The sequence below is a fragment of the Bombus terrestris genome, unplaced genomic scaffold (assembly GCF_910591885.1).
Source record: "Bombus terrestris unplaced genomic scaffold, iyBomTerr1.2, whole genome shotgun sequence".
Lineage (NCBI taxonomy): Eukaryota > Metazoa > Arthropoda > Insecta > Hymenoptera > Apidae > Bombus > Bombus terrestris.
Window position 1 is genome coordinate 4,464,006 of NW_025963552.1, and position 72,089 is coordinate 4,536,094.

The following is a 72,089-nucleotide window of genomic DNA, read 5'->3' on the forward strand; positions in this document are numbered from 1 at the left end:
GCGCTCGCTCGAAAAACTATAGCCTAACCTAAAACCAATCCCTTGTCACGTAAAATAAAAAAAGAGGTAGCTCAAACGAAAGGAGAAATAAAATGTAACAAAAGAAGCAAGAGAATTTATTTCTTGTACTCTGAGTTTGCGCTGACTGCGATTTGCTTCTGAACTCCAGCCATGACTTTCTAAGACTGAAGAGCTCTTACAATTTGACTTTCGGTGGGATCTGTTCCTTCTTTGTTTGTCATCCCTCAATATCCCGCCTACCCTGTAGGCGTACGTGACCGTTGCCACGCTTCAAGATCATGCGATGGAAGGACCGTTGGGATATCGATGATTCATTAGGCACTTTGGCGATATACTTATATGAATGTAGACCAGATGTATTTGGACAAGCAATGTGGAGTCAAATACGAATTATACATTTGCAAACAAACTCAACCCATACATGATAGACTTTCAAAACACGATTGCGCATTCGAAATAATTAGTGTAGACAATACCATGAGATTTTGTAAATTCATAGTCTATAAGATCGTATAAATAACTTTCATACCACTCAAAAACGAAAATCACTAAATATACCTATAAGCTAGCTATACCGGAGCCGTAAGCTAGTTGTAGCTATACCAGAAAAACCAATAGAACTCAATATATTCTCTGAAGAGGAACATCAAATTGTCAAAGTGAAGCACCCCTCTCTGTTGAAAACTAAAATAACTGTAGCTATATTTTATGGAGGCAATCATATGAGAGTCGGAGTCAATCCCAAGAGTATTTCTTACGATATTAAGTTCAAAACCATAAATGTTATAATGACGTGAATTTATCAACGATACTTGACACCTTAGAAAAGACTCCTAATGTAATGAGCAACCTAAACGGTTATTTCAAGTAGAAGATAGAGCCAATCAATTAATTTTTTCGCACAGAATGACACAAATTAAAACTTGTGGTCTCACTACGTTGCAAATAATAGCATATATATCTGTAGCGGCACTCGACAAAAATACCGCTGCTGGACACTAACTAAGCAACGGACACGGTAGCGAAGTGGTTAGCGCTCTTGGTTTCGAAAGTTCGGAACCCGGATTCGATTCCCGGCGCCCGTCATCCTATTTTTCTTCCACGCATCAAGATAGAGCAATCATTAGCAGTACCCCAGCAGCGACATCCGCAGCCGGAAACCACGACTATCACGGACAACATATACCACCTTTACATATCCATTGGACTCATATGCTTGTATCTGCTTAATAAGATAGGATTGTCAAAACTATGTATTCACATATTTTGCTGCAAAATTGAGAAAAACAACGTTAACGTTAGTACTGCAACACCTTCCGTCCCTATAATCATTTACAGATAAATGTTACCTGTATAATCTGGAAGAGAAAGAGAATCAAAAGTAAGATTTGAATTATCAACACCGCCCACGGCCAAATTTCATCCATCGATTCCGAAAATACACCAAGATTATGACTAAGGTTAAGACCACTTTTGGGTATGAAGATGGGAGGAAGAACCCTCTTGCCAACGTAACTCATGGGCGACATTGTTTATGGAAAAAACCAGCTTTTTCGTTAGGCAACTATTTCGTTTTTCCCATTAGGTAACTGCTTCCTTTCTCCGCTACTTGGAAAAATGTACAATAGACCTAAGGACTTTTTAAGTACCAGTAATAAACCGCAAATAGTTGTAGGATTAAAGCATCCTGCCAACTAATAAGACTCGGTTTATGGTGGGGCCTTAGGTTTATTGAGGGTTCTCTAACAATGCTTGGGCCTTGACGGTCAGACACTAAAGGAGGTCGCGCGGACCTGTTCAGGCGACGTAACACATATGTTTCCTTTATTTCCACATTTTTCCAGCTACTTTGGTCGTTTCGCTGCACTGCTTTAAGTAGAACTACTACTGCGTGTGTAAAAATATTGATAATCTGTGATCTCATTTAAGTAAAAATTTGATAAAAGCTTTCGGCTCCTCGAGCTGTTACGAACATTTCAATGTCCCTATATGCCAAACTATTTGTTTGTGATACACGTGTACGCGTTGCTCGCTCGCTGCGCTCGCTCGAAAAACTATAGCCTAACCTAAAACCAATCCCTTGTCACGTAAAATAAAAAAAGAGGTAGCTCAAACGAAAGGAAAAATAAAATGTAACAAAAGAAGCAAGAGAATTTATTTCTTGTACTCTGAGTTTGCGCTGACTGCGATTTGCTTCTGAACTCCAGCCATGACTTTCTAAGACTGAAGAGCTCTTACAATTTGACTTTCGGTGGGATCTGTTCCTTCTTTGTTTGTCATCCCTCAATATCCCGCCTACCCTGTAGGCGTACGTGACCGTTGCCACGCTTCAAGATCATGCGATGGAAGGACCGTTGGGATATCGATGATTCATTAGGCACTTTGGCGATATACTTATATGAATGTAGACCAGATGTATTTGGACAAGCAATGTGGAGTCAAATACGAATTATACATTTGCAAACAAACTCAACCCATACATGATAGACTTTCAAAACACGATTGCGCATTCGAAATAATTAGTGTAGACAATACCATGAGATTTTGTAAATTCATAGTCTATAAGATCGTATAAATAACTTTCATACCACTCAAAAACGAAAATCACTAAATATACCTATAAGCTAGCTATACCGGAGCCGTAAGCTAGTTGTAGCTATACCAGAAAAACCAATAGAACTCAATATATTCTCTGAAGAGGAACATCAAATTGTCAAAGTGAAGCACCCCTCTCTGTTGAAAACTAAAATAACTGTAGCTATATTTTATGGAGGCAATCATATGAGAGTCGGAGTCAATCCCAAGAGTATTTCTTACGATATTAAGTTCAAAACCATAAATGTTATAATGACGTGAATTTATCAACGATACTTGACACCTTAGAAAAGACTCCTAATGTAATGAGCAACCTAAACGGTTATTTCAAGTAGAAGATAGAGCCAATCAATTAATTTTTTCGCACAGAATGACACAAATTAAAACTTGTGGTCTCACTACGTTGCAAATAATAGCATATATATCTGTAGCGGCACTCGACAAAAATACCGCTGCTGGACACTAACTAAGCAACGGACACGGTAGCGAAGTGGTTAGCGCTCTTGGTTTCGAAAGTTCGGAACCCGGATTCGATTCCCGGCGCCCGTCATCCTATTTTTCTTCCACGCATCAAGATAGAGCAATCATTAGCAGTACCCCAGCAGCGACATCCGCAGCCGGAAACCACGACTATCACGGACAACATATACCACCTTTACATATCCATTGGACTCATATGCTTGTATCTGCTTAATAAGATAGGATTGTCAAAACTATGTATTCACATATTTTGCTGCAAAATTGAGAAAAACAACGTTAACGTTAGTACTGCAACACCTCCCGTCCCTATAATCATTTACAGATAAATGTTACCTGTATAATCTGGAAGAGAAAGAGAATCAAAAGTAAGATTTGAATTATCAACACCGCCCACGGCCAAATTTCATCCATCGATTCCGAAAATACACCAAGATTATGACTAAGGTTAAGACCACTTTTGGGTATGAAGATGGGAGGAAGAACCCTCTTGCCAACGTAACTCATGGGCGACATTGTTTATGGAAAAAACCAGCTTTTTCGTTAGGCAACTATTTCGTTTTTCCCATTAGGTAACTGCTTCCTTTCTCCGCTACTTGGAAAAATGTACAATAGACCTAAGGACTTTTTAAGTACCAGTAATAAACCGCAAATAGTTGTAGGATTAAAGCATCCTGCCAACTAATAAGACTCGGTTTATGGTGGGGCCTTAGGTTTATTGAGGGTTCTCTAACAATGCTTGGGCCTTGACGGTCAGACACTAAAGGAGGTCGCGCGGACCTGTTCAGGCGACGTAACACATATGTTTCCTTTATTTCCACATTTTTCCAGCTACTTTGGTCGTTTCGCTGCACTGCTTCAAGTAGAACTACTACTGCGTGTGTAAAAATATTGATAACCTGTGATCTCATTTAAGTAAAAATTTGATAAAAGCTTTCGGGTCCCCGAGTTGGTGCGAACATTTCAATGTCCCTATATGCCAAACTATTTGTTTGAGATACACGTGTACGCGTTGCTCGCTCGCTGCGCTCGCTCGAAAATCTATAGCCTAACCTAAAACAAATCCCTTGTCACGTAATATAAAAAACGAGGTGGCTCAAACGAAAGGAAAAATAAAATGTAACAAAAGAAACAAGAGAATATATTTCTTGTAATCTGAGTTTACACTGACTGCGATTTGATTCTGAACTCCAGCCATGACTATCTAAGACTGAAGAGCTCTTACAATTTGACTTTCGGTGGGATCTGTTCCTTCTTTGTTTGTCATCCCTCAATATCCCGCCTACCCTGTAGGCGTACGTGACCGTTGCCACGCTTCTAGATCATGCGATGGAAGGACCGTTGGGATATCGATGATTCATTAGGCACTTTGGCGATAAACTTAATGAATGTAGACCAGATGTATTTGGACAAGTAATGTGGAGTCAATTACGAATTATACATTTGCAAACAAACTCAACCCATACACGATAGACTTTCAAAACACGATTGCGCATCCGAAGTAATTAGTGTAGACCATCAGATTTTGTAAATTCACAGTCAATAAGATCGTAGAAATGACATTCACACCACTCAAAAACGACAATCACTAAATATACCTATAAGCTAGCTATACCGGAGCCATAAGCTAGTTGTAGCTATACCTGAAAAATCAATAGAACTCAATATATTCTCTGAAGAGGAACATCAAATTGTCAAACTGAAGCAACCCTCTCTGTGGAAAACTAAAATAACTGTTGATATATTGTATGGGGGCAATCATATGAGAGTCGGTGTCAAACCCAAGAGCATTTCTTACGATATTAAGATCAAAACCGTAAATACAAATAATAACGTGGATTTATCCTCGATACTTGACACCTTAGAAAAGACTCCAAAAGTAATGAGCAACCTAAACGGTTATTTCAAGTAGAAGATAGAGCCAGTCAATTAATCTTTTCGCACAGAATGACACAAATTAAAACTTGGGGTCTCACTACGTTGCAAATAATAGCATATATATCTGTAGCGGCACTCGACAACAAATACTGCTACTCGACACTACCTAAGCAACGGACACGGTAGCGAAGTGGTTAGCGCTCTATCTTTCGAAAGTTCGGAACCCGAATTCGATTCCCGGCGCCCGTCATCCTATTTTTCTTCCACGCATCAAGATAGAGGAATAATTAGCAGTACCCCAGCAGCGACATCTGCAGCCGGCAACCACGACTATCACGGACAACATATACCACCTTTACATATCCATTGGACTCACATGCTTGTATCTGCTTAATAAGATAGGATTGTCAAAACTATGTATTCACATATTTTGCTGCAAAATTAAGAAAAACAACGTTAACGTTAGTACTGCAACACCTTCCGTCCCTATAATCATTTACAGACAAATGTTACCTGTATTATCTGGAAGAGAAAGAGAATCAAGAGTAAGTTTTGAATTATCAACACCGCCCAAGGCCAAATTTCATCCATCAATTCCGAAGTAGCACCAAGATTATGACTAAGGTTATGACCACTTTTGGGAATGAAGATGGGAGGAAGGACCCTCTTACCAACGTAACTCATGGGCGACATTATTTATGGAAAATACCAGGTTTTTCGTTAAGCAACTATTTCGTTTTTCCCATTAGGTAACTGCTTCCTTTCTCCGCTACTTGGAAAAATGTAGAATAGACCTAAGGACTTTTTAAGTACAGTAATAAACCGCAAATACTTGTAGGATTAAAGCATCCTGCCAACTAATAAGACTCGGTTTATGGTGGGGCCTTAGGTTTAATGAGGGTTCTCTAACAATGCTTGGGCCTTGACGGTCAGACACTAAAGGAGGTCGCGCGGACCTGTTCAGGCGACGTAACACATATGTTTCCTTTATTTCCACATTTTTCCAGCTACTTTGGTCGTTTCGCTGCACTGCTTTAAGTAGAACTACTACTGCGTGTGTAAAAATATTGATAATCTGTGATCTCATTTAAGTAAAAATTTGATAAAAGCTTTCGGCTCCTCGAGCTGTTACGAACATTTCAATGTCCCTATATGCCAAACTATTTGTTTGTGATACACGTGTACGCGTTGCTCGCTCGCTGCGCTCGCTCGAAAAACTATAGCCTAACCTAAAACCAATCCCTTGTCACGTAAAATAAAAAAAGAGGTAGCTCAAACGAAAGGAGAAATAAAATGTAACAAAAGAAGCAAGAGAATTTATTTCTTGTACTCTGAGTTTGCGCTGACTGCGATTTGCTTCTGAACTCCAGCCATGACTTTCTAAGACTGAAGAGCTCTTACAATTTGACTTTCGGTGGGATCTGTTCCTTCTTTGTTTGTCATCCCTCAATATCCCGCCTACCCTGTAGGCGTACGTGACCGTTGCCACGCTTCAAGATCATGCGATGGAAGGACCGTTGGGATATCGATGATTCATTAGGCACTTTGGCGATATACTTATATGAATGTAGACCAGATGTATTTGGACAAGCAATGTGGAGTCAAATACGAATTATACATTTGCAAACAAACTCAACCCATACATGATAGACTTTCAAAACACGATTGCGCATACGAAATAATTAGTGTAGACAATACCATGAGATTTTGTAAATTCATAGTCTATAAGATCGTATAAATAACTTTCATACCACTCAAAAACGAAAATCACTAAATATACCTATAAGCTAGCTATACCGGAGCCGTAAGCTAGTTGTAGCTATACCAGAAAAACCAATAGAACTCAATATATTCTCTGAAGAGGAACATCAAATTGTCAAAGTGAAGCACCCCTCTCTGTTGAAAACTAAAATAACTGTAGCTATATTTTATGGAGGCAATCATATGAGAGTCGGAGTCAATCCCAAGAGTATTTCTTACGATATTAAGTTCAAAACCATAAATGTTATAATGACGTGAATTTATCAACGATACTTGACACCTTAGAAAAGACTCCTAATGTAATGAGCAACCTAAACGGTTATTTCAAGTAGAAGATAGAGCCAATCAATTAATTTTTTCGCACAGAATGACACAAATTAAAACTTGTGGTCTCACTACGTTGCAAATAATAGCATATATATCTGTAGCGGCACTCGACAAAAATACCGCTGCTGGACACTAACTAAGCAACGGACACGGTAGCGAAGTGGTTAGCGCTCTTGGTTTCGAAAGTTCGGAACCCGGATTCGATTCCCGGCGCCCGTCATCCTATTTTTCTTCCACGCATCAAGATAGAGCAATCATTAGCAGTACCCCAGCAGCGACATCCGCAGCCGGAAACCACGACTATCACGGACAACATATACCACCTTTACATATCCATTGGACTCATATGCTTGTATCTGCTTAATAAGATAGGATTGTCAAAACTATGTATTCACATATTTTGCTGCAAAATTGAGAAAAACAACGTTAACGTTAGTACTGCAACACCTCCCGTCCCTATAATCATTTACAGATAAATGTTACCTGTATAATCTGGAAGAGAAAGAGAATCAAAAGTAAGATTTGAATTATCAACACCGCCCACGGCCAAATTTCATCCATCGATTCCGAAAATACACCAAGATTATGACTAAGGTTAAGACCACTTTTGGGTATGAAGATGGGAGGAAGAACCCTCTTGCCAACGTAACTCATGGGCGACATTGTTTATGGAAAAAACCAGCTTTTTCGTTAGGCAACTATTTCGTTTTTCCCATTAGGTAACTGCTTCCTTTCTCCGCTACTTGGAAAAATGTACAATAGACCTAAGGACTTTTTAAGTACCAGTAATAAACCGCAAATAGTTGTAGGATTAAAGCATCCTGCCAACTAATAAGACTCGGTTTATGGTGGGGCCTTAGGTTTATTGAGGGTTCTCTAACAATGCTTGGGCCTTGACGGTCAGACACTAAAGGAGGTCGCGCGGACCTGTTCAGGCGACGTAACACATATGTTTCCTTTATTTCCACATTTTTCCAGCTACTTTGGTCGTTTCGCTGCACTGCTTTAAGTAGAACTACTACTGCGTGTGTAAAAATATTGATAATCTGTGATCTCATTTAAGTAAAAATTTGATAAAAGCTTTCGGCTCCTCGAGCTGTTACGAACATTTCAATGTCCCTATATGCCAAACTATTTGTTTGTGATACACGTGTACGCGTTGCTCGCTCGCTGCGCTCGCTCGAAAAACTATAGCCTAACCTAAAACCAATCCCTTGTCACGTAAAATAAAAAAAGAGGTAGCTCAAACGAAAGGAAAAATAAAATGTAACAAAAGAAGCAAGAGAATTTATTTCTTGTACTCTGAGTTTGCGCTGACTGCGATTTGCTTCTGAACTCCAGCCATGACTTTCTAAGACTGAAGAGCTCTTACAATTTGACTTTCGGTGGGATCTGTTCCTTCTTTGTTTGTCATCCCTCAATATCCCGCCTACCCTGTAGGCGTACGTGACCGTTGCCACGCTTCAAGATCATGCGATGGAAGGACCGTTGGGATATCGATGATTCATTAGGCACTTTGGCGATATACTTATATGAATGTAGACCAGATGTATTTGGACAAGCAATGTGGAGTCAAATACGAATTATACATTTGCAAACAAACTCAACCCATACATGATAGACTTTCAAAACACGATTGCGCATTCGAAATAATTAGTGTAGACAATACCATGAGATTTTGTAAATTCATAGTCTATAAGATCGTATAAATAACTTTCATACCACTCAAAAACGAAAATCACTAAATATACCTATAAGCTAGCTATACCGGAGCCGTAAGCTAGTTGTAGCTATACCAGAAAAACCAATAGAACTCAATATATTCTCTGAAGAGGAACATCAAATTGTCAAAGTGAAGCACCCCTCTCTGTTGAAAACTAAAATAACTGTAGCTATATTTTATGGAGGCAATCATATGAGAGTCGGAGTCAATCCCAAGAGTATTTCTTACGATATTAAGTTCAAAACCATAAATGTTATAATGACGTGAATTTATCAACGATACTTGACACCTTAGAAAAGACTCCTAATGTAATGAGCAACCTAAACGGTTATTTCAAGTAGAAGATAGAGCCAATCAATTAATTTTTTCGCACAGAATGACACAAATTAAAACTTGTGGTCTCACTACGTTGCAAATAATAGCATATATATCTGTAGCGGCACTCGACAAAAATACCGCTGCTGGACACTAACTAAGCAACGGACACGGTAGCGAAGTGGTTAGCGCTCTTGGTTTCGAAAGTTCGGAACCCGGATTCGATTCCCGGCGCCCGTCATCCTATTTTTCTTCCACGCATCAAGATAGAGCAATCATTAGCAGTACCCCAGCAGCGACATCCGCAGCCGGAAACCACGACTATCACGGACAACATATACCACCTTTACATATCCATTGGACTCATATGCTTGTATCTGCTTAATAAGATAGGATTGTCAAAACTATGTATTCACATATTTTGCTGCAAAATTGAGAAAAACAACGTTAACGTTAGTACTGCAACACCTCCCGTCCCTATAATCATTTACAGATAAATGTTACCTGTATAATCTGGAAGAGAAAGAGAATCAAAAGTAAGATTTGAATTATCAACACCGCCCACGGCCAAATTTCATCCATCGATTCCGAAAATACACCAAGATTATGACTAAGGTTAAGACCACTTTTGGGTATGAAGATGGGAGGAAGAACCCTCTTGCCAACGTAACTCATGGGCGACATTGTTTATGGAAAAAACCAGCTTTTTCGTTAGGCAACTATTTCGTTTTTCCCATTAGGTAACTGCTTCCTTTCTCCGCTACTTGGAAAAATGTACAATAGACCTAAGGACTTTTTAAGTACCAGTAATAAACCGCAAATAGTTGTAGGATTAAAGCATCCTGCCAACTAATAAGACTCGGTTTATGGTGGGGCCTTAGGTTTATTGAGGGTTCTCTAACAATGCTTGGGCCTTGACGGTCAGACACTAAAGGAGGTCGCGCGGACCTGTTCAGGCGACGTAACACATATGTTTCCTTTATTTCCACATTTTTCCAGCTACTTTGGTCGTTTCGCTGCACTGCTTTAAGTAGAACTACTACTGCGTGTGTAAAAATATTGATAACCTGTGATCTCATTTAAGTAAAAATTTGATAAAAGCTTTCGGCTCCTCGAGCTGTTACGAACATTTCAATGTCCCTATATGCCAAACTATTTGTTTGTGATACACGTGTACGCGTTGCTCGCTCGCTGCGCTCGCTCGAAAAACTATAGCCTAACCTAAAACCAATCCCTTGTCACGTAAAATAAAAAAAGAGGTAGCTCAAACGAAAGGAAAAATAAAATGTAACAAAAGAAGCAAGAGAATTTATTTCTTGTACTCTGAGTTTGCGCTGACTGCGATTTGCTTCTGAACTCCAGCCATGACTTTCTAAGACTGAAGAGCTCTTACAATTTGACTTTCGGTGGGATCTGTTCCTTCTTTGTTTGTCATCCCTCAATATCCCGCCTACCCTGTAGGCGTACGTGACCGTTGCCACGTTTCAAGATCATGCGATGGAAGGACCGTTGGGATATCGATGATTCATTAGGCACTTTGGCGATATACTTATATGAATGTAGACCAGATGTATTTGGACAAGCAATGTGGAGTCAAATACGAATTATACATTTGCAAACAAACTCAACCCATACATGATAGACTTTCAAAACACGATTGCGCATTCGAAATAATTAGTGTAAACAATACCATGAGATTTTGTAAATTCATAGTCTATAAGATCGTATAAATAACTTTCATACCACTCAAAAACGAAAATCACTAAATATACCTATAAGCTAGCTATACCGGAGCCGTAAGCTAGTTGTAGCTATACCAGAAAAACCAATAGAACTCAATATATTCTCTGAAGAGGAACATCAAATTGTCAAAGTGAAGCACCCCTCTCTGTTGAAAACTAAAATAACTGTAGCTATATTTTATGGAGGCAATCATATGAGAGTCGGAGTCAATCCCAAGAGTATTTCTTACGATATTAAGTTCAAAACCATAAATGTTATAATGACGTGAATTTATCAACGATACTTGACACCTTAGAAAAGACTCCTAATGTAATGAGCAACCTAAACGGTTATTTCAAGTAGAAGATAGAGCCAATCAATTAATTTTTTCGCACAGAATGACACAAATTAAAACTTGTGGTCTCACTACGTTGCAAATAATAGCATATATATCTGTAGCGGCACTCGACAAAAATACCGCTACTGGACACTAACTAAGCAACGGACACGGTAGCGAAGTGGTTAGCGCTCTTGGTTTCGAAAGTTCGGAACCCGGATTCGATTCCCGGCGCCCGTCATCCTATTTTTCTTCCACGCATCAAGATAGAGGAATCATTAGCAGTACCCCAGCAGCGACATCCGCAGCCGGAAACCACGACTATCACGGACAACATATACCACCTTTACATATCCATTGGACTCATATGCTTGTATCTGCTTAATAAGATAGGATTGTCAAAACTATGTATTCACATATTTTGCTGCAAAATTGAGAAAAACAACGTTAACGTTAGTACTGCAACACCTTCCGTCCCTATAATCATTTACAGATAAATGTTACCTGTATAATCTGGAAGAGAAAGAGAATCAAAAGTGAGATTTGAATTATCAACACCGCCCACGGCCAAATTTCATCCATCGATTCCGAAAATACACCAAGATTATGACTAAGGTTATGACCACTTTTGGGTATGAAGATGGGAGGGAGAACCCTCTTGCCAACGCAACTCATGGGCGACATTGTTTATGGAAAAAACCAGCTTTTTCGTTAGGCAACTATTTCGTTTTTCCCATTAGGTAACTACTTCCTTTCTCCGTTACTTGGAAAAATGTACAATAGACCTAAGGACTTTTTAAGTACCAGTAATAAACCGCAAATATTTGTAGGATTAAAGCATCCTGCCAACTAATAAGACTCGGTTTATGGTAGGGCCTTAGGTTTATTGAGGGTTTCTCTATCGGTGCTTGGGCCTTGACGGTCAGACAATGAAAGACGTCCCGCGGACCTTTTCGCGCATCGTAACAATAGTCGCGTGCGCTATGTGTATCAACACAAGCGTCGGACGCGTATATCAGCTGGTGTTGCTATGAGAGTGGCGCAGACAGGCGATCGAATTTAAGACACAGTCTGCGAATTTCAGAAGCATTTCTTTATTCGATTTAATTTAGTCTGCTCTTCGTAACAGCCTATACCTACAATTATAACTAAGCCTATAGATAGATAATACATAGATAATAGCAATATATAGTGAAAAAAGATAATAAATATATAGATAAAAATCTATTAATTCATTAAATGTTTCAGATAGTACATTTTAATTTTATAAAAGGAGCGAAATAAGACATTTCTATCTAGAAATGACTTGAAATCATATTATTGAGATATGTATAATTTTATGTGCTAGACTAGGTTGTACTTGTATGTGAATATCAGTGTGTGGAAGCATGTGTGCGCGCGGCGTCTCGAAAGCAAAGGAATGAAAACTGTTCAGTTAACAATCTGTTAGGGAAGAAAGTGCTGAGCACGTGCAAGTGTGTATCGATGAATATCTTTGGAATCGTTTATCGAATAAATATATAACTATTCTAATATAAATTCAATGTGTTCCTATACTATTATTTCGGCTATTAAGATCCAAAATTCTCAACACAGATTTAATTAATATTTTTAAATATACGTACAATTTATACACAAAAATTGTTAATAAATTAGTGGTTTCAACATATGTACGTGGTATTACAATAAAATGTCCTATCGATATTTAAAGGTACTTACTAGTAATAGAACATTATAAATTGGCATCTAAAAACAATTAGAGTAAATAAAGTTTAAAAGGTAAAAAATGTGGAGAACTTCGAATATTTCAACCAGTGGTCAAAAATAACAAATATTCCCAAAACTCGAACGAGAGAAGTTATTAAAAAAAAAGTTACCTCTCCTTGGCAATAAAAAAACCTACTAAATTGTAACAGATGTTTTGAAAAAATTAAGTGATTCAAAAATATTAAATTTCGAGTGTTCTGATTACAAATAATCATTATCAATAGGCATTTCTACGGTTATCGATAACTATTATCAACGATAAATATTGTTTTTGGATATCCATAACCATAACTGTAATGAACTATTTTTAGTTATCGGTAATCATTATCGGTGACGGAATTTTTAACCAAAGAAGTTTGTGTAATTATGATGATTATTTCTGATCAAAACAATTTAAAATAATTGTAAGATGCCAACGTTTATACTATAAATTTGCAAATTTGGATAACAAATGTCACAGTCCCTGATTTCAACATATTTTAAAAAAATGAAAACATGCTATACAGAACAATTTAATTAATTGCAAGAAGGACACTAAAAGAAATTTTGTCTTAAAACTCGTTTTTCTTTCTTTTTTAGAGAGAATTCAAGACTGGGCTGTGTGGAAATACTTGGATCCCTCTCCAATGCACCCCGAATCGCGTTAGTCACGGCTAATGTAAGGAAGCAACAGGGTGGCTGTAGGGCAGCAGAAAAATCGGAAACCATCGAGATTACTACAGAAATGGATGAAGTTAAAAAGATAAGAAAGTCGGAAATTATCCCAAGGATACGTCTGTTAGTTTCCAATTAAGGATACTTTCCCAACTGTTTCGCAAAAGGCAATTTTGATACTAACTGCTAATAAGAAATGGATGTTCGTGAGATTACAGAAATTAGGTAATAATGGTTGTAAGTTGAGTTTATAATATTTACTGATCTTTTCGAAGCGTTTACGGAACATTTTAGAGCACTGGATAATAAAATTTAATCATAATACAGATCCGAAGAAAATCATGTTGAGTTTCTGAAAAATGGTATCTAAATATGGAGATCTGATGAAAATTGTGATGAATTTCTGAAGGATACCTAGTATAAATTTATTGCACAGAATATCGTGTAATTAATAATGCAATTGGTAAACGGATGTAATTAGATGATGTTGATTGTAAAGATTTTGTAAGTTTCACTGAATATTTTGCAGGAGAGAGAATGATGATAAGAATCGAGATCTATGTGTAGGTAATGCCATTTGTACTTGCAGTGACATGGAAAAAAGAATAGATAATGCAGGATAATATTTTTTCGTTTGAGGTTTCATTTTCCAAGATAATTGGGTTTGAACTTCATATTTTATGTAAAGTACAACAATTTTGCCTGACTAATTAATTTTTTTTTTATTTACATAATATTAAAAATGATTATCTCTTTTTCCAGTGGGTTAAGTTTAAATCGGACTGTATAAAAATGAGGCTGTCTGCTGCAAAATGAAATGTAATCGTAACATTAATTATATTAAAGCTTTCTGCGAATATCTCGGAAACTAAAGCCAAGTAGCGATAATATGTATAAAAAAATTGTCCAGAATGAAGACCTCGACACATCTCAAAATCATGAAAATCGGTGAACTGTGTCCTTTTATATGTAATTTCCTAAATAAGTTTTATATTTACATAATGAAAAATAATACGATATGTATCTCCTTCTTTATTATTTACTTATTAATAGTATTAACAAGAACACTGTTATTGTTGACAAAACAACAACGTATGATTCGTATTATTCATTTCCATAATGTATTATTCAAGGCTCGTACAATTTCTCTAAATAGTGTAACATGAATATATATTAGCAGATGATATAATGTAGCTTTGTAAATTTGGACAGTAATACGACTGAAAATTGAGCTGATGAAGCTAAAACTTATGGTTGTTTGAAACTAGCAACGTATCTAGATATGCATGCGTTCAATTTCATGCACTCGACAAATTTCATCGATTAATTCCGAAACTAAACGTAATATTGGAACTAAAACTTGGAGCAATGTTTACAAGAATTAAAACAATCTAAAACAACCTTCAAGTGCTCGATTTTCAAAAAAATGGGCCTAGTAACAAATCACTTTTTTTCCTCATAAATCATTATTTGTTTGGAACAATCTTGGACTAATGTAGAACAACTTGGAACAACAACAAAAAATTTGCCTCCTCAAAATATCTGATATGTAAAGTAATGCATATAAGTTTTTGTTACTATAATTATAGAATTATATTCTTGATAGCATCGAAATAGATTTAGTTTAATGATAGTAATAGTGATCGTTGGATAATTCGTAGGTATAGATAAATATTAGAATTTTATTTAGAAATATAAAATCTTTATATCTACCGTTGTTTGTGAAAACATTCGTTAATGATACGTTCGTTCGCCGATTAACACTAGAACTACCGATAGTTAACACGATGCTATTTCTGCCAAAACCAGGAAAAATGACTGGTCTTTAAAAGATACGCAATAATAGAATATTTTCATATTTCTAGATTTATTACTTTCTTACAGAAGCAATTACATGTTATGTAATACATTTTTGGTATAGTCATCCATCTGGAACCATAATCCCTAAACGGGGGTTGACACATTTATAAAATTTTAGAACCAATCATTCTCACTGGTATTTATATATGTCGGAGATGAAAGAATACTGGAACCTTCCCTTCGGAACTTTGGGAAGACCCCTAGTATTGTAATTTAGATTTCACCATAGCCGAATTAAGAAACTGTTGTCATTCGATTCGACTGTATTTATTTGAGATTTATGATAGTGAGCCCGGGCTCGAGGCGACAACCAGTCGCCGAACGTAGTCGCGGTCAAGAGATGAACGTTTTGTCTAACAAAGGCATGAAGTAACTCTATAGCTCTCCTTAAAAGAAATACTTAGGACGGGGCACGACGGTAAGCATTTCAACGATTTCTGTCCCGTGGCTCGCCACACGCAGACTCTATTCTTTGAGTAAGATGATTACCAGATGTCGACGCGTCTCCACAGTACATGTTCAGCTAGCCCGAGGACCTGCTATAAATCTTAAGATCTGTTTAACTAAAGTCCTTCAAACCGACAAACGGTCCTCGTCCCAACTAGGAGGAAATAGGAGAAATCTATTTTCTCACGAACGACGCTTCCTCTTCTCGAACTTTCTCTTAAGAGCGGCTAGCACCCTTCCCTAACCACCAACATGGAAATTGACCAATTAACAGTAACGCCAATTTCCCTCACTTTCCGAATGAAGGCTTTTCTCCACGAATCCGATGATTTCGTGCCCTTAGGCACACCCGTCATAGTTTTCCTCGACAGCGTTACCGTGATGGAGAACCACTCTCCGGTACGATCTCAAAGACGATTCAAGTAACTCTCAGATACGTAGTGATTGCCTCGTGCATTAACATTGAGTACAACTTGGATGCTGAAGAAAAGTATAGTTCGTCATCCCCTTGACCGCGGATTCGTTAGTGAGCCTGGAATCATTGTCATTAGCTTCTCGAGTATCTAATTATCGCGATTACTTGTCCAATTCCATCATAGTCATATTTGCACTAGTAAATATCTCCTCTATTGCATAATGATCACGTCTAGCGCCAATAGGGATTCGTTTCGCGCCCACAACCCTAACTCAAATCTTAACGCCAACCCGACATATATATAGCCTTCATACAAAGTTATTTTCAGTTTGCATACATAGAAAACGAAATAAAATTAATTATATTATCCTTTTAGTTATCGTTGCGAAAGTCATTACATCATTGCAGAAAAAAGATATAACATGAATAGGGAATTTTAAAATAAAATTGCAAAACCAGTCAATTTCACTGGTGTGGTAGTTCTAGTGTTAAATATAATCATTCATTGTCCGATAATTAAAAGTATACAACAAAAATCCTTTTAGTTAACTTATTTAATTAGATTACAAATTCCTTAAATTAAGGACATTTCTCTTCATTTTGGCAATGATACCGTATAATAAAAGAATCGTCTTTTCTTACTACTTCTTTACTTACAACACTAGAACAACCCAGAGCAAAAATATGATAACTGGACACATATGTAAAGCTGCTTTTGCTCTTGCATCGATGTCGTTTGTCGGGCCGTGTTCCAGTCTTCAAATTTTTGTTCTGGGTTGTTCTAATGATGTAAGTATGTGTTGCAAAGAAGAACTTTTTACTGTAATACTATTCCATATAAAATCAAAATATTCACTATGAAGACATTCGCTTTTTGGGATTATTTCTGAAACCTTCTCAGATAAATCATTATTTGTTTGGAACAATGTAAAATAAACGTAGAACTATTTGAAACAACTTTGAAAAATACGACATTTAAAAAACTAGATGCTAACTTCATACAGGCGGAAAACTTGCAGCTTATATTTACGATCATTTTTACGTAAACGTAAAAGTTCAAGACATTGTATATTATATCACGTGTTTATTCTTCGCGCCGTTAGATCTTTAGGAAGCTGAATGAATAGTTTTCATGAAACGGTCTCATATCAACGAGATAGTTACGAATAAAGACTGCAAACAAATACGTTTCATAGACAGATTAAACATTTAAACAAATTTCCTGTTGTTTCAAATGATCTACTTTTATAAGTAAATTTAATTAATTTAATAAATATAAGTAAACTTTTCATTTCCTATCTTGATTGAAAATTTAATTAAAGATCACATTCATTAAGAATGTTTTCTAGAAGCAAAAGATTTAGCTATAAATAATATCTTTTTTGTTTCAATGTAGACAAATTTATTATAAAAAGAAGAAAGTGGAGGAAAATGTATAAGTCCCCTTATTACTGTGATTGAAAGAATGCTCACAAGAAACCAAGAAATGATTTGAAAAGAAAAGATATTGCAAATTTTGTAAAGACTATATCTAATCTTTTTTCCAAGCATAAGGGAAAAATCAATGAAGATAAACATATTAATTCATGCTATAAAGACAGTGCACACATACACATAGTAAATAGAATACAATAAAACTTCAAATAAATAGAATTAACTATTTTGTTTATCGCATTTTGTATATTAGCGATTAATAATATATAGTTAATTATAATTATAATATATAATGTATAATAATGTATAATATATCAAGAAGCTAATTAGAATACTTCCTATGATAGACATTGCCACACTAAGTATCAAATACTTTCCAATCTAGCTAGAACCTCGGTGGTGTAGCCAGCTACGCGCGTTAAAGCCAGTTGACCGTGATCCTGCGAGCAGGTTGGTCCTCTCGGCCCAAACAGACGAATGTAAACAGTTCAGTCGGTTAACAGTCGATAAAAGGTCGAGTATGGAAGAAAGTGCTGCGACGCGTGCAAGTGTGTATCGATGAATATTCTAGAAATCGTTTATAAAATAAATATGTGTCGACGTTAATATTAATGCTAAATGTAAATTTAATGTTTCCATAACAATATTTCGGCCATCAAGATCTACAATTCTCAACATGGTAGCACAAATCGTGGTTGACGAGATTTAAATTTATGATTTAAATTTATGGGACCACGTGTAACCGGGAGTGGATATATAAAAAAGGTTGATTTTGAAAAAATTGGAAATAAGTTCTGAAGAGATAAAAAAGCTGTTGGCGGAGCAGATAAAAGGAATCTGTATAGTGAGGAGAACTGTTTTTGAAAAAAGGGTAAAGATAAAAAGACGAATCAAAATGCCATTGGACGATGAAATTAAAATTCATGTATTCGATGGACGTGATTACAAAGCGTGGAAGAAAAGAATATTAATGTATTTAAAGTGTAAAAAATTTTACGAACCGGCTACACGAAAGAAAATGGACACGGATGCGAAAGATAACTGGAATGAAAAAAATCAATGGGCGATGAACTACATCTATTGTAGTATAACAAATGAGCAATTAGAATTTGTTGGTGATCAAGACACAGCTTACATAATAATGAAAAAATTTGATGAGATGTATATGAAGGAATCAACAGCATTGCAACCTTGTATAAGACGTAGACTCGGCATGATGAGGTTGAAAGACTTTGAGGAATCAAGTACATTTTTCACGGAATTTGAGAAAACGATAAATGAATTAAAGGTTGCTGGTGCAAACGTAAGTGAACGTGAAAAAGTCGATTACATGCTGAAAACACTACCAGAATCATTGATCTATGTTGGTGACTTAATCGACTCATTGAAAAAAGGTGATCGAACTTGTGAGTTTTTAAAAAATAAAATTACAATGTGGGAAACGCGTTGCGAGACGAAAAGGTCAAATGCTTTCAAAGTTGAGAAAAGAGACATAAAGTGCCATGACTGTGGAAAGTACGGCCACGTGGTAAGAAATTGCACAAACACGTGCAGAGGCAGAAACAATGACGGAAACAATGGAGGAGCGCAATGGCAAGGAAGTGCGTATCAGCCGCAGCAGAATAGGGGTTGTGGCGGACGAGCTTCTGGCCAAAGAGGACGAGGATATGGTCAGCGTGGATTTGGTCAACAAGGTCGAAGCAGAGGTTGACAACAACGCTACAACGGGGCAAGTCAACACGACGCAAATTATTCAAACAACGAGGACTACAACGACCAAGGAATTGCCTCCTTCCTAACGCGAGTAGAGCGCGATAATAGTAAGGATACTATCACATTATATACCAGCGATACGCGAAAAATAGATTAGATATTAGATAGTGGATGTTCAGATCACATTATAAATGATGACTCTTATATTTTTTTTATTTATTTATTGAAATTCACAATTTGTCCAATTTGGACATTTGGTGGAATTTTTTAACAATTAAATTAACATGTTGGTGGCTACCCCCAGCGGGGTACCATCCTCGTGTTTGCTAGGTTATGTCCTTTATAAGGTCTGCTGACTGCTTCCTTTTTAGTCTTCTGTCCATGTCCATGTTGTACGTTTCCGCAGCTAGCCGGTTTGGGTGTATTGCTATTCTTGATTTGTATTTTTCTGAATATCTGTTAATTTCTTCCTTGACCGTTGGGATTCCCAGGTCCCTCCGCATGTCTTCGTTTCTGACGTACCAAGGTCCGTTTACTATTGTTCTAAGGATTTTAGCCTGTATTACCCCTATTTTGTTTATATGGCTCATTGCTGCCGTCCCCCATAATGGTATTCCGTACGTTCAGATTGGTTTTATAATCGTTTTATATATTTTTAATTTATTTTCTATGCTTAATTTGGATTTTCGGCTTGTTAGCCAATGCATTTGTCTCCTTGTTTTCTGTATTTTTCCTACAATTGATTTGATATGTAGTTTCCATGTGAGTTGTGTATCTAAGTGGAGTCCTAGGTATTTGACATGCTTTGTTTGTGTTATACGCGTGCCGTTCAATAGGATGTTTGGTGGTATCCTTTTTCGTAGCGTGAATGTAATATGGTTGCATTTATTGGGGTTTGCTTTTATTTGTTTTTCTTGTAGCCAATTTTCTATTTTTATGATATGTTCTTGTAGTATTTTGACTGCCGTTTCTGGGTTAGTATGCCTGACTAGTATAGCTGTGTCGTCCGCGAATGCCAATACTGTGCTGTTGGTAGTTGTTGGTATGTTCGCCGTGTATAATGTGTATAGTATTGGGCCTAGGACGCTTCCTTGTGGTACACCGGCCTTGATGTCTTTAACTTGAGAATGTGTGTCCTTGATTTTTATTACGAAGGTTCTGCTGCTTAGGTAGGATTTTATTAATTTGTGTATTTGTTCCGGGAATTGTTTCCTAATTGTTTGTAGTAGACTTTCATGGTTAATTTTATCGAATGCTTTCTCTATGTCCATAAAGAGGGCTGTGCAGTGTTGATAATGTGTGGTGTGAATGTGTTGCAGAGGTGGTTGGAGAATTCTTCAGCTTGTTCTTCGTTGCTTCTTGCCCATGTGTTATCTGCTTTTCTGATTGCTGGGACGGGTATTATTGGCTTCCTTATTTTTTTCGTGGCTTTCCATAGTGAGTAGTTGGTGTTCTCGTGTGTGGAGAGTGTCCCTATGAACTTTGCGAATTCGTTATTGTTGTGCTCCTTTATTTTGTTTTTTATCTCCTTTGCAAGTTTGTTTAGGTGTTTTTTGTTTTCTCGAGTTCTGTCTTTTTGCCATTTTGCTTTTGCTTTTCTTTTTTCTCTAATTTTGTCGAGTATTTCTTGCGGGATTGTTAATGTTTGTCTGCTGGTTGATTTGAGCTGTAGTGGTTGTCTTTGCTGCTTCTTGAATAGTTGCTGTCAATGTTGCTACTGCCTGTTCTATGTGTTCAGGAGTTTTCAACGGGATGTTGCAGTTTATTTTGCTTTCTATTATTTCTTTGAAAGTTTGCCATTTGGTGGTTTTATTGCATTGTGTTTCTGGTTTGCTATAGTGTATTGGTTTGTTTCTGTATTCAATTAATATGGGTGTATGATCGGAGCTGAGCTCGAGGTTGGGTGTTATTTTTAGCTTATTTGTGTTTAGTCCCCTTGTAACTGCAAAGTCCAGAAGATCTGATTTTTTGTTCAGGTCAGTCGGCCAATGTGTCGGTGTTCCTGTGGATAATATATTGAGGTAATTATTTCTAATGTATTTTTCCAGTGTTCTTCCTCGAGGTGTAGTGTTTCTTGACCCCCATAGCGTGTGCTTTGAGTTGTATTCTCCCGCTGTGATGTACTTGTCCTCTAGGTCCTGGAAGTATTCTTCCCACATTTGTGATGTTATTTTGTGTCGCGGGGGCACATATACTGCTGACAACTGGAAGTAGTTGCTGCTAGTTTGAACTGTAACGGTGGTTGCTTGTAAATATTCTTTGTTAACTTGTCTGTGTAGATAATGTTTGATATCGTTCCTGACTATCACTGCTGTCCCTCTGTGAGATTTTCCTGAGGGGTGTTTGGTATCATATATGGTGTAGTATGGTATTTTTTAGTTTAGCTTTTTGTAGTGAAGTGTGTTTCTGAGACAAGTAGTATGTCTATATTGTTATTGTATATGAATGTTTTAATTTCGAGGGCCCGTTGTTGTAGGTAGTTGAGTTCCAGACTGCTATTTTTAGAGTGTCCGTTTTTATTTTTGCTTAGCACGTTTGTAATTAGTTGTAGCATGACTGTGATTTGTTGGGTTTGCTGTCTGAGTATTGCGTTTTATTCGCTTATCATTCTGGTTAGCATTTCGGTGTTCTTTATGGATTGTTTGAGTAGTTCTTTGATTTCTGCAGTGTCATTGTTACTATTGCTGTGGTATTGGTTGTCTGTGTGCGTCGATTGGCTGGTTACTTGAGCGTAGCTTAGACTACCAATGGTGTTGGTGCTGATGGATTTGGTCTTTATTGCTTGCTCTGTATTTGGTATTATTTCGGGTTTTGTGCTGTCCTGTTGGGCTTGTGTGTTAGTGATTGTCCTGCTTCGTAGGGGCGGGAAGCGTTTACGTTGTAATTGTTTTCTGACTTCACATCCTTTATAGCTGGCTGGGTGGTTTCCGTTACAGTTATAGCATTTAACTTCTTCTATTTTTCCAGAATATGGGCAGTGTATAGTTAAGTGGTTTTTTGCGCACTTGACACAAGCTGGGCTTCTGTTGCAATAATTTTTAGTGTGTCCGTATTGTTGACACCGCATGCATTGAGGTATATCTTTTTTTGTGACGTGGAGGTTCCACTGTTACTATTGTGCTTAGTATTTGTTTGATATCATATATTTCTTTGTTGTTGTTTCTGGTTTCCAGTTCTATTAAGAATAGTGGTAATGGTTGCTTCGTGTCGAATCTTGTTATATTGTTTATTGTTCTTGTTTGATGACCAATTTTTGCTAACTCATCGCTTAGTTTATGTATGTTCGTTTTAGGATGCAATCCTCTTATGACGATTTTATAGCTCCTTTCAGTTTTTAGCTGATACGTGTGGTAAATAGCATTTTTTTCTTTTAATGCTTTTATAACTTTCCTATATGTTTCTGGGGTGTTTGTTTGAATTTTTACTTGTTCCAGTTTTGTTTGCTTTATTGTGTAGTTGTTTTTCTCGTCTAAATTATTTAGTAGATCGATGAGCGGGTCTATTATTTGGGTCTCAACAAAAATTGGTGGTGGTTTTGTAATATGATTTGTTTGAATTGTGGTTTTATTTGTGGGCTCAGCGTCTGTTTCTTCTTTTAGTGAGCTGAAGGAGTTGCTTAATGGTAATTCTTGCAGCCATCGTTGCTTTTCTGTAACTGGGTTTCCTACGGCACTTATGTCTAGAGTTGTTTTGCGTTTTTTGCCAGCCTTCGCTAGTTTCCAGCTTTCGTCCTGATAGTATCTTTCATAACCTGGATTGCTCTCTTCCTGTCCCCGCTGCTCTTTTGTTTCTTCTGTAACCATGTTAATTTGTTTGTTTTTTATATGTTTCTCCCTTTGTTGCTATGTTTATTGTTGGTATCTGCATTGCTCTTTTATTTCCTTCTCATTATCACTTTGCAGCACTATTACTTTGAAGCACTTTTTCCCTATTCACTTATACTTGGAGAGCACGACCGTCTAAACACGTCCGTCCTCCTTTGCTGCCCGAGCAGGAGTCGGCTTATTTTATTGAATACGAAAACTTAAAAAATCCGATAAATGTAAGAGTAGGAGACGGTAGAACTTTAAAAGGAACAAAAGTTGGAAAAATTTTAACTTACTTTGAAGTAAACAAAAGAAGGGTTAAAATTATAATGTCCGATGTATTTTACGTGAAAGAAATGGATAATAACTTGGTTAGCTATGCGAGAGTAACGAATAAAAATAAGATAGTCTCAGCAGGAAATACTTCAAAGATCTATAATAAATACAGAAAGTTGATAGCGATCGCATTTAAAGATCATGGTTTATATAAAATAAGTAGTTACATTGAAAGGCAAGAATCTCACGCTAAAAATGTAGAAAAAATGACGAATAAGGAAAAATTTCACAGGATCCTAGGACATGTAAACTTTAATTATTTAAATACGATGTGTAAGAAAAAATTAGTTGAGGGAATACCAGAAAAATTTTAGCAAGTACAATTAAAATGTGGTACATGTATCCAAAATAAAATGCACAGTGTACCCTTCCAGAATAATCGTAGTAGAGCACGCGAAATTTTAGAATCAGTGCATACTGATTTAAATGGACCTCATAAAAATACCGGGTTTGATGGATCTATTAGGTCATCCCATAAGTTCGTGCCGACTTTTGTGTATACATTTCATGTGTCGATTTATAAACATACGGCGATAGGGGACCAATGCACTTGAAAAATGGGAAGAAGTTGTACAACGAGAGGGGGATTACATTTTTTCATGAAACTGAAAGGTATATAAACAATCTTAACATATATAACCGCTCGAAAAACGGAACGAACTTATGGGATGACCTAATAAATATTTCTTAACATTTATAGACGATTACAGTAAGTGTGCATTGATTTATACTTTGAAATCGAAAGAGGTTTACTATTGTTTCCTTGATTATATAAACAAAGTTGAAAATCTTACTGGTAAGAAGATAAAGAGACTAAGATGCGATAATGAAAAGAATATATGAACAAAAACATGTACAATCTAATTAGGGAAAAGAGAATTCTCCTAGAACCATGCCCACCTTATGTTCATGAGTTAAATGGAACAGCTGGGCCCTACAATAGAACAATCATGAATTCCGCTAGATGCTTATTACATGATTCAAAACTAAATATCAAATATTGGCCGGAAATAGCTAGAACCGCGACGTACTTAAAAAATAAAACCATTATGAAAACATATGAAAATAAAACACCAATCGAAATATTGTTAAGAAGGAAACCGAATATAAATAATTTAAGATTGTACTGAAGTAGAGTTTTCGTAAGAATACCTGAAATTAAAAGAAATTCGAAATGGGACAATACTATGGAATACTTTTAGGTTATGAAATCGTTGGATATAGGATCTTGTGAAACAAGTGAAACAAGTGACGAAAAGGTCGAGCAGGTTGTAATAAAAAAGGAGAGAAATTTAAGTTTAAGAAATTTAAGAATCAGAAGAAAAACTTGAGGACATAGAAAATAATTTGAGAAGGTCAGGACGGGAAACAAAGAAATCTCAAAGATATGACTAAACGAGCTCATATTTCATTTATGTGAATGTAGTTAACGGAGATAGTCCTCAAACCTATGAAGAAGCTTTAAGTGGAGATGACAGCAGATCATGCGAAGAAGCAATGGATCAAGAAATGAATAGTTTAGTCAAAAATAAAACCTGGCAATTAGTAGAGAAACCAAAAGATAAAAAGGTATTAGATTTGAAATGGGTATATTCGAATAAATCTGATAATCGTAAGAAAGCGCGACTAGTTCGAGGCTTCCAACAAAAGAAAGTACTGGAAGATTTATACTCTCCAGTGGCAAAAATGCAAACGCTGAAGTTATTACTGAAGTTATTACTATCTTATTGTTGTCAATATGGTTTGATGATTATGCAAATGGATGTAGAAACAGCATTCCTAAACGGAACTATAAAATCGGAAGTATTTGTAAAACAACCTGTGGGTTACGACGATAAAAGCGGGAAAGTATGTAAACTATCAAAGGCGTTATATGGATTGCGTGAAATTCAAGAGTTTGGTATGAATGTTTCGACGAGTATATAAAAAATTTAGGTTTTCAAAGAAGTGAGAGTGATTATTGTCTGTATATGAAGTATGAGATGATGTTGTATACTTAATTCTATTAATAGATGACTTATTAATATGTGGAAAAAACAAAAGAAAAATCGATGAAATTAAAAATAAATTGTCAAACAAATTTGCGATGAAGGATTTAGGTGAAGGAAAGACTTACTTAGGAATAAACATTGAATACGATCATAAGAAATGTGAGATAAAATTAGATCAAAATAGTTATATAGAGTCATTAGCGAAACGATATAATATAGAAAATAGTAAACTATATTTTACACCAATGGAATAAAACTTAAATTTAGAATTCGCACAATCAGCTTCAGACGATATAAGATATAGAAACCTCATAAGAGCTTTATGATATATTAATACTGGAACAAGATTAGACGTTAGCTATAGTGTAAACTATTTAAGTCGATTTCAAAACAGTTACGACGGGACCCATTATAAATATGCATTGTGAATTTTGAAACACTTATATTTAACCAGAAAATTAAGATTGACTTATAAAAGAAATTTGAACGCTGAAGTCATTGATTGTTTTGTTGACGCTGATTGGGCTGGAGATAAAATAGATAGAAAATCCACTACGGGGTTTATCATAAGATTTTTCGGAAACGCAATTTACTGGAAATCGAGAAAGCAAAACAGCGTGACAAAATCATCAACAGCCGCCGAGTATGTAGCTTTGTCAGAAGCAGTGAGTGGAATATAATTTGTACAGAAATTATTGAAAAATTTCAAAATAATGATCGAGGGACCAATAAAAAATTACGAAGATAATTCTGGAGCGATAGCGATATCAAAATTTGAAAACTTGACAAAAGATTCTAAGTACATTGAAGTTCATTTCCATTTTGTAAATGAAAGTTACGAAAATAAAGAGATTGACATTATAAAAGTAGATTCAGAAAACAATGTAGCTGATATTTTAACGAAGGCTCTAGGGAGAAAGAAATTTGAAAATTTTAGATTACTTTTAAAAATGGTTTAATTTTCATAAAAGGAAATGAATATGCAGCACAAAATTTAAGAGGTGTATTGAGATATGCATAATTTTTGTGCTGGACTATGTTAAATGCGTAGTAGAGATATTTGTATGTAGATATCAGAGTGTGGAGATATGTGTGTGCGCGACGACTGAAAAACAGACGAATGTAAACAGTTCAGCCGGTTAACAGTCGATAAAAGGTCGGGTATGGAAGAAAGTGCTGAGACGCGTGCAAGTGTGTATCGATGAATATTCTAGAAATCGTTTATAAAATAAATATGTGTCTACGTTAATATTAATGCCAAGTGTAAATTTAATGTTTCCATAACAATATTTCGGCCATCAAGACCCACAATTCTCAACAGACTGTTATCGTGCATCTTTTAGTTTAATTGTAATATTGTTGTAAATTTTTAATAATATTATTTTCTCTCATATATGTCAAGGCAATTGAGGTTAGTTTTTCCATTCATTTCAGCTCACAATCATATACTATGTTCTACGGAGGGATCCATAATTTGTCTCTGCGGAATTCCTGCATGTACACTTCCTTCTACGATGATTAATCGCGCACTAGGTACGCTTCAATTTCACTGCCTTTAATTATTTTATTGAATTAACACGTTTTACATTTAAATTGTGGTTAGAACACAAATAGTAATCTTCCTTTTGTTTTTTAGGTTTCCACTATCTGCACTATTCGACAAGCAGTGTCACACTCCCTTTGGTTTAACCACAATATTGTTACTAGTAGTGTTAGTAGTATTATATATTGTATCATAGTAGTATTATATTTTGTATCAAGACAATTGAGGTTAATTTATACATTTGTTTCAGCCGGTTGTCGTATGTTATGTTCTACGAATGTGGACTTATGACCTGTCTTTGCATATACACTTCCTTTTACAATGATTAATTGTTCACAAGGTACCGTTCACTTTTACTGTTTTTAATCATTTTATTGAATTAACACGTTTTATATTTGAATAATGATTAAAACACACATAGTAATTTTCCCTTTTTCTTTTAGGTTTCCACTATCCGCATTATTCGACAAGCAGCACTACACTATACCTTACTGCACTGCGTTGCCTTTTTAAATCGTTTGGTTTATTGTTTATTCCGGTTATACGCTAGTTTTAACTTGTTTAAGTGCACTGTTCGCGGAATCCCTTTCACTTCAATCATGACGTTTTGATTTTCTAAAATTTCTAACACTTTATGCGGTCCTGAATATTGATCGGAATATTTTCCTCCTCTAGGTTCCTTTAATATATATACTAGGTCTTCTATTTTGAAATTTTGCGGGTTGATTCGTCTATCGTAGTATTCTTTTGATTTTAACTTGAATTTCACCAAATTTTCTCTTGCCATTTGCTGCACAGTGTTGATTTTATCGAACAGATCTCTGAGGTATTCTGAGTATGTTTGTTCCATGTCTTCTTTGATTATTATTTCACTAGTGGGTTCTCTGGCCAAGTGCCCAAAGACTAATTCTGTGCATGTTCCTTCGTGTACAGAGGTATTATAAGAAAACATTGCTAATTCCACCCATTCGTCTGGAATTTTCGATATATAACTTGAGATATTCCGTTAACACATGGTGCGGGCTTTCGATAGAACCGTTGCTTCATGGATGATATGCTATCATGGTGTATCTTTTTATCCGAAATCTTTTTGCTACCTTCGTTATTAAGGAAGATGTAAAGTTCGTTCCCTGATCGGTCAAGATCGCTCTTGGTGAACCGAATCGACAAATGAATTGTTTAATAAAAACGTCTGCTATTTCGACCGAAGTGATTCCATTGATCGGAATCCCGAGCGAGTACTTCGTTAATAAATCTTGAATCGTTAATATATATTTGTTTTCCCTTTGTGTCTTTGGTAATGGACCGATGATATGCATACTGATTTTGTCGATAGCTTTGCCCGTTGTATCAGTGAGTACCATTGATTGCTTCGTTTTTTTCTAATTAACTTCTTCACTTGGCATTCTTTACATTGGCATTCTTACGTACTCCTGGATTTCTTTTTTCATGTTTTCCCAATAATAATGTCGTATTCTTTGGTAGGTTTTCGTTACACCTTAGTTCGCGCTTCCACTAGTGGGGTGGTTACTTCCCCGGTGCAAATGGTAATGTGTATTGTTTTTGCTAGGAATACTTCCTTCAATTTCTTGATTATGTGTCGTCGTGGTAGCTCATCTAAATTTCCTTTATTGATGCTGAAGGATGTAAATAGCTTTTCGTTTACCACGTCCAGCAAGTACTTTAACGAGTTCAACAAATTTTCCGTTGTTATTGGAACGTTTCTGTTTTCTTTCACGGGTAAAGATATTATTTGTTTTCCCGAGTCTTGATATAATCTTGCTCTTTCAAACTTTATAATGCGGTAGTATAATAAACTCATAATGCGGTAGTTTCCTTGCTTCCTTTATTTCTGAGGCTCCTCTGTCCACCGGATTTCCTTTTGTATCGATAAAAATCATTTTATGGTCGTTTACATTCACTATCGAATCTCTTGTTTCTGAGATCTTCAATTCTGTACGTACTGTGGGCTTGGTCCTTTCTTCCCGTTGTCCTGGCAACTCTTGTGTAGGAAGGTATTCTCGAATGACTGCTCTTCTCTGATTTCCTGGATCATGGGATTAAGGGAGGCGAGGCTTAGCTTCAAATATGGGAGAATCCTCGGTTGACGTGTTTAATTTAAATCTTTTTAGGAGTGGACAACGAACCGGTGAATTTTCTTCTCGTTTCCTGATTGGTAAACATACCTCCAGGGGATTTCTAGATAATGCGTCCGCATTAGCGTTTGCTCTGGCTTCTTTATATCGAATGTCAAATTCAAAATCCGACAACTTTAATTTTCACTTCTAGCTACTTGAGGTAGAATCTTTTACAGAATACATCCACACCAAAGGTTTATAATCGGTTATGTTGAGGTTATTCAGTATATAAAGAGAGAAAAACGCGTGGATAAAGTGTAAGATACAAAATATACATATTTGATTTAATAGTGAAATACAGGAATACAATTTGAGCTGGTCCAGATCCGCACGCTAGCAGCGTTACCTTATAACTGAAAACCCCGAAGCCAACGTCGCCGCCTGTTTACTGTTTATGGTCTGCCTCCCTGCTATTCTTTTGTCGATGGCTTCAGCGCTTGAGAAAGCTAAAAAGACCAAATGTGGAGATTTCCTAGAAGTGGTGACCACTTCAACAGGTTATAATAGTAAATCTTTTTCCATATAAATACGGTCGGAAGTGCATTGCGCTGTAAACTATTGCTAGACATTCTTTTTCTATCGTGAAGTAGCTTTGTTCTGCGGGGTTTAGCAATCTCGAGGCGTATGCAGTCCTTTCTGATTGGTCCTTGACTTAGTACGCCGCCCATGGCGTATCCGGATGCGTCTGTCGTGAGATTGAACGGTTGAGAAAAGTCTGGATATTGCAGGATGGGTTCTGTTGTAAGTGCCGTTTTCAAGGCGTTGAATGCGTCTTCTTGACTTTCCGTCCACTTGAATGCAACGTCCTTTTTTAGTAATTGTGTCAATGGTTTCGTAACTTAGGAGAAATTAGGTATGAATCTTTGGTAATATCCAGCTAGTCCCGGAAATTGTTTAACATTCTTCGGTTTCTTTGGCCATTGAAAATTTAAAACTCACTCGAGTTTCTTCGGGTCTGGTTTAACTCCATTTTCACTGATCATATGTCCCAAATATTTCACTTCATATCATAGGAATTCACACTTGTCTGGTTGCAATTGCAATTTAGCTTTCCGTAGTCTGTCTATAAGTTGGTTGAATTTAATTTCATGTTCACGAAGGGATATGAAATAAATCACTGTATCGTCTTAGTAAACAAACAATTCTATTCCTTGCAATTCTGATAATATGGAATTCATCGACCGTTGGAACGTTGCTGGTACGTTTTTCAGTCCAAAAGGCATTCGTTTGGCCGTACGGCGTTAAGAATGCTGTTTTGTGGACACGGATCTGACGGATCTGATGGAATCCAGATGCTAAGTCGAACGTGGAGAAATACTTTGCACTTCCCAACTGGTCCAATATTTCGGTAATGTTAGACAGCGGATAAGCATCGCCTATCGTTTTGTCGTTTAACTTCCTATAATCGATAATCAATCTCCATCGTTTATTACCTTGGGAATCCGGCTTCTTCAGTACGATCCATAACGGAGAGTTGTACGGAGACGTCGATGGTTCCACAACGTCCGTTTCTAGTAATTCTTGATTTTGACGATTTATTTCTTCTCGATGTACGGGCGGGTACCGGTACTGTTTAACATTAATCAATATCTCGTCTGTAGTAATAATTTCATGCTGTAAGATATCTGTTCCTGTCAGCGTCTCGCCTGGAAGATGAAATCTGTCTTGATTTTTCTGTATCAGTGCTTCAACGTTCCTCCTTTCTTCTTCGTATCAATGTTCCAGTCGCAACAATTCCACTATTTTGTCGCACCTAGTTTCTTTAGATACTGAAATAACGTTGCACGTAGTATGAGAGAGCGAAGTGGGGATTGTAATTTTTTTAATTACCATTGTATGTACGGTAAATTCGTAATCCCTTGATGTGGCATTAATTACTTTTAGATAACCCCGTCCCTTATCGTAGGTTCCACAACCGCGTTTCCGAAATAGACGCCCTTAATCGGTTTGATTTCGGGGATGAATCTCTCATTTGCCTCCGGATTTGCAATATTTATAGTACAGGGTACCGAACTTCGTTTCGGCACAATTATCTTTTCTCTTGTATCGAATGGAATATAAATATTTCTCCACTTAATATGTTTTTGCCATAATTCGAACGAGCTCTGCATCCTGCAAAAAATTCAGATCCTAAGATTCCGTCTTGATCGATCAGTAAGGAATCATCAACTACATGAAAAGTAACTGGATGGCCCGCAACCTGTATTATTGTCTGCCCTAGAGTGACCAGGCTCGTTACCGTAATTCCTCGAACTTCAATTTTTTCTTGCTCGTTCATGATCGCTGAATCGGGTAAGGCAAGTTTCTTGATGATATTGATTTCTGATCCAGAGTCTAATAGCAAATTTGTCTTAGTTTTTAAATCTGGGGAGACTATTCTCGCGGTAAGAGTACGTGGAGTTTCGTTTATTTTTATTGAAATAATCTGGAGAGATCGTCGTCCGAATCTGAGTCCGACACTTGGTGATTCTTGTTTGCTTCCTCGTGGTTTTCTTTCTTCGTCGGTTCTTGATTCTCCAGATTTCTTGATTGTCCTTGAACGCGATTGGACGATGGCTTTACCGGAGTGTTTGTCGGTTTTGGCGTCGGTTTTGCGGGAGTCGTTTGTTGCGTTCGGTTGCCTGCCGTCGGTGCCGGTCTTCACGTTGTAGTTTATACCCTTGAGCGATTTATAGCGTTGCTCCTTCGAGGTTCGCCCTCTCCCCTCGAAGGATTCGTCTGGTTTCCCGACTTCCCCAACGCGTAAGACACAGTTATCCCAGCATCTACTCTTGCTTTAAATTTATAACAGTGTCTTACTAAATATCCTGGCTTCTTGCAATAGTTACATATTATAAGGTTTTGTCTTTGTTGAGGTTATTCGGTATATAAAGAGAGAAAAACGCGTGGATAAAGTGTAAGATACAAAATATATATTTGATTTAATAGTGAAATACAGGAATACAATTTGAGCTGGTCCAGATCCGCACGCTAGCAGTGTTACCTTATAACTGAAAACCCCGAAGCCAACGTCGCCTGTCTACTGTTTATGGTCTGCCTCCCTGCTATTCTTTTGTCAATATGCTGTCGATGGCTTCAGCGCTTGAGAAAGCTAAAAAGACAAGATGTGGAGTTTTCCTAGAAGTGGTGACCACTTCAACAGTCTTGGAACGCTCGGACGATTCTGCGTCGGCGGTGCGAATCTTCTAAAGATTGATACCCGGCTAATTTTACTCGCACAAATACTTCGTTCGGGAGTCCCCTAACGAAGGCTTCTCTCGTATCCCAATCTATAGTATCTTGAACATCTGCTGGTACGGTACCGAATTCACATCTTTCCCCGTCCATTATTGCTAGCCTGAGATTTCTAACGCGGTCTACGCAGTCTAATATATCTTCTCCCGGTCTTTGACACACCGCTGCTAATTCTCCTTTATATTCGATAACTGTTTTTCCCGGACCGAACATATTTTTTAACCTATTTCCGAAGTCACTCAAGGTCAACACTACACTGTCTTCTACGGCAAGAATCGCATGTCCGAGAAGTTTATTCATGAATAAGTTCACTAAGTGAGGTTCTTGATCTCTTGGCACCATCTTTCGGGTTCGTTCGCACGCCCTTAAAAATTGAAATACCGACGGTCGATGGCCATCGAACACTGGCACTGACTGGATCGTATCTTTTAATTTAATTGGTTGGGAAATACTATCAATCAACTTTATTTCTCGCGGAATTATTGGCGTTGATGTTGGAATTGCGGTTTCTCTCGATTTCCTACTTATACGCAGATCTTCTTCCACTCTCTTTAGTACGCGAAAATTCTCACCCCACGCTCAGAATTTTTCTGACAACGCCGCGATCGCGTCCTCATTCAGTGGGTCTCGTGCAACAGCCATGTTTTCTTATATATATACATATATATATATTTTCTGTCAATAATTGTAAAAACTTTAATCCTATGTGGAGCGTATCTCACTGCTTGTACCAATTTTAATCCTCCGTGGAACGAATCCCACCGCTGCCATCGAAAATTTTATTCTTCTATATTCTGTTACGTTTTCGTCAATTAAATCGAAAATTTAAAAAAATATTAGAAATATAATCTCGACGAATTTAGCGCTTTTTTAAATTTATTTATTTATTTGAACTATACTATTTGAATATTTGAAATCTATATTTGAAAATTCCGATCGATATTCCGAACGAATTCCGATGACGTTCTCTAGTATTCCGTTATAATGTATAACGTTAGTATTACGCAATAACGAATAACGATATATAGCATTACAGTATAAGGTATAACGTTATATAATATTGTGCTACAATGTATGACGTTTTGTAGTATTACGTAATAACATATAAGGTTATATAGTATTACGTTATAACGTATAACGTTATATAGTTTTACGTTTTCGTCGTTTAAATCGAAAATTTGAAAAACTATTCGAAATCAAATCTCAACGAATTTACCGCTTTTTTAAATTTATTTATTTATTTAAACGATACTATTTGAATATTTGAAATCTATATTTGAAAATTCCGATCGATATGGTAGTTGCTGCCATCAAAAGCAGTCTAAGGACTGTTGCAATTAGATATTTTATTATTACTTACCTTTTCGGAGATCTCGAACAGTCGTATTTTCTTCATAGTTCTATCGATAAATTAAATACATTTGGGTAGCGTTAACTAGCGTTTAATGCAACTGGCAAGTAATTTCCTCGTTTTGGCAAACCTGCTATGTGCAGGAATACTAGCGCGGGAGAGGATTAGAATTGGTGGGAATAAATATTCGATTTTGATATACAAGATTTATAGTAGTTTTATTCAAATATACTGGATTATAATGGTGGTTATATGTTTATATATGTATACTCATTTCGTAAGTTTTTATTCGCTTTGATCTTATTATATTTCTAGATAAGTATTTTCTACCTCAAAAGTTTATTTTAATTCGATTGGCTTCTGACGGGATTTATCTTTCGAAATTTCGAATATTCAGAGTCACAATAGTTTATAATAGGTTATTCTAATTTGATTGGTTAATGACAGAATTTATTTCTAAAATTTCATATTTTCAAGTCGCAATAGTTTGTAATGGTTGCTGTCGCACGATATACATATATATAGACATATATATATATATATATATATATATATATATATATATATATATATATATATATGTCGGAGATGAAAGAACACCAGAACCTTCCCTTTGGAACTTTGGGAAGATCTCTTAGTACTGTAATCTAGATTCCACCATAGCCGCATTAAGAAATTGTTGTCATTCGATCTGACTGTATTTATTTGAGGTTTATGATAGTGAGCTCGGGCTCGAAGCGACAACCAGTCGCCGAACGTAGCCGCGATCAAGGGATGAACGTTTTGTCTAACAAGGGCATGAAGTAACTCTATAGCTCTCCTTAAAAGAAATACTTGGGACGGGGCACGACGGTAATCATTTCAATGATTTCTGTCCCGTGGCTCGCTACACGCAGACTCTATTTTTCGAGTACGACTATTACCAGATATCGACTCGTCACCACAGTACATGTTCAGCTAGCCCGAGAACCCGCTATAAATCTTATGATTTATTTAACTAAAGTCCTTCAAACCGACAAACAGTCCTCGTTCCAACTACGGAAAAATAGGAGAAATCTATTTTTCTTACGAACGACGCCTCCCGCTAGCAACATTCTCTTAAGGGCGGCTAGTACCCTTCTCTAACCACCAACATGGAAATTGACAAATTAACAGTAACGTCAATTTCCCTCACTTTCCGAACGAAGACTTTTCTTCATGAATCCGATGATCTCGTGCCCTTAGACACACCCATCATAGTTTTCCTCGACAGCGTCACCGTGATAGAGAGCCACTCTTCCGTACGACCTTAACGACGATCCAAGTAATTCTCACACACGTAGTGCTTGCGGCAACCCAGAGTATAACTTAGACACTCACGAAGTATAAATGTTCGGCATCCCGTTGACCGCGGATTCGTTATCGGACTTGAGACCACTGTCACAGTACCGCGAGTATCTAAACATTGTGATTAACTACCGACGCTGTAATACCTCTAACTTGTGTCAATAAACTCTATCATTGTTACACCGCACGAATGGCTAACTCCAACGAAGATTCATCGAACACCTCTACCCCTAATCCTAAGGTTCACCGGAAATATATATATGTCGGAGATGAAAGAACACCGGATCCTTCCCTTTGGAACTTTGGGAAGATCCCTTAGTACTGTAATCTAGATTCCACCATAGCCGTATGAAGAAATTGTTTTCATTCGATCTGACTGTATTTATTTGAGATTTCTGATAGTGAGCTCGGGCTCGAGGCGACAACTGGTCGCCGAACGTAACTGAGGTCAAGGGATGAACGTTTTGTCTAACAAAGGCAGGAAGTAACTGTATAGCTCTCCTTAAAAGAAATAGTTGGGACGGTGCATGACACTTGACATTTCAACGGTTTTTGTCCTGTGGCTCGCCACACACAGACTTAGTCCTTCGGGTAAGATGATTGCCAGATGTCAACGCATCTTCACAGTATATGTTTAGCTGGGCGAGGACCCGCTACGAATATTAAGTTTCAATTATACAAAGTCTTTCAAATAGACAAATAGCCTGTGCCCCAACTACGGGAAGATAAGAAAAATCTATCCTTCCACGAATGACGCTTCCCGCTAGCAACTTGCCCCCAGGGGCGGCTAGCATCTTTTTCAAACCACCAATATGGAAATTGATCAATTAACGGTAACGTCAATTTCCCTCACCCTTCGAACGAAGACTTCTCTCTGCGAATCCGATAATCTCGTGCCCTTAGACACACCCATCATAGTTCTCCTCGACAGCGTCACCGTGACGCAGACTCGCTCTCTTGTACGATCTCATCAACGATTAAAATGTCATTCTTATATGTTGTGATTGCTCCATGCATTAACATTGAGTACAACTTAGACACTCACGAAGACTAAAGTTCGGCATCCCAATGACCGCGGATTCGTTATTGACCCTTTGACCGGGGCAGGGTGCGAAAGAGTGTGCGGCACCAGGACGGGTATCTACGTTGACAACCCGGAGATTAAGAAAGAAGAAACTACTATGGATTTACAAATGGACAGGAAACACGTTTACAGAGTAGGGGAGGGCGACTCCAATACCGACGCAGTTGCGTGTACTCAAGTGAGCCCCACTGCGTCGTCATTTTACGACCACGGCCGTTCGGGGGTAGACTGCCAGGCCCCCGGATGTGTTTATGCGCCTGGCGAGGTTGTAACACAAATCATGGAGGTAGCGGAGGAGGTTAGATAGCCTCCAAGGAAAGCTACGAGGAATGCCCGCAAAACTTCGGAGAGGTCGGAGAGTTTGTTTCTCGCTCCGGCCATGGTAGCTGATGTCACACCACCGATCATCACCGTCGCGCTCGTCAGTGGCATCGACGGATTCCAGGGGAAAGAAGAGGAAGATTACGTCGACTACAGTCCCGGAAGTTTCCGAAGAACTGAAGAGGCAAATAAGGACGAACTCAGCGGCGGACGTCAGCGCCGAACTAACGAGGCACGTCTCGCAATTGATGTTGGTTGCGACGAAATCGTCAAACCTCAAAGGGACGTACATTAAAGCGTTAAAGGACGCGGCGAGTTACATAACTGCCGCGTGGCTGAATGAAACGCTGAAAAAGGCGGGGCCAACACACAGCAACACCGGAGCTGCGAAGCTGGTGGAGGCCAGGCTGTCCATGCTGGAGGAAGAAAACGCGACCCTTCGCAAAGAGCTAGCGAAAATGACCGCTTGCGCCCACGAGTGTCCGTGATGCAGTGGCCTGACGTCCGAGCCTGAACGCACCGCACGAGAAGGTAGGAGCGGCAGTGCGCGACTCGCAGCCCTGGAGAGGAGGGTCGAAGAGATCGGACGCTCCATAATAAGGGCGATCGAGGAGCGCTTCAGGGGCCGACATCACAGCCTTGAAGCGCGAAGAGGAATGAGCCACTCAGCCACCCGGCGTATCACCCAGACGACATCGCTCCCGAGGGAGCAAAAGAATGGGGAATGGAAGGTGGTGGAGTCCAGAAGCTTCCGGAGAAAGAAAAACAAGAGGAGGACAACCGCCGGAGAAGCGACTAAGAAAGGGGCCACTGCGACTCCACTGGCGAGAGGCCAGAAATCCCTAACGAGGATGACAGGCGCGCCTAAATCGAACATCGTCGCACCGAAGAAAGGACCAGCGCAGATGCCTCGTACACCGCGAACATCTGCGGTGACGGTAACTCTGAACGAAGGGTCAAGGATGTCCTACGCCGATGTAATAAACACGGCTAGGCAGAGCATCCCCTTTGTCGAGATCGGCGTCGAGTCGCTGAACATGAGGAAGGCGATGACAGGTGCTATCGTGATAACGGTCCCTGGAGATCGAGACAGGGAGAAAGCGTCACGGCTTGCGACGCGCTTGGCCAAGATGCTAGACCCGGCCACGGCGAGAGTGGCGGTTTCAACGAGGACGGCGGAGCTGAGAGTTGCCGGGATAGATATCTCGATAAACAAGGAGGAACTGCGGCAAGCACTGGCCCAGGCCGCAGGATGCGAAGGCGCGGAGGTGCAGGTCGGAGAGATCGGCACTCCAGTGGTGGCCTCAGGTCAGCCTGGATCAGGTGCCCCGTAGCTGGAGCACGGAAACCAGCCCAGGCAGGCAAAGTTATCCTGAGCTAGTCCACCGCGAGGGTCATAGCCATCCCGAGGTGGCCCTTGCAATGCTTCAAGTGTCTGGAACTGGGACACGTACGGGCTACGTGTGTGTCCGCCGTGGACCGAGGACACCTGTGGTACAGGTGCGGCGAAAGCGGACATCGTGCCAGAGGCTGTCCTGCCTCGGCACACAAGTGCCCCCTGTGCGAGTCGCTCGGGACCCCCGCCAACCACAGGATGGGTGGGGTGGCATGTGCCTCCCACCCTCGAAAACCAAGAGGAAACGACCCGCCCGCGAGCCGGCAGCGGCGGCAAAAACGCAAGGCAGCACCACCGAAGCAGCTGTAGATGACCGGGAGGAGGCCATGGAGTTGGCCCAATGAATTCAAGAGGCTCCTCCAGAGTAACCTGGGAAGGTAGAGACGGGCGCAAGACCTGCTCTTCCAGACTATCCGGGAGAGCGAGGTCTCCCTCGCGGTGGTGGCTGAGCTGCATCGCGTCAATGACGCGCTCAACTGGGTCAGGGATCTGGATGGATTGGCAGCCATAACCTGGACAACAGTGTTGAGCGCCTCCGGCGTTTTGCTCGACCGTGGCAACGGCTATGTCGCGGTCGAGTGGGATGGAATGGCGGTGGTGGGCGTTTACGTTTCTCCCAACAGCGACTTGATCGCGTTCGAGGACTTCCTGGACGGGGTTGGCGAATGCGTCAAAAGATGCCTGCCCTGTCAAATGCTCGTCCTCGGGGGATTTCAACGCCCACTTCTCGTAGTGGGGAAATGCCAGGTCGGACGCTCGTGGGAGAAGTTTATCCGATTGGGCTGCAGGACTCGGGCTCCTACTGGTGATCAGGGGCTCGGAGAGCACATCTGTGACGTGGAGAGGATCCTCCGTGATCGACGTCACATGGGCTACCTCCGAGGCCTACAGGAGAATTTCCAATTGGAGAGTGGCCGAAGGGGACGAGACTCTGTCCGACCACCTCTATATACTGATGGAGGTGGCCGACGACGAGACAACGTCTGCCGCTACACAGGCCAGCAGTCCCCGAGGAGCGAACCGTTTCCGCCCACCACCAAGGTGGCGTCTCAAGGAGAGGGACAGGGAGATGCTCCAGGCGGCAGTCTCCGTCTCCGCCTGGAGCTGGGACGCACGAAGAACGTCGGGAAGCGTCGACGAGGAAGCAGAAAGTCTCCGAAGGGACATGAGCGCGGCGTGTGATTCCTCGATGCCACGCTCCGTTCCCGGCTATAGACGCGACCAATGCGTATACTGGTGAACTCCCAAGATCGCGGAAACCCGAGCGAGGTGCGTTCGGGCCCGCAGAAGGCTAGTCGTCGTAGGCGGACACGCTACGAAGAAGAGATCTCCCGGTTCTACGAGGCGTACAGAGAAACTAGGCGCACCCTGCAGCGGAAGATCAAGATCGCGAAAGCCCGGTCCTGGACGGAGCTGATAGAGTCGGTCGAATCTGATCCGTGGTGGCGGCCTTGCCGTCTGGTGATGAAGGAGCTACGACCTCGTGCTCCCGCACTGACCGCGAGCATGGATCCCGCGTTGCTCGCCAAAGTCATCGGGACTCTGTTCCCACGGCGAGACAACGACGCTAGGCAGACAGGGCTATCCTCCCCCTCCGGCGGGACGACGGAATGGAGCTAGGGGCTGCGAGTGACGCAGGAAGAGCTCCTCGATGCGACAAAGAGGATGGCCTCCCGCGACGTGGCACCGGGTCCGGATGGAATTCCAGGCCGGGTATGGGCGGAGTCAATGACCACCTTGGCTCCCCGCCTGCGACACCTGTTCACCAGATGCCTGAGGGAGGGTGTTTACCCCCGGATATGGCGAATGGCAAGACTGGTCCTGCTGAAGAAAGAGTGTCGCCCGTTGGACTCACCGTCCGCTACAGACCGGTGTGCCATCTGGACGAGATAGGCAAGCTGTTCGAGAGGATAATAGCCACCCGCCTGGAGGCCCACATGTCAGAGCGAGTGCCTGGATGGCACGACAGTCAGTATGGCTTTGGCCGAGGTCAGTCGATGGTGGACGCGGTTAGGCGAGTGAGGTCCGTGGCGGAAGACATGGTTTCCCGAGGCGGGGTGGCGTTGGCAGTTTCTCTGGATGTCGCGAACGCCTTCAATGCCATCCCCTGAGACAGGATAGTGGAGGCCCTGGAACACCTGGAGGTGCCGCCGTATCTCGTTCGGGCCATTCGAGCGTATTTAAGCGACAGGAGGTTCGCGTAACCGGCAGGAACGGAGAAGAGAGGAAGCCGGTCGAGCGTGGCGTTTCACAGGGCTCAGTACTGGGACCCATTCTGTGGATCACCGTCTACGATTCGGCCCTTCGATGCACGATGCCCCCGGGGACGGGCATGGTATGTTACGCCGACGACACCTTGGTCTTGGCCGGGGGACGCTGCTGGTACGAGACTTTGAACATCATCGAAACAGCCGTGGCATGCGCGTAGCGTGCCATCCAGAGGCACGGTTTGAGCGTGTCGCCGGCCAAGTCCGAGGCCATGTGGTTCGGCCACTGCCGTAGAGGAACCCCTCCTCCTGGACTGTCCGTGAACATCAACGGGGAAGGAGTCCCGGTGAGACGCCAGATGAATTACCTGGGTTTCATCATCGACAGCCGATGGACCTTTAAGCCGCATTTCGAGATCCTGGTTCCAAGGGTGACAGCCGCAGCCAACACCATATGCGGTTTGCTGCCAAACATCGGGGGAGCAGTAGTCGTAGTACGCCGGCTCTACGAGGGAGTGGTCCGGTCCAGAATCCTCTATGGAGCTTCCGTATGGGCCGAAGACCTGATGACGCGCCGTATCTTGCGACTCGCCATCGACTAGAGATTGGCCTCCGAGGCTGTCGTCGGGGCGATGTTGATGGGCCACCAGGAGTTCATCGCCGTTCGTTCCTACTGCGAGCAAGTTATGCGCGTGAAGGAGCGAGCGGAGCGGGATAGGGAGAAGAGACAGGACCCTGTCAAGCTGTCATACCCAAGGGACCCTGCACGCCGCAGGGTTGCGGAACCACCACCACTGCCGCCCTAGGTGCGTTTAAGGAGCCGTCACGCCGAGGAGGGTCTGGGCTCTCCCTGCACGACGGTACGGGGTAGAGGCGTCAGGGGGTTTGTGGTTTTCCCCCTAGCGGCCCAAGTCAAGAAAAGGACACCTCCCCTTAACAACAAATAGGGAGAAGACGAGGAAGTGCTCCGGCAGGGTTTCGCAGCAGAACTCGGGCCGCTTCTGCGAGACGTCAGAAAGACCACCGTGGGGTTTTAGTCCGTTTAAATCCGACGCTACCCTGTCGCCACCCAGAAGGGGGCAGGGTGTCCGAGAGGATTTTTCCCCGTAAAAAAAAGCCACGGAAAAGTTACCTAAAAAATAGTTGGTGACCGTGCGCATCCGTTGATGTGCTGAAAACATATAAACCTGTGATTAATTAAAATCCTATGGAAATTATAATTTTATCATTATTATAAAATTTAGTCAAAGAATTCGCTGAAATTGTTGAATATACATATCTGTAAAACATGGGCATCAAGTGAATAGTTGAGATATACTTTCATATGAGTGACATGTCGTCACATCATTTCGTACAGACATACTCAACACGGATTTTGTCTAACAGTCTTTTAGTAATTTTCTTACGTACACATATTTTGATTTGACTGTTTTTAGAGGATGTCATTCTTCGTACGATCTTTGTCTGATTGTCTGTCATGTATCTGACTCATGTTACTAGATTTCTTCGAATGATTAAAACAATATAAATATCATAGGGTAACAGATTTTCAATGATATGAATGATTCGGATAACATTGTCAGAAAAAGACACGTAAATATAATATTTTGTAAAAAATATAAAAATGACGTATATGTTTCAAACACTACTTGATTACAAAGAGGTTTTGATAATGTAAGGCAGAAAATAACTCTCATTCAGAATTCAGATGAGGTATTTTCATATAAGTAATTAGAGTAATTAAGAGGTATTTCATCATTAAAGAATTTTCAAAATACTTAGTTATGTTCGTTGGAGCCGAGCTTTTATACAAGAAGGAAGAACAACACTTTTGCCAGTTCTATTTCGCGCAAGTGTTACTATTTTGCGGGCCGCCTTACGTCTGCCGGATTAAGAGAACTAACTGAAACCCAAACTCATTACATTCATGCTGTTCACTCTCAATTCTAAGTTACAACAGACATTTTTTGCAACGTCGCATATGCTCATTGTATATGCGTGTACACGGGGACTTCAAGCTCGGCCGAAATTTATGAACAAAAGATAAGCGGCCGGCGATCGGCACACAACACTGTCGCATTCTCTGCTGTCAAACGCTCAAAAACAATAATAGCATAATTTTTTGCGAATATCACGGAAACTGAAACCGAGCGATGGTTACATGCAAAGGTATATGTTGTTGAAAATGTTGATTTTTCCAGCATATTAGAAGATTATTGAAGTCGGCGAGAATGGTACGATTCCGAACAATTACGAAAATTTTTAGCTGAGACATATTTAAGTCGAATAAATTATTGTACCATATACTCTTGAACACTTAGGTACGGTTGAATTTCGTGTGGAGTTGTTTCTCTGACAGAGTTTGACGCGAATTGCGAGTAAACGGTAGAGAACCGCAATGTGTGACGGATAATGCTGTTCTCTATACAAGCACATTGGAATGAAGTTTTGATAATGTGGCGGCACACGAGCACGGAACTTTCCAACGGCTTCGCGACACAAAGCGCTATATCTTCAAAGCGTAAGGCCGACGTGCCTAATGTGCCATCAATATCCCTATGATTCTTCCGCCGAATGTTTGGAAGAATGCACGCGCGGCAACCGCTGCGGTACATCTAATAAACGCGTGTGTAGTAGGGATATCGAAGGGCAACTAAAAAAAGAATCCGTTTGGTTTCGAACAAAAGAGTCATTCTGCTTCAGGCCGCGAAGTGCGAAAGGTTCAGCATCATAGCGAAGCAAACACAAGCCGAGATACGCGATTGTAAACTCTCGATGGTTAATCATAAGTGTGAATCGTATAAATTGTTGACTTGTTGATTGTCAATAGTAATAAACTTCTTGTTGAACATCTGAGTATTCCTTCCGCACCTATCACGACATACCACCTCAATAATTAAATTATAATTTTTCTTAAAGATATAATGCATATACGTTATCTTTAATAATTTAGTTTAATAATTAATAATATAATTGAGTGTAATATATTTTAAAGCACGGGACGACATATAGACCACGTCACAATTTTCACACTCATAGCGCGATGGTGTTTTCCAAATTACTCTTCGATTTCTATTTTGAAGCGACATTTTGAAGTTGAAGATTCTAAAAAATTATAAGGATATGGGTCAGCATGTTGAAAAGAACATCTAATAATGGTATATTTGTTTTAACGGAAAGCAACAATTGATATCTGACACTGGCGGATCAAAAAGAAAGACTATATATTCTGCCTGTTAAAACTGTTATAAAACATTGCGAAGACAAAAAAAAAAGTGTGAAGCAAGACAAATAAGAAAGATCATTTAGTTCAAACGGTGAGCGAATGAGTCAATACAATGAGCCACTATAGTGGTGCGTCGTAATATAAGATAACATTCGCGAAAGCCACTACAGTGACGCATCGTACCTAAGAAGTTGAGGTGATGTGCGTGATAGGTGTAGAAGAATCACTCGATGTTGTTCAATAATAATTATTTATTTGTTTGTGTTCGTGGTATACACTCGTGCGCCGACAGCGCGATACAATTATCGGTTCGCAGTTACAAGTTCAAGCTCGGCGCGATACTTTTCGCGGTGCGATTCAAGTCGAGACGATTGCACCAGATGTCGAGAAATTCGGATTCGCTATTATGGACAATTATCGACGATCAATTCAGATAGACGTCTTCCAACTCGTCTCGCGGCTCACCACTGACTGAATTTTTGTCGCGATGATGCTCCTTAGGAAAACTGTGTTTGGGTGTGTCTAAGGATACGGAATCATCGGATTCGTTAAGGAAAGTGTTAGTTCAGAAAGTGAGTGAAATGGACGTCACTGTTAATTGGCTAAATTTTGAGTTGGTGGTTGGAAAGGGATGTTAACCGCCCTTGAGAGAAAGTTGCTAGCGAGGAGCGTCGTACGTGAGGAAAAGCAGATTTCCTGTATTTTCCAGTAGAGGATGGTATGTGTAGGGACTATTGAGACAAAAACTATTTGTCCCTTTGGAGGGCCTTAGCTAAGTAAATCCTAATATTTATAGCGGGTCATTAGGCTAGCTAAAAATATTCGGTGAGAATTTATCGACATCTGGCAATCATCTTGTTCGAAGGGTAGAGTCTTTGTGTAGCGAGCCACGGGACAGAAACCGTTGGAATGTTTGTTGTCGAGAGCCGCTACAACAGGAAGTCATGCATATCGTGATAACAGTCATTTCATATTTCCCTCAAATTTAAGATATTCGTTAACAATCGTTTAAGAAAGCACAGAGAGGAAATCAAACGTTTATAACCCATAAAAATATTATTTATATGTTGAGTTCACATTATGATTAAGGTTAGGGGCGCGAATCTTCATTTGGTATAGATATTGTTGTTATACAATAGAGAAGATATTTACTAGCGCAAATACGATTATTGAAAAATTTGACAAGTAACCGTGGTAATTAGATACTCGAGAAGCTAATGACAATGATCTTAGGTTCCATAACGAATTCGCGGTCAACGGGATAGCAAAATGTGCTTTCTTCGAAACCCCAAGTTGTACTCAACTTGCTTATCTACGGTACAAGTATTACTAAATTAACTCTTTGTTAAAACGTGGAATATCCACCGAGCATAAAGACGCTATGTAACTTGCCAACGCGACCTCACGAGAGAAAGTTGTTAGCGGGAAGCGTCGTTCGTGAGAAAAATAGATTTCCCTTATCTTCCCGTAATAGGTGTTATATATATTTTTTTTTTTTTGCGTGGGGAGGGGAAAATGCTATTACGCATGCCCAGTGACCCGCATCACTGGGTTATGTGGGAGTCGGTCGGATGCCGTTGCCATACCCACTAAAAACCCCTCCTCCTTCCTCCTCCGCTTAGGGGACAGACAACCCCGGTAAAACCTGTCGGCAGTCATCAGAGTTGTCCATTCGTGCCCCGTTGTATCTACTTCTTCGGGCAGTTACTGCTCATGTCTTCCTCTCAGCCAGTTCAGAATACTGGGCTGGTCTCCTTCTACGGTTTGCCGTTGTTTCATGATCTTGCCCTCATTGCTCCGCGTAGTTGTTGTTTCGCTCGTTCTCCTCCTTGCCTCTTCCCAGGCCCTCGCTGTCACCCTCCTGTGACACATGACGGTCTTGCAGAATTGCCTGAATTTATTCCAGCTCTCGTCCTTGGCGGTCACCGTGGCGATCAGATTGCCCACGTCTATCTTCCCGCCCAGAGCGTTCTCCAGCTCGATCCTTCTGTCCGTCCACTTCGGGCACGCGAAGAGGGCGTGCTCTGCATCGTCGTTCGGGTCTCCGCAGTCGATGCAGTTGCTGTCGCTGTCGCTGCCAATCCTTTTCCTGTAGACACCGAAGCTCCCATGCCCGGTTAGCAGCTGCATGGTGTGGTGATCGATGTCCATCTTCTTTTTGGTAAATAGCCACGCACTCGGTATTAGCTTCTTTGTGATATTTTCTTTTTTGTAGTTGTTCCACTCCTTCTGCCAGTCCTCTTGGGCCTTCTTGCGAATCGCCTCCAGTTCCTCCTTCAGCTTGGAGCCGTCATCCGTGCCAATCCTGGTCCCATGGTTCTTGTTTCTCTCGTAGGTCTCTCCGAGCATCTTTATCTTTATGTAGATCGGGAGATTCCCGGTGAACACACAAAGTGCCGCGTGGGAGACGGTACGGTATGCCGTCGTTGTTATGCACAGGGCCGTTCGTTGTGCTCGTTTCAGCTTTTTCCTGTTCCTATCGGTATTCGCTGCTTTAGCCCACACCGGTGCTCCGTAGGTTACGATGGACTCCCACACATTGTAGTAGAGCCTGCGAGCCAGGCTGGGCGGCCCATTGATGTTGGGTAGGATTCCCTTAAGGGCTCCTATTAACTTGTCGGCTCTGTTACACACCATCTCGATATGCGCACCGAACCTCCGACTGGAGTCGATGACGACTCCGAGATACCTGATGCGATCGACCGTTTCGATGTCCGAGGAGCCCAACCTGAGTTTCACCACTCTCGGCATTCGCAAGCTTGTGATGAGCATAACTTCCGTCTTTTCCCTCGCCAGGGTGAGCCCGACACTCATGCACCAATCGTTGGCGATCCTTAGCATCGTGTTGACCTTGACGGAGGCATCTTCGCTCCTCCCGACGGAACATGTGATGGCCAGATCATCCGCGAAGGCGGTTGCTCTGACCATTGGCATGTTGTCGAGTCTCTCGAGCAACCGGTCGTATACCAAGTTCCACAGGAATGGTCCGAGGATGGATCCCTGCGGGACTCCCGCCGCCACCTCGTGCTCCACCGTGCCGTGCTGGTTGCTCACGATGATCCTCCTTCCGGATAGGTAACTGCCGATTAGTCTTTTGACCTTCCATGGCAGCTTCCTCTTGTCAAATTCCTCGTATATGCTCTTCCAGCTGAGCGAATTGAAGGCATTGCTAATATCCAGGGTGATCATCACGCATATTACCTTCTTCTGTTTGCAGATGTTGGCAAACTTCATCACCTGCGTGATGGCATCTACTGTGCTCCTCTTCTTTCTGAAGCCATATTGCCTCCGATGGAACGGGTCCGTCCCGATGCATCTCTCGATGATCCTCTTAAAGCATTTTTCCCAGATCTTGCTCATGGTTGGGAGTATGCTTATCGGCCGGTACGCGTTGGGGAGACTGGGATCCTTTCCCGGTTTCCTTAACAGTATTACTCTGGCCGTCTTCCAGCAGTCTGGGATCCTTCCTGATTCGGTGATGCCGTTGAACGCCCTTGTCACGAGTTCGCTCCTGCGACTCGCTACCATCTTCGCGATCTCGCCCGGCACGCCATCGGCTCCTGCAGCCTTCTTGGAGTTCATTCTTCCGGCGGCATCGACGACATCGCCTTCGCCGATGGCGACGCTGAGGCTAATATCTCCTTCTTCTTCGGGCTCTGCCTCTTCGCGGCCCTCATAATGGGGGGGTCCGTGTCCCAGGGTGAATAGCCTCTGTAGGACTGCCTTCACCATGTCGATCGGCATGTCGTTTGTTGGTCCCTTGCTTTTACATTTCTTCATGACCGTGCGATAGGGTTTGCCCCAAGGGTCGCTCTCCAGTATCTTGCAGTATTCTGCCCAAGCTGTTTTTTTGCTACAGGCGATCTCCTTTTTTAACTGCCTACGGATCTCCTTGAAGGCGTTGACGAGGGGCTCGGTGTTGCCGGCATTCTTCTTTCTTTCTCTCGTCACCTTCCTGAGCGCTTTGTGCGCCTGCGCTGTCAGTTCCGCGATCATCGGGTTCCACCAGTAGTTCGCGTACTTGCGGCTCGCCGCGCCGTTCGACTTCCTTAGCATCCCTTCGCACGCACCTTCTATGCTCTTATGCAAGAGCTCGGCCCCATCCTCACCGCTAGCCGCGTTGAGGTCCTCCTTCTTCAGTGTGTCGTCGAATCTGCTCAGGAACTCCTCCGGCGACATGTCCTTGGTCACGTACCTGTAGAACTTCGATACGGTTCGGGTCCTCCTCGTCTTAAACCTGTGGAGCTCGTACAGATGGTCCGAGGCCGAGTATTTGTCCAAGACCGCGCTTCCGGCGTGTATCTCGCTGACCTTGTTGGATACGCTTATTATGTCGGGGAAGCTCGTCTTCCCGTTCATGAAGAAGGTGTACTTTTCCTTGAGCCTCAATGGAAACACCCGGTGGGCGCTTAGTGCCTCCATTAAGACTCTCCCTCTCTTGTCTGTGGTCGATCCTCCCCAACAGGTTGACTTTGCGTTGAAGTCTCTGGCCACGACGACCTTGTCGTGTCTTCTAGCAACGCTCTTCGTCATAGCCGACAGCGTGTCTATGTATTTGCAGTATGCTGGCTTATTTATGTTGGGCGAACAGTATCCGCTGAAGCAGAAGACGTCGCCAACACGGACGCCCACTATCCCGTCGCTCTTGACTTCCGATGTTTCATCAGGCAGCTTGCCATTGAGGAGTGTGACCCATATCGAGGCATCTCCTTTGGTGTCGTTAAACCAGTGCGGTAGCTGCCTGTTCGGCTCGGAAATTATTATTATATCCGGCCTAAGTTCGATCGCGTATTGGTGCATCATGTCCTGCACCAGCTTGCATCTGTTGAGGTTTATCTGCAGTATCCTCATTTACTCGCTTTCAACTGCCTTCTATATTCTGGACAAGCCAGGGATCCGGTTACGTGGTCAAATTTCACTCCTTTCTCCTTGCTGCAGATGGAGCAGCAGGGTGCGTTGACGCAGGCAGCTATCGTGTGGTCTTTGGCTCCGCACTTCCTGCAAATCTCCTTTCCAGGGCTTATCGCCGTGCACTTGTTCGCGATATGCCCAAACATGTGACATCTGAAGCACTTTACCACATTTGGTAGTGCCTTTATCGAGGCTATCGTCAAGCCGGTTCTGATCTTCCGGCTCGCCCCCTCTTTGGCCAGATAGGCTTTCGGCATCGTCACTATTGCCGATTGGGTGCCCCACGGCGCCATTTTTAGGGTCTTTACTTCGACCTCAGTGATGTCGCTTACGCCCAGTTGCTCTACTATCTCCCTGGCTAGTTCTTCCTTGCCTACGAGCGGGTCTATATCCCTGATCTCTACGGAGGTCTTGTCGCGCATTGGTAGCGCTCTCACCTTGCCTCTTAGCGCCGTGTTCATATCCGCCGCGATCTTTTTGGCGTTGCTACCTGCTTTCAGCTCGATCAGGATGTCACCTGTTCTGGTCCTCCTGATCCCGCAGCTCTCTTTGAGGGTTTCCCTTGCCCGCATCAAGTCCTTGTAGACCTGGATCCACTCCTTGTCCTGCCCTACTTTGACGAGGATGGCTTCGGGTCTGTTACGTATCCTCTTCGGTCCCTCCGGCCTCTTTTGCTTGTCCAATGCCGCCCTTCCTGCGCTCGCCTTCCTGACCACCGTCGGGGTGTCCGTTCCTTTTCCTCTCCTTCCGCGGACAGGGATCCAGTCTTCCTTTACATCGCTGTCCGTGCCTTCCGTAGTCGCTTTTACTGAGCTGTTGCCGGCACAGGCTCCTGCGTAGGAGGCCTCCACGGTCGTTGGTCTCTTTCTCTTGGTGTCTCCCTTCCCCTCGACGGGCGATATCTCCTTCCTTTTTCCTTCCTTCTCCTCAGTCCTCCCCGGAGGGGTGGTCATCCTGGTGGCCGTGACTGTCCTCGCGTTCCTCTTGAGCCTCATCTCGTCCAACATCGAGTGGAGCTTGATCGCTTTTTTACTGATGGCGTCCCTCCTTTTCTTGATATCGGTATCCTTTTTGCTCATGAGGTAGAGTCTGCTACCTATGTGTTGGATTTCGCGGAAGACTTCTGTGATGATTTCCGTCATCGCCTTCCATTCGCTCATCTTAATGACGATGCTGTCCTCGTCGTTGCCTTCGGTCTCGGCCGTTGCTCTGTTCGCCATGGCCTTCCTCCTGAGCCATTCCCTTGGTGCCGCCGCTTCGCTGCCGCTGTCCGACATTTCCGCCGGTGTGTCTGGCTCCGAGGTGCTGGCCGCTTCGTCCCTCGTTGCCCCCTGCTGGCTCCTGGCCAGGCTTTTCGTTGTCATGCACGCGCTCCCCTCCACTGGGGACTTTCTCATATATCTGGTGATCTTGTCACCTCTCGGTGACCTTTGGGTCACCTCTTGTCACCTTCGGGTCACCTTTTCGGTGAGTGGTGTCTTGTCCTTGAGTGCCTGCATTGGCATCTCGACATCCTCGATGATTCCCGCGTTGTCTTCATTAAATTCGAGGCATCTTCTAGTGCTTTTCATGCACGTCATTTCCTCTGTGACAACTGCGGGTGTTTCTTGGTCCCCGGTCGTGTTTATCGAACGAGAGGAGGCCCTGGGATCGACCTTCCCCTCGCCGTTCGTCCAGTCGTTGGGTGACCGTCGGGTCGAGCCTGGGACGCTGCTCGAATCCCCGACGGGGCCTGGAAGCTCCGAAACCCCCTGAGCCGTAAGTTTACTTGACTTACAGTACTTGTCCATATTGTGCTTGTCTTATATACATATATATATATATGTCGGAGATGAAAGAATACTGGAACCTTCCCTTCGGAACTATCACTTGTGTTCCCACTCATTCCGGCGCACTAGAAACTTCACTTTCCGCCCGAATTCTTTAATATACCCAGATATTTCGGTTATGCCTACGGAGCGACGTGCACGTGTCCGTTCAGCTTGCCGCCATCATTTGGACTCCAATAGGTGTTATATTTAGGGACTGTTAGGATAAAGTCTGTTTGTCCATTTGAAGGACTTTAGTTAACTAAATCCTAAGATTCATAGCGGTTTCTCAGGCTAGCTGAACATGTACTTCTTGCCAGAAGAATTGGGTCTATGTGTGGCGAGCCACGGGGCAGAAACCGTTGGAATGTATACTGTCACGTGCCGCTACAACTATTTCTTGTAAGAAGAGCTATAGAATTACTCCGTGCCTTTGTTAGACAAAACGTTCATCCCTTGACCGCGGCTATGTTCGTCGACTGGTTGTCGCCTCGAGCTCAACCTCATTATCGCAAATCTTGAACAATTACAATCGGATTGAATGACGACAGTTGCTTATTTACGGCTATGGTAGAATCTAGATTACAGTATTAAGAAGTTTTCCGAAAGTTCCAAAGTGATGGCACCGATGTCCTTTCATCTCTGACATATAAATACTTACACTAATTATAAATGAATCTAGTTGAATTGAAAATTATATTAGATACATTAAGATTGTTCAAATTGAATCGCGCAGTATATCAATAAAATGAACGAGTGAATTTTTCTATCGCTGTTCAGCAATTCGATCAACAAATTAAAAGGAAAAGTGTGTAATGGTTTGTAAACTAGGCGATGTCATTAGTCTCTACGTTAAGTTAGATCAATGTTTACAAAAATTATTGGCGAAATCATTTGCAATCGCGAATATCATTAAACGCTATAAAATTGAGATTTGAGAACGCAGAGGGATTAATATATCATGGAAATAAATTTATTGTTAATTTTCAAAAGAGCAGCTGCGATATAGCGTTGTTTAAAAACAAAATATGTTAAAGTGGAACTTGTAGTAATCGTATATTCGTGTCTTAAAATTAATATTGTACGTATACGTTTTGCACGCAAGGATGTAGCTCTAAGTTATCCGGCAATGTATATTATTATGGTTTTCCGATGTTCTTGGTGCTGTATTGTTTTGATATACATAGTCATACGTTGTTTCGAACCAAGCAGTACTTAGTTATTTTAAAACATGTAGTGCTTTGTTATTAGAAAATGCATTATACTACATCCTAGTGAAATATATACGAATAATATTATATCGTACAAACACACGTGATCGAATGACTTCCATATAAACACGTGTTAGACAAAAACTCTGGTTAAAAAGTTAACTCGACGTTTTTATTAATTAAATGTTTGTAGAAACTTAACAAAAACTTTGAATAAATCTATCGAGCGTTATATAATGCAAGACACACGTGTAGATGTTATGTGTAGAGAATAGTTGGTACGTGAGGTTTAAAGGACGAAATTGCACGTAGTTGAAACCGTCGAGTATATTTAAAATAATAAATTAATGTACAGTATATGTAATGTATACGTAAATAGTTAGTACAAAGTATAAATCGCAAAATGAAATCGCGGATAAATACTCGTTAATGCTTACACATAACTCGATAGATACTCGTGATACTCGCAGATAGTGTAGATACTGTTAGATACTGTTTCGCGCGACTAACTGATAATTGATTTGGTTGCTAGCTGATAGATACTCGATATGTACAGTCCTGCTCGCGATTGAATTCGTTTATTTGTACTGGTCGGGGGAGAGTCGGAAAAGACAAATTCGTCTTCATTCGACGGTTGCATGTAACGGCGACATTGTTTTGCCCGGAGTTTATTTGTCACTATGTTTAATGCGTCAAGGCTGTGTCAATGCCCCCAGGCAAACAACAACATAAGACACTCTCGATTCGCGTCGTCCTTTGACTCCTGCGCCGCTACACACGTTAGTCACTGTGAATAATTATATCATATTATTGGTTTATTAAAGTCTATTGAAGTCGTGTTTACTACGATGCAGTATCAGTCATCAGCAAAAACTTTCATTAGGTGAACAGGTTGACTCATCGTACGAGCAAAGTGTGTAATAAAGAAGATCAAAGTATGAAGAAATAATCGTTATAAATCATCGGCGCAAATAAACATTATCGCTATTTTTCCTATGTAACTAAAGATTCTCATACCTTTTTTCGTTTATATTTCATTTTCCCAGCATCTATCTCTGTGATTAAATATTTTAATATTCTTGTTGGCTCTGCTTTAATAGTATAGATGTCGCTATAGCTGTTCTGTCGCGCAACACATCTGCACGCCATCCCGCGCGGCTTGCCAACCACCGGTCTACCTGCCGTCCTTCTAACACTCCATAGGCCCAAGGACCCACTATAAAGTTGCAATTCTAGCTGCATTGTTCGCACACATGGTCTAAGCACATCTGTTTGCCAGAAGAGACTTTCTAATTCCAGAAGTATTTTCGGCCGGTTTTTAGAATTATGTGCTCTTAAGAATTACGAAGAAAGCGGAGATATACCTAACGAAAAATCTGAGTTTCCCTGTAAACAATGTCGCCTAGGACCCAAGTTGGTAGGAGGCTTCTTCCTCCTCTCTTCCTTCCTAACATTGGTCCCAACCAATCGACATCGCGGATTATTGCCCTCACTCTACTAACTAAAAATGTAAGCAACGAATCCGCGTTCTTCGTTCAAAGGGCACACCCATACCAAGCTTTCCTCCTTATTCACATTAGAATAAGCTTCAGAGTTTTCCATCGTCTCTCACGGTGACTAGAGTTCCTGCATTCCCTATAACTCTCACCGTTCCTATATCTCTCAAATTTTCCTACCACAGTCAAAGATCTAACGCCTAACTTCTAACATTAAGTCTCATACCGTTCTAAGTTATTAAGTTTATATCTATTCAATCGTGTATACTAAGTGTTGGAAATATAAATTTTAACTCTGTGAGCCACAGTGTTATCATACCTGAATCACCCCTATTATCTTAATCGAAATACGGGGATCGAACTATTCGTGGTGTCGATCATTCTAATCGTAACGGGAATTTACGACTCCCGTTGGCGCGTATTCTAACGACCGCGTCTCCCCGCGATAGCTCGAAAATACATGGTCCTTCGAGCCGGATCACGTGCCATCAAAGAAGTGCACTGACCAGTGACTATACAGTGTCACGTGAAATCCACATTCCAACACCTTAGTCAACTGACCAAAGGAGCCGCCACCGGAGAGGAACACCTCCTTCGCTCAGCATCTACACGAGACCACGCCACACTGTAGCGAGTAAAAAACGACTGTCAGACCAACGCCCATTTGATCAAGGTAAGATCGTTCCTACCATTAAAATCAAACATGGCTCAACCTGACTCGATCAGCACATTGCGGCGGAGACGAAACGGCCTCGCCAACCGCTTTACAATCACGAAGCGCCAACTCGATGAATACGAAGAATCTGGGCAAGTAAACAAGGGCTACTTAGTATCTTGCCGCAATTCGTTCGACGAGAATTGGAGGAAATTAAGCGCGGTTCAAGGCGAGCTAGAAGTGTTAGATCAGGGGGAAATTGCTTGTAGAGCCTCTTTGTTGCAAGAGCATCTGGAGATTAACACACGACTCATAGATCTCTTTGACCAAATACCAGCAACAACCCCCTCGACAACAAAAACACGCGACTCATGCGTGAACCCTGAGCCGACACCAATCACTTTACCAGAGGTCAGCTTGCCTCAGTTCGACGGTGCCTTCGAGAACTGGACCTATTCCTATGACACGTTCTCATCCACAGTGGACCGCAATGAACATTTGACCGAAGTGCAAAAAGTCCAACACGAGTCGACGCATCAAGTCGAAGCTGTCCAACTCGAGATAGAATTATTAGACTCGGATGGACAATCGCGCGATCTCGAAATCAGAGAGCAATATGAAGATATATACGAGCGGCTAAGACGTAACCAACGTGTCGCACGGCAAGCCCCGTCATCGAGACCGAGAACCAGTGAATCCGCCGCTGCTATCAAATCGCCACGAAATGTCTTCATTCAACCAACCTCTCACGATCCACTGCACCGGAAGGAAGTGAATCCCGTCCAGGACAACAAGAATCAAACTCCGCCGACGGGGAACACCACTTTACATATTACACCTGACATGGACGTCATAGCAGAGAATCTTTCTCCGGGCCCTAACGTGAAGAACTCTCCATCGCCATGGCGGCGAGGAGCCACGCCTGCGAGTGACCCAGATCGAGATAATCTCCACGCTATTACTACTATGACTAATCATTTAATTGTCGGTAGTTTTCAGAACGCGCCAGCTGATTTCAACACTTGTCCACTAAGCCCACAGATCACTAATCGTCGGACAAATCGCTGATTTTGTCTTTTGCGGATTGTTGGACTACGCCGGTACAACTACCAGCTATCAGCGAGAAGGCGCAATCCGAAGGGGTCAACGGGGGGAGCCTCATCCCTCAATCAACCATGACCTCCTTCACGTTTCCACAGCCGAAACAAGAACGAGGATGTCCAAATGATATGCAATACTTTCACGGGTTTGATGTTGCAGAAATACCATATAAGAAAGGCGAAAACTGCTCGAGGTCTTACCATGAAACAAGCTATGATACGTGGGACAAGACAACTCAATTGGGCCAAATCATCGGGGGGAGCTCAGTTCCCCAATAAAACAAAAAACTCTGCGACGTGTTTGAACCTGTACCATGCATCATCGGAGTTTCATTCAATGACACCTCGTGGGCCGAGGTGTTCCACAATACTTCATGGGCCAAGCTGTTTTACGACGCGTCCTGGATCGTGAATTTCATCGCGCCCTCCGCGCGACGTCGAACCAGACTCCAGGACAGACGAATACCCTCAGCGCACCGGCCTTTCGGTCGTATCATCAAATTCCTCATGGCGACCACGACATCTTCTGGACGGCCACAGTCCACACGGCAGCAACAATCAACAAGAAGGCGGATAGGAGATTTAATTAACTCTACCTCTACAGAATTTTGATCGGTGCCCTCTCAACGGGGGGAGGATGTTCTGTCGCGCAACACATCTGCACGCCATCCCGCGCGGCTTGCCAACCACCGGTCTACCTGCCGTCCTTCTAACACTCCATAGGCCCAAGGACCCACTATAAAGTTGCAATTCTAGCTGCATTGTTCGCACACATGGTCTAAGCACATCTGTTTGCCAGAAGAGACTTTCTAATTCCAGAAGTATTTTCGGCCGGTTTTTAGAATTATGTGCTCTTAAGAATTACGAAGAAAGCGGAGATATACCTAACGAAAAATCTGAGTTTCCCTGTAAACAATGTCGCCTAGGACCCAAGTTGGTAGGAGGCTTCTTCCTCCTCTCTTCCTTCCTAACATTGGTCCCAACCAATCGACATCGCGGATTATTGCCCTCACTCTACTAACTAAAAATGTAAGCAACGAATCCGCGTTCTTCGTTCAAAGGGCACACCCATACCAAGCTTTCCTCCTTATTCACATTAGAATAAGCTTCAGAGTTTTCCATCGTCTCTCACGGTGACTAGAGTTCCTGCATTCCCTATAACTCTTACCGTTCCTATATCTCTCAAATTTTCCTACCACAGTCAAAGATCTAACGCCTAACTTCTAACATTAAGTCTCATACCGTTCTAAGTTATTAAGTTTATATCTATTCAATCGTGTATACTAAGTGTTGGAAATATAAATTTTAACTCTGTGAGCCACAGTGTTATCATACCTGAATCACCCCTATTATCTTAATCGAAATACGGGGATCGAACTATTCGTGGTGTCGATCATTCTAATCGTAACGGGAATTTACGACTCCCGTTGGCGCGTATTCTAACGACCGCGTCTCCCCGCGATAGCTCGAAAATACAATAGCTTTAACCTTGAAAAAGTCAAAAAATATTTTTTCACAAAATGGCGGCCGTCTGAATTTTGTTTCGCAAAAATTTATTTTTCAAACGGCCGTCATTTTGAGAAAAAAATTTATTTTTGATTTTTCCAAAGTGCATGCTATAGCGGCATCTATGCTAATTAAGAATCCTTTCGGCTCTTTTGTTCCAGACGACCGAAAGGGTTGAAATCATGCACGCCAGGACACTCTTTTTTTGGACCTCCCACTTTGCCAGCTCATAATTTTTGTGAATTTTGAGTTTCTTTTTTCGGTTAATTTTTTATGTAATCTTAAAATATCAATAATCAAATGATAAAAAATGGATAGTAAACATATTTTTTGTTTCGTTTGTACAGAGCTTCAAAAACCGCCCGAAATTCATGCCTCTAGACTAGAATACCCCCTTAATTAATGCCGCTTTTATAATTTCACTATAATTTCACTTTTTATCATTAGCAAGAAAGCGCAATACGGATAGGTCAGCAGGGAGAGCCCTGTCTTCTAATCAACTATAGATATCCTTTGCGCCTCCACGACGGAACTACCTAGGTAGTTGAAATCTGCTTTGGTGAAATCGACAAGGTGTTTAACGACACTTTCTGGGTCGAAGTGTTCAACGACCTCCTGGGTCGACGTGTTCTATGACACTTCGTGGGCAGTGGTGTTACACGACTCTTCCACAGCCAACGTGTTCCATGACACCTCCTAGGACGAGATGTTCAACAATACTTCCTAGATTGAAGTAGTTACCGACATTATCAGAATCGATGCGTTCCATGACACGTCCTGTCGTGAACTCCATGAAATTTATTATTAATATATATTGCTTGTTCAGGATTTGGAGTGGCCCTGCGTTTATGACTCGGTCAACACATCTGCCTTTCTTAGGAAAATCTGAATTTCCTACCGTCCCAGTTATAAACCTTATGATGCGGGCCTCGATAAGGAGCTAAAGCGATACACCGCCAGACATAGTGCGTTGTATCCGAATGCGTTGTAATTCAGCTAACTCTTAACCTTTTTAGCCCTAAGCACCGGATCGACACGACTGAGCGTTGTGTAAAAAGCTAAACGCCGCTGGAGGTAGTGTCCGAAGGAATGCGGTACTCAGTGAGTACATCGCTGAACTGAGTGTCCGTGTATACAAACTATACGCCGACAGAGTAATACAGGATGGCGTCACGTGGGCAGACACCACTCGCCACGAAGGCAAGGATGGTTTTGCAACCCTTGAAAACGCAAAAGCCTAAAAAAAGAGCAGAGGAGTCAACCTTCAAAAATCCGAGTGTAAGCGCTACACCAGAAAAGCAAACCAGCCCAGAAATCAAGACGCGGGCTGATGCAGATGAGGATGATACGAAAAAAGAAACGCGGCCAATATCCGACATAAGGGAACAAGCTAGCGATATAGATAAGAGGGTACTGGAGTTTTCCACGACCCGAGCATGAAAGTTAACAAGGAGCAAACCGCAAATATAATGCGTTACTTTAAGGATATGAGAGACCTTGTGGAGGAGCTCCTGCTCCACAACAGTTCTCTAGTCGAAAGGCTAGAACAAACTAGAAGCTAAGAATAAGGAATCCGCGATATTAAGCGCTGTAAGTCGTTGCAAGTCAGCAAGTGGCTTGCAAGGGCGGTTAATAAAACAACGAAGGTCGGGCCAAAACAGCTCTCATACGCGGAAAAAGTGAAGATGAGCGGCGTTATGCGATGCGACGGAGATAGCTGCACTGGTGAATAGGGCCACGATGCAAATTAAAAATATCGATCCCCTTACCACCAAGCAAGAACTCATGGAGGACTTGAGAAGAGAGTAGGACATGGAGAGTGAAGAAAGTGTCGATGTAAGGGCGTTGGAGATGGCGCCATGGGGAACTCAGGTGGCGGTGGTGGTGTTACCAGCGAGTGCAGTTCCACGGGTAGAGGGGGCGGGAAGGTTCAAGACCGACCTGACTATCGCTTCGGCTAGATTGCTACCGGACGTGCAGCGATGCTACAAATGCCATACGCTAGGGCATACGGCTGCGAGGTGTATGATGTTTTGTCGGGTAGGGAACTGTGCAGGAGATGCGGCAGCAACGAGCAGATAATGAAAGAATGCACGAAGGAGCCTAGGTGTGGGATGTGCTGCAAGCACGAAGGAATGAACGCTAGGCACATTACAAGCTCGCTGGCCTGTCCGATGGTCAGAATGGAGAGCAGGAGCAGAAGAAGATAAAGGTCCTGCAGATAAACTTGAACAGGTGGCTATTGCAGGACCTGTTAGTGCAGTACGCGTGTGAGAACAGGGTGGACGTAGTGTTCATCTCCGTACAAACAATCGCCGTATTGGTATAACGACGCGGTCGGGGATGCGTCGCTATGCGTCACTCTGTTCAATGGTTGGCATGCGGCGAGCGAGACGCTGGTCTGCAAGGAGTGACTTCAATACGAAATCCACTGTCTGGGGAGGCAGGAGCACAGAACCGAGGAGGACGTATCTGCTCGATACACTGACGAGACACGAGCTGATGCTGATTAGGACGACGGGAACGTACTCCTTCGCCAGGAATTAAGTACGAGATTGTCGGATATTTTGAGTGTTAGTAGACGAATGAGGCAGAGTTGGAAGAAGAGTTCCGTTATGGATTGGTACTCTGCCTCTGATCATTTGTTTTTATTACATGAGTTCTCGAACCGTAGAAGGAAGCCAACGCAGGGTGGTGTAAAGTATTCGAGAAAGAACGTTGACGAGGGTAATTTCCTGAGGAGGTTCGACGAGAACCTCTACTTACGGCAAACGACGACGCGACACACGGCGTCTACTTCCATAAAGGTCTGGAACGTACGTGTGCCGACGAATTGAAAAAGATTTTGCCGCCGCGCGGCAGGAGAAGTATCAACCACTGGTGGAACGAGGAGTTGTCCGGGTTGAGAAGGACAACTCTGAGATCAAGCAAAAGGGCGCAGCGGGCAGTGGCTGCTGGGAGAGACAATGCTGGCTGTATGGTAAACGAATTTAAAGAGGCAAGGCGGAGAAGGGCAATCGAGCTCTGTAAGGGGGAAAAGTGGAAGGAGTTTTACGCAACTGTGGACCAGGATCCTTGGGGGAGGCCGTATCGTGCCAAAATGGCTCGAAATGTGCCACCGGAGGGTCTCTAAAAGGACATGGTTGCGGGGATTCTTAAAGATCTTTTTGTCACCAATAGAGCGGGACAGTCGGAGGAAGATCATAGTTCTCGGTTCCCGCAGACGCGTGGAGAAGAGGAGCAAGATCTGCGCGTAACGGAGGCGGATCTGCTAACGACCATGTCGAAATGCGACCCGAGGAAAGCTGCGGGCGTGGAAGGGGTTCCGGCGGAGATCGTTAGGATTGTAGCGGAACAACGGCCTGGGCGGCTCCTGGACCGGTTTAACAGTATAAATAGGCCTGGACAGATACCGGCGTTGTGGAAAGTGGCGAGGATGGTGCTTTTACCAAAACCGGAAGGGAACTGCCGTTATCATCGTCGTACAGGCCGATAAGTTTTTTGCCGTCCCTGAGCAAGATCTAGGAGCACATGTGTAAGATCCTGATAGAAAGGTGCCTGGGGAGGTACCCCTTTCACAGGGAGTAATACGGATTCAGGAGGCGCAGGAGCACATTGGGCATGCTGGGTTGAGTGTGCGGGATTTCGGAGCTATGTCGGAGGAAAGGACTGGTATGCGTTCTCGTCGCCCTGGACGTGAAGAACGCGTTCAATATGCTTAGTTGGAGGAGGATTCTTGCAAAGGCCAGAGAAAGGCGTTTACCAGGCCAGTTGCAACGACTGTTGGACGACTATCAGTCAGAAAGAAAAATAGTGGTGCACTGCCGGGATGGCACGGTGAAGAGAAGCGTGTACGCAGGAGTGCCTCAGAAGTCGGTACTATGTTCGTTGTTGTGGAGTCTGGTCTACAACGGATTCCTGAAGGTATTAGACCGGTCAAGGACGTGGACGCGATCGCATTCGTAGTCGACTTGGCCCTGGTGATCGCTATGCGGAAGTCGCAGGACATCGGGGACAGAGTGCGCAAAACGGTGAAGTTGGTCATGGACTGATGCTAGGATAAGGGTTTTCGTCTGGCGCGGGAGAAGACCAAAGTCATTCTTCTGACCGGGAAGCGTGTGCCGAAGGCTTTAAAGTTCGACGTAGGTGATGGCGAAATCACTACCAGAAATACAGTAAAATATTTGGGGGTGCTGTTGGACAACGCCAGGATGTATTCTTCACATCTGGAACAGGTGTGCGACAAGGCGGAGGGATTTGTGGGAGGGGAGAGACATTAGGAGCCTGCTGCCTAACGCCAATAGACCCACTGATATTGGGAGGAAATTGTACTACTGAATTTGGGAATCGGTGGTCTTGTGCGCTGCGCCGATATGGGCATCTGCACTAGCGATGGAAAAAACAAGATCTTGGCGAGCGCACAACGGATGGCGTTGGTTCGTACGTCAACGGCGTACAGAACAGTGTCGCACGGAGCGCCGTGCGTGGTAACGGGCAGCATGTTCATTTATATCAAGGCGAAGCTTCAGTGGAAGAAGTACGAGGCGAAGAAGAGGAGATTTAGCGAAGATCGGCAGGGCGAGGCGTATGGCTTGGCGGAGGAGATAAAGAGCCTGAAACAAGAAGTCGAGGACAGGCGGAACATCGAATGGACATTCCACAATCCCGGCTATTGGACAAGAAGGTTGATCAAGGATCCCTTGACCTTCGTGAGGAAGAGGAGGATGATCTACCATTATGTGATGCAGTTCCTTACCGGTCGTGGTATCTTGAACCACTATCGGTATAGGATCGGCAAGGAAAATCATTCCAGTTGCTGGGATTGTGGGGACGACCTGGACGACGCCGAGCACTTGCTGTTCAAATGCCCCAGATGAGTGACGGAGAGGACTGCGCTCGAATCCGAGGCAAGGGTCGAGTGGAGGATGGACAATGACATCGTCGCGAGGATGACTGCAGAAGATCGTACGTGGCTGAAATTCACTACATTTTGTAACAGAGTGATGAAATCACTTCAGCACAAAGAGAAGGAAATAGAGAAGTGGATTATCCAGAAGAAGAAGAAGGAAAGCGATTTGAAGCAGAGGTAGAGGTTTAGGTTACGTTATGTAGAGGCCAATCTGAAGTATTATCGAACGACTGTGTCTGGTTGGAACCTCGAATATCGCTTGGATCCGGGAAGGGGGAGGAGTTTTTAATGGTTATGGCGAGGTCGCCCTGCCGAGTCCCAAATATCCTACGTACGGATGATACTGGATATGCGTAATGCATTTTCCCCTCCTCGGAAAAAGAAAGGTTCAAGGAACATGTCATACCTGCCGTGGACAACACACCATTTGGCAATGCGACGCATTCAAGGCTAAAACCGTCAGCGAACACCTTAAGGACGCTGAAAGGGCATCCTTATGTTTGAAATGTCTGAAGAAGGCACACACAGTGCGAGATGGTCACGCCGGATCATGTCAGGTATGTTGAGGACGACATAACACGATGTTACATCAGGAAAAACAACAATTAAGGTCGAACTCCACCACATCAAATCGAAGTTCCTCCTCGTCAAGTAGGAGACCAGCATCATCCCCGTCAACCACAAGAACTCGAAAAACCGATAGAACGCACAAGTCGAGGACATCACGGAAAAACTCTCCTCCAAGTCCTCCGGTCAGTCCGAAACGGATACATAAGAAGTGATGCCAACAATCGAGAACTCCAATGAAGACCGAAAACACCAGATCAGTAGCCTCCGAGGTATTATGCAATGATCTAGTGATCACAGCTTAAGTCTACATGTTGACCGACAAACAGTAACTGATCCGTTGTCAAGCGCTGCTAGATATCGGATCCAGCATGAACTTCATCACGGAAAATTCCCTCGGAATAAAGCAAAAGAAGTGTTCGGTCCAATTAGAATCCTCGATACATTAACGACGACATCAAGGCGATTCATAACGGCCATCCCGGCCATATCGACCCTGATTCCAGGCCAACATATCGATCGCTTGACACTTGATATACCCAGAAATATCATGCTAGCCGACCCAAAATTTTATTTGCCAGCTCCGACATATCTCAGAAGCAGATCGACGATACGAAGAACAGTTCAGAGCTCACATCCGACGCACCAGCGAAGGACGATACATTGTCGCCCTCCCATTTAACGACCAGCTCCCGTCGCTTTGTTCGTCCAAAGCGCTAGCGATAAAACGACTCGCATCACTCAACTACCGATTTCAGCGCGACAAACGCTTTGAAGCCGAATATCGAGCGGTATTACAAGACTACCTGGATCGGGAACATGTTATGGTTCCGTACCGACAACGCATAGAGAGAAACAACCAAACACCGTATCGTATTCGACGGATCGGCGACGAGCAACACTGGAGTTTCGTTAAACGATACGCTCTATACAGGCCTCAAACTACAAAAGCATCTGTTCGATGTACTTCTTAGATTCCGCCATCAGCAGTATGTACTCACTGGGGACATTGAGAAAATGTACAAGCAATTCCTAGTACGACCAGAAGACCGACACTAGCAAAAAATCTTATGGCGCAACGAGAATGGAGAAATCGAAACCTACCAGCTTAACACCGTTACGTTAGCGAACATCACGACGTTCGGATTATCGGTAACTCCATACCTGACTCTACAGTGTCTCAAACAGTTGGCAGACGATGAAGGACATCGATCTCACGAGGCACCAATTTTGTATATGTTTGTGTGAAGAGGACATAGGTCGTGAGGATTAATGAGGAGATTACTTGTTATTATAACCGTCGAATATATTTAAGACAATAAATTAATATACAAACGTAGACGTTACTCGTTCGTACAAAGTATAAATCGCAAAATAAAATCGCGGAATAAATACTCGTAAATGTTCATCGCGTAACATGATAGACGCTCGTAAGATACTCCAAGGTACTCTACATGTTGTTAAATGCTCCATATGAACTCGCTATGTACTCACTATGTCTCGCTATCGATTGGTTTTACAACAAGATTTCCACGTCAATGACGCTCTCAACGGAGCAGACACGAAGGGAGAGGTTCTATCTTTCAGAAAGGAACTTACCGACCTTCCCCAATCAGCCGGCTTAAACATTCGAGAATGTGCTTCCAACGACCAGGGCATACTTCAAGGGTTATCCGAACAAGATAAAAGCAGAAGGTTACAATTAGGTGAGTCTCAAACCCTAAAAACACTCGGCATATTTTGGGATTCCCAAGACGATGCAATACTTTACTCGGTCGAATTCAACGCTCACACCTTTCGTGTTACAAAGCGATCTGCGATCTGTGATCGCCAGAATCTACGATCCACTGGACTTGCACACGCCAGTGATCGTTCGAGCGAAGATTATACTTCAACGAGTCTGGTCGTTGAAGATCGACTGGGGTGAGTTCCTCCCAGCAGACTTGCATTCCGAGTGGAACCGATATTATGCCAAATTGCTATTACTCGATGATATTCGGTTCCCTCGTAAAACAATAATAAAATCAGCCATTGAGATTGAGCTCCATGGCTTTTGTGACGCCAGCGAAAGAGCGTACGGAGCCTGTGTTTATCTGCGTACTTTCAATCCCAGAAACATCCAGACACTACTACTCATGATGAAATCAAAGGTAGCTCCACTCAAATCGCAAACCATTCCACGACTTGAACTGAGGGGAGCCCTTCTACTCACATCTTTAACCGCAACTATACAACAAGCATTACCAGTCAAATTAAAGCGGACAGTTTATTGTATGGATTCCACTATTGTTCTCCGTTGGATCAATTCGTCTCCACACACACTTAAAATCTTCATTGCAAATCGCGTAGCAGAAATTCAAAATAAGACTACCTTTAGCAATTGGCGTCATGTCCCCATCAATGATAATCCTGCGAACTTAATTTCTCGAGGGCAATAACTCGAATATTTTCTGCAGCCGAACATTTGACAAACTGGACCACAATGTCTGCAAAAATCGCAAGTGTTGGCCTATGTTGTGTCCAACACCTTTGGCCAACACCAACATACCAGAACAAAAAACAGTAATTTGTTTAGCCATAACTCCTGTCAACCACAGTCTCTTAGTCAAATTTTCATCCTGGCTTAAGTTAATCCGAATTACTGTTCGCTCTCTTCGGTGGAAACAAAAACAAAACCGGTCATCACCACGAACCACAGAGGAACCAATGTTTCCCACGACAACCTGATAAAACTACTGCAATACAGCCGCTTTTCTGAAGAGATAGCAATGCTCCTGAAAGATCGAAACATGCCAGTCAATGGAAGACTCCAACGACTGAACCCTTTTATCGACAATGAAGGAATATCGCGCGTCGGGGTCCGACTGAGTCAAGCGCCGATGGCTTTCGCCCAGAAACACTCGATCATATTGTCCAAATCTCTGGTTACATCACGAATAATAGATCACGGACATAAGGTCAGTATGCATTCAGGAACACAGGCTACTTTATACGCAGTGAGACAACGATACTGGCCCATCGATGGCCGAAGTCATGTATGGCGTACAATTAAAAGTTGCGTCCGTGCTGTCGTGCTCATTCGCCACCAGTGGACTACATAATGGCTAATTTGCTGGAGGCTCGAGTACCGGAATCTCGACCATTGACAAACGTCGGTGTCGATTATTGTGGTCCATTCTACATTCAGGAGAAACGAGATCGTAACCGCCGCCAGGTCAAAGTATATGTAGCCATTGTCACGTAACTTGAGGGTTTGATAAAATAAGGTAGCTGAGTCGTAACACAACTATTAATATTAGCTAAACTTCATTGCGAATTCAACAATCATAACGGAATACACACTAAGCTACAATGATATGTACGCGACTATTATACGAGTAGAGACCGGTAAGGATAAGTTGACTATTCCAAAAGCACAGAATAAGTGTCTCTTACTGACGATACCGTGTCTGAGGAAAGCTAAGGGTGAGATAAGCTGAGGTAAGCCAAGGGTGGGTGTGTCTAAGGACACGGAACTATCGGATTTGTAGATGGTAATGTCGGTTAATGAAGTGAGGGCAGTAGACACCGTCTCCGATTGGATAATAAGCCGGTTGGTGGACCAGGAAGGGTTTTAGCCGCCCTCGGGAGAAAGTTGCTAACGGAATATATCAGATGTGAGGAAGCCCAACTTTCCCTGTTACGTGTAGTAAGCAATAGTCGTAAAAGTAATTTAAAAGATACTCGCTTGGTCTGAAGGACCTTAACCATAAAAGTTCCAAGACCCATGGTGGGTACTTAAGATTATTGAGGGTACGCGCCAAGGATTTGCAGACATCCGGGTGTCAACCTTCCCGCGGTATATGGCCTGGTCTCTGATGTAAATTGACGTTACACCATCTTCATATGCCTAGCAGTCAAGGCGGTGCACATTGAACTCGTTGGCGATCTCACGAGCGAAACCTTCATCGCCGCTGTTCGCAGATTCATTGCTCGGTGAGGGTTTTGCTCGACCATCCACTCCGATAACGGCACAAACTTCATCGGCGTAAATAACGAATTAAAAGAGCTCCACAATCTACTGAAATGGGATGATCATAATGTAGTATCGTGGACAAAAGGCCTAAGATATCGGCCGAATCGTAAACAATGTCGCGAGAGCCGCAGCATCGTCGGGTACATCAATGTGTCGTCGGTCCTTTCAAGTGAACAGTTTCGTGGAGAAGGCCTGCGTGACCCTGGCCACGGGCGTTTTCGGGACACGTGCGCGATAGGGCTGGAAAAGACAAAAGAGATGCTAAAGGCGGTGTTAGTTGAGACGCCGGCGAGAACGAATGCAAAAGGCGAGCAGTATCAGTTGAGAAGCGAGAGCGTGCGAGTGCGGATGCCGAAGACGCGAGTTATAGAGAGTGATTTGAGCGGAATAAGACTTTTGTGTTTTAGTTCAAGTTTAACATTTATCGTTCTCTGTCCAATTAATCTCTGTTATTTTTATTTATCTTAATAAATAGTATTAGGAGAATTTTACAAATCTAAATTATCCTAATCCTATCCTTTTTCCGATACTACAATAATGAAAAGGTAAATGCATTCCTATCCGACAGGCAAATCGAACGATGCTTCATACCCCCTCATTCCCCACATTTCGGTGGGTTATGGGAGGCAGCTGTGAAGTCATTCAAACACCACTTTAAACGCGTCATCGGCAACGAATTACTTACTTTCGAACAATTCAACACCCTCATCATCAAAATAGGATCAGTTCATAATTCCCCACCACTAACTTCCATATCCACGGATCCCAAAGATACTATTTTCTCTTCATTTTATTGCAATATGTAATTATAATACAAATAAGGTGAGTTGGAAAACTAGCAGAACTTTAACAATTTGTCCCTTTAAGATTTCTGATCCTCATGATGATACAATACAATAACAAAATTTGACTTTGAATTTCGAAGCCATGGTAAGTTTTGCGAGTACTATTCTTGCACATTTTCGTTATCCAAGTATAGTGTTGGTGACAAGTCGTTTTTAACCATCCGCTTACATACAGTGACAAGCAAAAGTATAAACACACTCCGCTGATTTTATGTAAAAGGCGATGCTACGACTAATTTTTCACGTGATCGGTAAAGATTAGGTAACAGTAACTACAAGCTGCATCTGATTAACGAAACGTACTAGTTCATTATCATTAACATTAATAATGTACAGAATATTTTATAATGATTGTGTTTTGAAGGAATGTTTACAGTTTTGCATGTTTCGTCAGAAACGTTTATGATAGCATGTAAATGTTAGGTAAACGAAATTGTCAATAAGCACTAATTGTCCACTGTTCCTCAGTCAACTGTTCCACACCATTGTTAAATTACTTTTCAGTTTGACTAGTAAGGAACAGCAAGAATCTACAAGTCGAAGACAGTCAATCGACAGAAGATAGATCATCACCGTCGTCAACATGGAAGGAAACTTAGGTCGTACACATTCGGAGTTGTCATTTCAAATACTCAATCTTGTATCATACTGAAGTTGTTGGATCATTCAAATATATAATAACCTGTTAATAGCAGCGTTATATTCAACCAACCACCCTTATTATCCCACAAGAAACAAGGGATCGAACGATTCGTGGCGTCGATTAGTCAAATCTTAACAGGAATTTACGACTTCCGTTGGCGCGTTTCTTCGAGATTGCGTCTCCCCGCGAAAGTCCGAAGGTTTAATCCGCGAATACTTTAAATACTTCTGTATATTATGTGCATTCTGTGCATTGTAACGGAGAATTTCTAATGAACTTCACGGTAAATTAAAATATTCAAATGCCTATTAATCACGCGTATACACATGCTTTTAAATATACGCGAAATAGAAGCCTCCCGCTTCAACTTACTCGCACATAATTGAGTCTATCACTAATCGTAACTCCGCGCTATCTTAACCTACACACGATCATGGTCCGTGTAAACTTCTACAGAAGCTGTCCGAATTATTATACGTGTAAGAGATAATGAAAACTGTGGAAATAGCCAACGGCAATTTTGTTTTGGTGATGTGTTCGTGCACTTAAAACTCCGTTGAAAATACATACATACTACGACCAAAGGGAGTAGACAGTTGTATTTCATCCATACCTCCAGTATTGTTTTATCGTTTGACCAATTTCGAACGAGTGAGAGAACAAAATTTCCGCGGTAAAGCATCCACGCGTATCTGACCACTTTTCGCGCCATAGTTCCGGCCGTTGTTTACCGCGACGGATGTTTCCAGCGATGGATATTCGCTTGGAAGCCGGTGTACAGTGAACGAACGAATACATCCTTGGATCGAGTAAATAATATGACGAAAATTGGAATTAATGGCGTGTCGTTATGAGCACTTTTCGATGAATTAAACGGAATGCCGCACGACCGCGAAACCGCATAAATTATCCGTTCGCTCGTCCGTTTGAGTGACTGCATTTTTTAATTTCTTTATCTTTGGTTATACTAGGTGTCTCTGGTTTGTCCGGCTAACTTTATCAGAATAGTTTTATAAGTTATTTGAAGATTAATTTACCCGTTAACCGAGGAAGGTGAATTAACTCGTCAGTGTGGATTTTAAACTGTGAAAAGAACATAGCTTCGAGCAATTGTGTGGATTACCTTGTACATTCGTAAAATGTCTTGATAAAGTTTGGTCGAGAGAACCTGGAATTCCCATATATCGGTTCGCAGCTGATACGGAAACACGCATGAAACATTGAGTCGCGTGGGAAGAAGTGCTGGACGGCCCAACAAACAAAGTTGATCGACCTGGATCGCGTTCGAATGAAAATTTTCTATCCTATGAAAAGCGTACAAAGAGTCCACGTTACAAGTGTATTTCTTCTTACGAAATGATCTTGAACGAACGAGGCAAAAGTTTGTTTCCAAACATCTGCAAATCATGGCTACTGCGGAGTTAGAAATAGCCAATGGTTTGAGGTGAGGTGATGTGCGTGATAGGTATAGAAGAATCACTCGGTATTGTTTAACAATAACTGTTTATTTGCTTGTGTTCGTGGTATACACTAGCGCGCCGAAAGCACGGTACAATTATCGGTTCAAGATTACAAGTTCAAGCTCGGCGCGATACTTTACGCGGTGGTTCGAGTCGAGACGGTTGCACAGATGTCGAGGAATTCAGATTCGCTATTACGTACGACTGCGGACGAACAATTCAGGTAGGCGGCTCGCGATAGAACAGAATGAATTTGTGTCGCGATGATGCTCCTTAGGAAAACTGTGTTTGGGTGTGTCTAAGGATACGGGATCATCGGATTCGTTAAGAAAAGTGTTAGTTCAGAGAGTGAGGAAAATGGACTTCGCTGTTAATTGGCTAAATTGTGAGTTAGTGGTTGGAAAGGGATGACAACTGCCCTTGAGAGAAAGTTGCGAGCAAGGAGCGTCGCACGTGAGAAAAAACGGATTTCCCGTAGTGGGTGGTATGTGTAGGGACTATTGAGACAAAGACTATTTGTCCCTTTAGAGAATCTTAGCTGCATGAATCCTAAGATTTATAGCGGGTCCTTAGGCTCGCTGTAAATATTCGGTGAGAGTGTATCAACATCTGGCAATCATCTGTTCGAAGGGTAGAGTCCTTGTGTAGCGAGGCACGGGACAGAAACCGTTGGGAAGTTTGCTGTCGAGTGCCGCTACAGAGGTTTAGATAGAGCAATTCTGAAGATACTTGAAGTTATTTGTTCTTGAGAACGTATTCGTCGATGTGCTCAAAAAGTGATTCAGAAAACGTTTAATGAAGTTCGACGACTAAAATTTCTTTTCAACCAACCACGGTGAGTTCACAAAATTCTCAGCTAATTACCAGTATTTTTCAAGCGCTCCTTTTTTCTGTATCGCCTCGAATGTCGCCTTGCAAGTTACAAACAGTTTTATCACAATGCTACTTTGCAGATGAAGCCGAGATTTTTCTTCGAAAATAAAACTTTTCTTGTTATCATAATGAATCGAAGGTGAATTAAACGTGCAAGGAGTGGAAAGATATTATTATTAGTTCGATAACGTATCTACGTTATCTACGTTAATTTAATAAAGTTTGTTATATCTAAGAACGTGCTCGTATACCAATTACATTTATCTTATATTTGCCCTATACTTAAGTATATTTTTCAAGTTCCCAAAGTTTCCTTTCACAAAAACTCCCAATTTAAATATACATTTCCTGTAGCCTAGCTATTTCAACAAGTTTTTTCCGCTGAAGGAACAAAGTTCGTCGATTCTGCGCGAAACCAGTCGAACGCTTCCTCCCTTGTCCCTTGTCCCTTGTCCTTACTCCTTGAAGTAGCACCTGCAGGAAGGATGATTGCTCGAAGGTAGCAGCATGCACCGACTTGCATAAATACGACTTGATTTTTGCACAGGCAGTGGACGGATAATAGCGCGCTTGCTTTTGACTTCAATGGAACCTGTTTACTGCACGAATGATTGAACGGTGCTGGGAACTCGATTAGAGCATTGCCGATTATACTGACATCTCTAGTCGTGTTCTTTTAACCGTGTCTCGAGTAGAGATAAAATTAGAAATCCGCGTGCTCATCTTCGGGGAAGACGCACCAATATCACGTGACCGACCAAATGGAATGAAAAACGTGGTATTACGAGTGTTGAATATTCGATGAAGGAAAGATACAATTCTTTTAATTTCAATATTTCCCTTTTGTAAAAATTTCAAGAAAGTTTTAAGGAAGAAAGCAGCATAACGCGCAACGTGAAATATTCGACGAACGAAAAATTAAATTTTATGCAATTGTGAAAATTTACCGATCTCAAGGTATGTACTTCTTTCTCTGAAAATTTAAGAGGTACTTACTGGTCAAAATTTTGTAAAAGAACTTTGATGGAAGATATTAGACTCCCTTCGTTTGTAAAATAATATTTGACGAAACGGAAGAGGCAATGTTCTTAATTTGAAGATTTAAAGAACTGCGGTCCGAGGTATTCAAAACTTCTTTCAAGGCATTTTATTATTGTAATTCTAGTGTTGGTAACGCGACTTGTAAAGTTCAGAAAGAAATAACCGTGCAATATAATACAAACGAATAAAATTTATAACAATACGTATGAAAAACGGAGCTGTTTAGAACACGACGTATCCGCGTTCAATTCGCGAACGATTCATCAGGATTAAAAGAAAGTAAGCGAAGCAACGTATAAACCACATTTATCATCTGAGTAATTATACCTGGAAAACGCGTCGATTCAACGAAGCAATACGATTCTTTTCTAATCAGACTCCGCATATCTGCGTTCCAGATCGGTAATAAAAGCTAGCCGACTGAACGGTCCGACCGAGAAAGAAGCATTTCCAGGCAATAACGCACAGCGATTGTCGTTACGTAGCATCGCGTAAATGATACGATTACATTCTGTCAGGATTCCACAATCGAACGCACAAATTGCTATAAGTCATTAATGATCTGGCGTCGGTGTTCGATATGCTATCTATCTTTCTCCTTCTCATCTGTTCATATTATATTATTTTTTAAAAGCAGAGTTCACTAGTAATTCTTGTACGAACCATAAATCCGAGAAATATATCCACTCTTATACGCGGCAAGTTCGACATCAATTTATTCATATACAATTTTCACAGAAATAACTATCGTCTCTTATAAAAAGCGTCTCGTTAAATGATTCTCGGATTTTCGAACGAACCGTGTCCGATCGTTGAAGAAGAAGAGAAAAGGACAGAAGGAAGGCGAAGAATAAAAGGAAAAAGATGAAGAAAAAGAAGTTGCTTATTTCATTTCTAGTGTTTATTAAACGCGTCATGAAAAATATTTTCCCCGTTTGCTAATTAAACAACGCAGTCTTCTCTCACGGCAGATTTTATTCTAATTTAGTCCCAGACGGAAAAACGGGGAACTTTTTCCACGATTTATTTTGCCTGGGTTAATTAACGGGGGATTATAAAAGCGACGAGCTACTTGAATCGGTAAAGGACAAATATTAAATCGCAAAAGTTACTGTTACAAGGGACGCGAGATACCGCGTGATTAAAACTCCGCCATTCGGTATCAATGGCCCATGGCGCACGAAAGCGCTCCACTGTGTTCCGGTGTTAGTTACCCAACGAATATCAGAATTTTCAGGATAATTTCCTTCGACAATCAAACAGTTATTTGCAATACCGTTTTGAGATATTCAAAGATAGAATTTCTTTTTGTTTATAGAATCGCGATATTTATGAAAATCCTATACAAACCGATACTACACGATTAGTGTAAGTAAACTTGGAATTATAATTGTAATTGACGGCAATATTATAAGTTACACTTAATTGTGTGGATGTATGTATGTATTATCAGAAATTGTGATTGTATCGAGACGTAAATTGAATCGATATATGTCTCGATATTTTTAATATTTGAAGTTGTAACGAATGAGAAAAAACGACGCAATTCCACGACCTAACAACACACACACATACACACACACAATGTGGAAAATACGTCGTGCATGATACACTAACACATCGACAGTGGTTGAGAAATTATTA

At 41.8% G+C, this 72,089-nt stretch overlaps 1 long non-coding RNA gene across 2 annotated transcripts; it reads left to right on the forward strand.

Annotated features, from left to right (window-relative positions):
• The first annotated feature begins 18,860 nt into the window (after window positions 1-18,860).
• LOC105667049 lies at window positions 18,861-29,576 on the forward strand. 2 transcript variants are annotated; one of them, XR_007227574.1, is made up of 5 exons: window positions 18,861-19,553; window positions 27,014-27,112; window positions 27,216-27,290; window positions 27,373-27,462; window positions 27,566-29,576. It is a non-coding gene; the product is annotated as an uncharacterized LOC105667049 (long non-coding RNA). The 2 variants fall into 2 exon arrangements; XR_007227573.1 differs by lacking the exon at window positions 18,861-19,553 and adding an exon at window positions 26,776-26,929.
• The last annotated feature ends 42,513 nt before the right edge of the window (window positions 29,577-72,089 follow it).